Source organism: Eucyclogobius newberryi, unplaced genomic scaffold (genome assembly GCF_026437365.1).
Source record: "Eucyclogobius newberryi isolate DKJ021-1_F unplaced genomic scaffold, fEucNew1.0.hap1 SCAF_64, whole genome shotgun sequence".
NCBI classification, from domain to species: Eukaryota; Metazoa; Chordata; class Actinopteri; order Gobiiformes; family Gobiidae; genus Eucyclogobius; species Eucyclogobius newberryi.
This window is the reverse complement of record NW_027316323.1, coordinates 286,048-358,136: the sequence shown is the minus strand read 5'-3', so window position 1 is coordinate 358,136 and position 72,089 is coordinate 286,048.

Below are 72,089 nucleotides of genomic sequence, written 5' to 3'. Positions count from 1 at the left end.
GTGTGACTTTAGAGCTTTATACACTCTGAGGTGTGTCTTTAGAGCTTTATAACACTCTGAGGTGTGTCTTTAGAGCTTTATACACTCTGATGTGTGACTATAGAGCTTTATATACTCTGAGGTGTGTCTTTAGAGCTTTATAAACTCTGAGATGTGTCTTTAGAGCTTTATACACTCTGATGTGTGACTTTAGATTTTTATACCACTCTGAGATGTGACTTTAGAGCTTTATACACTCTGAGGTGTGTCTTTAGAGCTTTATACTACTCTGAGTTGTGACTTTAGAGCTTTATACACTCTGAGGTGTGTCTTTAGAGCTTTATACTACTCTGAGGTGTGACTTTAGAGCTTTACACACTCTGAGGTGTGTCTTTAGAGCTTTATACACTCTGAGGTGTGTCTTTAGAGCTTTATAAACTCTGAGATGTGTCTTTAGAGCTTTATACTACTCTGAGGTGTGACTTTAGAGCTTTATAACACTCTGAGGTGTGTCTTTAGAGCTTTATACCACTCTGATGTGTGTCTTTAGAGCTTTATACACTCTGAGGTGTGTCTTTAGAGCTTTATACCACTCTGAGGTGTGTCTTTAGAGCTTTATACACTCTGAGGTGTGTCTTTAGAGCTTTATGCACTCTTAGATGTGTCTTTAGAGCTTTATACACTCTGAGGTGTGTCTTTAGAGCTTTATACACTCTGAGGTGTGTCTTAAGAGCTTTATACACTCTGAGGTGTGACTTTAGAGCTTTATACACTCTGAGGTGTGTCTTTAGAGCTTTATAACACTCTGAAGTGTGTCTTTAGAGCTTTATACTACTCTGAGATGTGATTTTAGAGCTTTATACACTCTGAGGTGTGCATTTAGAGTTGTATCAACTCTGAGATGTGTCTTTAGAGCTTTATACTACTCTGAGGTGTGTCTTTAGAGCTTCATACACTCTGAGGTGTGTCTTTAGAGCTTTATACATTCTGAGGTGTGTCTTTAGAGCTTTATACCACTCTGAGGTGTGTCTTTAGAGCTTCATACACTCTGAGGTGTGTCTTTAGAGCTTTATACCACTCTGAGGTGTGTCTTTAGAGCTTCATACACTCTGAGGTGTGTCTTTAGAGCTTTATACCACTCTGAGGTGTGTCTTTAGAGCTTCATACACTCTGAGGTGTGTCTTTAGAGCTTCATACACTCTGAGGTGTGTCTTTAGAGCTTTATACACTCTGAGGGTTTGACTTTAGTGCTTTATACACTCTGAGGTGTGACTTTAGAGCTTTATACACTCTGAGGTGTGTCTTTAGAGCTTTATACTACTCTGAGATGTGACTTTAGAGCTTTATACACTCTGAGGTGTGTCTTTAGAGCTTTATACTACTCTGAGGTGTGTCTTTAGAGCTTTATAAACTCTGAGATGTGTCTTTAGAGCTTTATACTACTCTGAGGTGTGACTTTAGAGCTTTACACACTCTGAGGTTTGTCTTTAGAGCTTTATACACTCTGAGGTGTGACTTTAGAGCTTTATACACTCTGAGGTGTGTCTTTAGAGCTTTATACCACTCTGAGGTGTGTCTTTAGAGCTTTATACACTCTGAGGTGTGACTTTAGAGCTTTATACCACTCTGAGGTGTCTTTAGAGCTTTATAAACTCTGAGGTGTGTCTTTAGAGCTTTATACACTCTGAGGTGTGTCTTTAGAGCTTTATACCACTCTGAGGTGTGTCTTTAGAGCTTTATAAACTCTGAGGTGTGTCTTTAGAGCTTTATATACTCTGAGGTGTGTCTTTAGAGCTTTATAAACTCTGAGATGTGTCTTTAGAGCTTTATACATTCTGAGATGTGTCTTTAGAGCTTTATACACTCTGAGGTGTGACTTTAGAGCTTTATACTACTCTGAGATGTGACTTTAGAGCTTTATACACTCTGAGGTGTGTCTTTAGGGCGTTATACTACTCTGAGATGTGATATTAGAGCTTTATACACTCTGAGGTGTGCATTTAGAGCTTTATACACTCTGAGGTGTGTCTTTACAGCTTTATAAACTCTGAGGTGTGACTTTAGAGCTTTATACACTCTGAGGTGTGTCTTTAGAGCTTTATACACTCTGAGGTGTGTCTTTAGAGCTTTATACACTCTGCTGTGTGTCTTTAGAGCTTTATACACTCTGAGGTGTGTCTTTAGAGCTTTATAAACTCTGAGATGTGTCTTTAGAGCTTTATACTACTCTGAGGTGTGACTTTAGAGCTTTACACACTCTGAGGTGTGTCTTTAGAGCTTTATACACTCTGAGGTGTGTCTTTAGAGCTTTATAAACTCTGAGATGTGTCTTTAGAGCTTTATACTACTCTGAGGTGTGACTTTAGAGCTTTATAACACTCTGAGGTGTGTCTTTAGAGCTTTATACACTCTGAGGTGTGTCTTTAGAGCTTTATACACTCTTAGATGTGTCTTTAGAGCTTTATACACTCTGAGGTGTGTCTTAAGAGCTTTATACACTCTGAGGTGTGACTTTAGAGCTTTATACACTCTGAGGTGTGTCTTTAGAGCTTTATACACTCTGAGGTGTGTCTTAAGAGCTTTATACACTCTGAGGTGTGACTTTAGAGCTTTATACACTCTGAGGTGTGTCTTTAGAGCTTTATAACACTCTGAGGTGTGTCTTTAGAGCTTTATACACTCTGATGTGTGACTTTAGAGCTTTATATACTCTGAGGTGTGTCTTTAGAGCTTTATAAACTCTGAGATGTGTCTTTAGAGCTTTATACACTCTGATGTGTGACTTTAGATTTTTATACCACTCTGAGATGTGACTTTAGAGCTTTATACACTCTGAGGTGTGTCTTTAGAGCTTTATACTACTCTGAGTTGTGACTTTAGAGCTTTATACACTCTGAGGTGTGTCTTTAGAGCTTTATACTACTCTGAGGTGTGACTTTAGAGCTTTACACACTCTGAGGTGTGTCTTTAGAGCTTTATACACTCTGAGGTGTGTCTTTAGAGCTTTATAAACTCTGAGATGTGTCTTTAGAGCTTTATACTACTCTGAGGTGTGACTTTAGAGCTTTATAACACTCTGAGGTGTGTCTTTAGAGCTTTATACCACTCTGATGTGTGTCTTTAGAGCTTTATACACTCTGAGGTGTGTCTTTAGAGCTTTATACCACTCTGAGGTGTGTCTTTAGAGCTTTATACACTCTGAGGTGTGTCTTTAGAGCTTTATGCACTCTTAGATGTGTCTTTAGAGCTTTATACACTCTGAGGTGTGTCTTTAGAGCTTTATACACTCTGAGGTGTGTCTTAAGAGCTTTATACACTCTGAGGTGTGACTTTAGAGCTTTATACACTCTGAGGTGTGTCTTTAGAGCTTTATAACACTCTGAAGTGTGTCTTTAGAGCTTTATACTACTCTGAGATGTGATTTTAGAGCTTTATACACTCTGAGGTGTGCATTTAGAGTTGTATCAACTCTGAGATGTGTCTTTAGAGCTTTATACTACTCTGAGGTGTGTCTTTAGAGCTTCATACACTCTGAGGTGTGTCTTTAGAGCTTTATACACTCTGAGGTGTGTCTTTAGAGCTTTATACCACTCTGAGGTGTGTCTTTAGAGCTTCATACACTCTGAGGTGTGTCTTTAGAGCTTTATACACTCTGTGGTGTGTCTATAGAGCTTTATACCACTCTGAGGGTTTGACTTTAGTGCTTTATACACTCTGAGGTGTGACTTTAGAGCTTTATACACTCTGAGGTGTGTCTTTAGAGCTTTATACTACTCTGAGATGTGACTTTAGAGCTTTATACACTCTGAGGTGTGTCTTTAGAGCTTTATACTACTCTGAGGTGTGTCTTTAGAGCTTTATAAACTCTGAGATGTGTCTTTAGAGCTTTATACTACTCTGAGGTGTGACTTTAGAGCTTTACACACTCTGAGGTTTGTCTTTAGAGCTTTATACACTCTGAGGTGTGTCTTTAGAGCTTTATACCACTCTGAGGGTTTGACTTTAGTGCTTTATACACTCTGAGGTGTGACTTTAGAGCTTTATACACTCTGAGGTGTGTCTTTAGAGCTTTATACTACTCTGAGATGTGACTTTAGAGCTTTATACACTCTGAGGTGTGTCTTTAGAGCTTTATAAACTCTGAGATGTGTCTTTAGAGCTTTATACATTCTGAGATGTGTCTTTAGAGCTTTATACACTCTGAGGTGTGACTTTAGAGCTTTATACTACTCTGAGATGTGACTTTAGAGCTTTATACACTCTGAGGTGTGTCTTTAGAGCTTTATACACTCTGAGGTGTGTCTTTAGAGCTTTATACACTCTGAGGTGTGCATTTAGAGTTTTATCAACTCTGAGATGTGTCTTTAGAGCTTTATACTACTCTGAGGTGTGTCTTTAGAGCTTCATACACTCTGAGGTGTGTCTTTAGAGCTTTATACACTCTGAGGTGTGTCTTTAGAGCTTCATACACTCTGAGGTGTGTCTTTAGAGCTTTATACCACTCTGAGGTGTGTCTTTAGAGCTTTATAAACTCTGAGGTGTGTCTTTAGAGCTTTATATACTCTGAGGTGTGTCTTTAGAGCTTTATAAACTCTGAGATGTGTCTTTAGAGCTTTATACTAGACTGAGGTGTGACTTTAGAGCTTTATACCACTCTGAGGTGTCTTTAGAGCTTTATAAACTCTGAGGTGTGTCTTTAGAGCTTTATACACTCTGAGGTGTGTCTTTAGAGCTTTATACCACTCTGAGGTGTGTCTTTAGAGCTTTATAAACTCTGAGGTGTGTCTTTAGAGCTTTATATACTCTGAGGTGTGTCTTTAGAGCTTTATAAACTCTGAGATGTGTCTTTAGAGCTTTATACATTCTGAGATGTGTCTTTAGAGCTTTATACACTCTGAGGTGTGACTTTAGAGCTTTATACTACTCTGAGATGTGACTTTAGAGCTTTATACACTCTGAGGTGTGTCTTTAGAGCTTTATACTACTCTGAGATGTGATATTAGAGCTTTATACACTCTGAGGTGTGCATTTAGAGTTTTATCAACTCTGAGATGTGTCTTTAGAGCTTTATACTACTCTGAGGTGTGTCTTTAGAGCTTCATACACTCTGAGGTGTGTCTTTAGAGCTTTATACACTCTGAGGTGTGTCTTTAGAGCTTCATACACTCTGAGGTGTGTCTTTAGAGCTTTATACACTCTGTGGTGTGTCTATAGAGCTTTATACCACTCTGAGGGTTTGACTTTAGAGCTTTATACACTCTGAGGTGTGTCTTTAGAGCTTTATACTACTCTGAGATGTGACTTTAGAGCTTTATACACTCTGAGGTGTGTCTTTAGAGCTTTATACTACTCTGAGGTGTGTCTTTAGAGCTTTATAAACTCTGAGATGTGTCTTTAGAGCTTTATACTACTCTGAGGTGTGACTTTAGAGCTTTACACACTCTGAGGTTTGTCTTTAGAGCTTTATACACTCTGAGGTGTGTCTTTAGAGCTTTATAAACTCTGAGATGTGTCTTTAGAGCTTTATACTAGACTGAGGTGTGACTTTAGAGCTTTATACACTCTGAGGTGTGTCTTTAGAGCTTTATACACTCTGAGGTGTGTCTTTAGAGCTTTATGCACTCTTAGATGTGTCTTTAGAGCTTTATACACTCTGAGGTGTGTCTTTAGAGCTTCATACACTCTGAGGTGTGTCTTTAGAGCTTTATACACTCTGAGGTGTGTCTTTAGAGCTTTATACTACTCTGAGGTGTGTCTTTAGAGCTTTATACCACTCTGAGGTGTGTCTTTAGAGCTTTATACATTCTGAGGTGTGTCTTTAGAGCTTTATGCACTCTTAGATGTGTCTTTAGAGCTTTATACACTCTGAGGTGTGTCTTAAGAGCTTTATACACTCTGAGGTGTGACTTTAGAGCTTTATACACTCTGAGGTGTGTCTTTAGAGCTTTATACCACTCTGAGGTGTGTCTTTAGAGCTTTATACACTCTGAGGTGTGTCTTTAGAGCTTTATAACACTCTGAGGTGTGTCCTTAGAGCTTTACACACTCTGAGGTGTGTCTTTAGAGCTTCATACACTCTGAGGTGTGTCTTTAGAGCTTTACACACTCTGAGGTGTGTCTTTAGAGCTCTATACACTCTGAGGTGTGTCTTTAGAGCTTTATACACTCTGAGGTGTGTCTTTAGAGCTTCATACACTCTGAGGTGTGTCTTTAGAGCTTTATACCACTATGAGGTGTGTCTTTAGAGCTTTATACACTCTGAGGTGTGTCTTTAGAGCTTTCTAACACTCTGAGGTGTGTTTTTAGAGTTTTATACTACTCTGAGGTGTGTCTTTAGAGCTTTATACCACTCTGAGGTGTGTCTTTAGAGCTTTATACACTCTGAGGTGTGTCTTTAGAGCTTTATACCACTCTGAGGTGTGTCTTTAGAGCTTTATACACTCTGAGGTGTGTCTTTAGAGCTTTATACCACTCTGAGGTGTGTCTTTAGAGCTTTATATACTCTGAGGTGTGTCTTTAGAGCTTTATATACTCTGAGGTGTGTCTTTGGAGCTTTATACCACTCTGAGGTGTGTCTTTAGAGCTTTATACCACTCTGAGGTGTGTCTTTAGAGCTTTATAACACTCTGAGGTGTGTCTTTAGAGCTTTATACACTCTGAGGTGTGTCTTTAGAGCTTCATACACTCTGAGGTGTGTCTTTAGAGCTTTATACACTCTGAGGTGTGTCTTTAGAGCTTTATAAACTCTGAGATGTGTCTTTAGAGCTTTATACATTCTGAGATGTGTCTTTAGAGCTTTATACACTCTGAGGTGTGACTTTAGAGCTTTATACTACTCTGAGATGTGACTTTAGAGCTTTATACACTCTGAAGTGTGTCTTTAGAGCTTTATACTACTCTGAGATGTGACTTTAGAGCTTTATACACTCTGAGGTGTGCATTTAGAGTTTTATAAACTCTGAGATGTGTCTTTAGAGCTTTATACTACTCTGAGGTGTGTCTTTAGAGCTTCATACACTCTGAGGTGTGTCTTTAGAGCTTTATACACTCTGAGGTGTGTCTTTAGAGCTTTATACCACTCTGAGGTGTGACTTTAGAGCTTTATACACTCTGAGGTGTGTCTTTAGAGCTTTATACACTCTGAGGTGTGTATTTACAGCTTTATAAACTCTGAGGTGTGACTTTAGAGCTTTATACACTCTGAGGTGTGTCTTTAGAGCTTTATACACTCTGAGGTGTGTCTTTAGAGCTTTATACACTGATGTGTGACTTTAGAGCTTTATATACTTTGAGGTGTGTCTTTAGAGCTTTATAAACTCTGAGGTGTGTCTTTAGAGCTTTATACACTCTGATGTGTGACTTTAGATTTTTATACTACTCTGAGATGTGACTTTAGAGCTTTATACACTCTGAGGTGTGTCTTTAGAGCTTTATACTACTCTGAGTTGTGACTTTAGAGCTTTATACACTCTGAGGTGTGTCTTTAGAGCTTTATACTACTCTGAGGTGTGACTTTAGAGCTTTACACACTCTGAGGTGTGTCTTTAGAGCTTTATAAACTCTGAGATGTGTCTTTAGAGCTTTATACACTCTGAGGTGTGTCTTTAGAGCTTTATACTACTCTGAGGTGTGACTTTAGAGCTTTACACACTCTGAGGTGTGTCTTTAGAGCTTTATACACTCTGAGGTGTGTCTTTAGAGCTTTATAAACTCTGAGATGTGTCTTTAGAGCTTTATACTACTCTGAGGTGTGACTTTAGAGCTTTATAACACTCTGAGGTGTGTCTTTAGAGCTTTATACCACTCTGATGTGTGTCTTTAGAGCTTTATACACTCTGAGGTGTCTCTTTAGAGCTTTATACCACTCTGAGGTGTGTCTTTAGAGCTTTATACACTCTGAGGTGTGTCTTTAGAGCTTTATGCACTCTTAGATGTGTCTATAGAGCTTTATACACTCTGAGGTGTGTCTTTAGAGCTTTATACACTCTGAGGTGTGTCTTAAGAGCTTTATACACTCTGAGGTGTGTCTTTAGAGCTTTATAACACTCTGAGGTGTGTCTTTAGAGCTTTATACTACTCTGAGATGTGATTTTAGAGCTTTATACACTCTGAGGTGTGCATTTAGAGTTGTATCAACTCTGAGATGTGTCTTTAGAGCTTTATACTACTCTGAGGTGTGTCTTTAGAGCTTCATACACTCTGAGGTGTGTCTTTAGAGCTTTATACACTCTGAGGTGTGTCTTTAGAGCTTTAGACCACTCTGAGGTGTGTCTTTAGAGCTTCATACACTCTGAGGTGTGTCTTTAGAGCTTTATACACTCTGTGGTGTGTCTTTAGAGCTTTATACTACTCTGAGATGTGACTTTAGAGCTTTATACACTCTGAGGTGTGTCTTTAGAGCTTTATACTACTCTGAGGTGTGTCTTTAGAGCTTTATAAACTCTGAGATGTGTCTTTAGAGCTTTATACTACTCTGAGGTGTGACTTTAGAGCTTTACACACTCTGAGGTTTGTCTTTAGAGCTTTATACACTCTGAGGTGTGTCTTTAGAGCTTTATACCACTCTGAGGTGTGACTTTAGAGCTTTATACACTCTGATGTGTGACTTTAGAGCTTTATACACTCTGTGGTGTGTCTATAGAGCTTTATACACTCTGAGGTGTGTCTTTAGAGCTTTATACTACTCTGAGATGTGACTTTAGAGCTTTATACACTCTGAGGTGTGTCTTTAGAGCTTTATAAACTCTGAGATGTGTCTTTAGAGCTTTATACATTCTGAGATGTGTCTTTAGAGCTTTATACACTCTGAGGTGTGACTTTAGAGCTTTATACTACTCTGAGATGTGACTTTAGAGCTTTATACACTCTGAGGTGTGTCTTTAGAGCTTTATACTACTCTGAGATGTGACTTTAGAGCTTTATACACTCTGAGGTGTGCATTTAGAGTTTTATAAACTCTGAGATGTGTCTTTAGAGCTTTATACTACTCTGAGGTGTGTCTTTAGAGCTTCATACACTCTGAGGTGTGTCTTTAGAGCTTTATACACTCTGAGGTGTGTCTTTAGAGCTTTATACCACTCTGAGGTGTGACTTTAGAGCTTTATACACTCTGAGGTGTGTCTTTAGAGCTTTATACACTCTGAGGTGTGTATTTACAGCTTTATAAACTCTGAGGTGTGACTTTAGAGCTTTATACACTCTGAGGTGTGTCTTTAGAGCTTTATACACTCTGAGGTGTGTCTTTAGAGCTTTATACACTGATGTGTGACTTTAGAGCTTTATATACTTTGAGGTGTGTCTTTAGAGCTTTATAAACTCTGAGGTGTGTCTTTAGAGCTTTATACACTCTGATGTGTGACTTTAGATTTTTATACTACTCTGAGATGTGACTTTAGAGCTTTATACACTCTGAGGTGTGTCTTTAGAGCTTTATACTACTCTGAGTTGTGACTTAAGAGCTTTATACACTCTGAGGTGTGTCTTTAGAGCTTTATACTACTCTGAGGTGTGACTTTAGAGCTTTACACACTCTGAGGTGTGTCTTTAGAGCTTTATAAACTCTGAGATGTGTCTTTAGAGCTTTATACACTCTGAGGTGTGTCTTTAGAGCTTTATACTACTCTGAGGTGTGACTTTAGAGCTTTACACACTCTGAGGTGTGTCTTTAGAGCTTTATACACTCTGAGGTGTGTCTTTAGAGCTTTATAAACTCTGAGATGTGTCTTTAGAGCTTTATACTACTCTGAGGTGTGACTTTAGAGCTTTATAACACTCTGAGGTGTGTCTTTAGAGCTTTATACCACTCTGATGTGTGTCTTTAGAGCTTTATACACTCTGAGGTGTGTCTTTAGAGCTTTATACCACTCTGAGGTGTGTCTTTAGAGCTTTATACACTCTGAGGTGTGTCTTTAGAGCTTTATGCACTCTTAGATGTGTCTTTAGAGCTTTATACACTCTGAGGTGTGTCTTTAGAGCTTTATACACTCTGAGGTGTGTCTTAAGAGCTTTATACACTCTGAGGTGTGTCTTTAGAGCTTTATAACACTCTGAGGTGTGTCTTTAGAGCTTTATACTACTCTGAGATGTGATTTTAGAGCTTTATACACTCTGAGGTGTGCATTTAGAGTTGTATCAACTCTGAGATGTGTCTTTAGAGCTTTATACTACTCTGAGGTGTGTCTTTAGAGCTTCATACACTCTGAGGTGTGTCTTTAGAGCTTTATACACTCTGAGGTGTGTCTTTAGAGCTTTATACCACTCTGAGGTGTGTCTTTAGAGCTTCATACACTCTGTGGTGTGTCTATAGAGCTTTATACCACTCTGAGGGTTTGACTTTAGTGCTTTATACACTCTGAGGTGTGACTTTAGAGCTTTATACACTCTGAGGTGTGTCTTTAGAGCTTTATACTACTCTGAGATGTGACTTTAGAGCTTTATACACTCTGAGGTGTGTCTTTAGAGCTTTATACTACTCTGAGGTGTGTCTTTAGAGCTTTATAAACTCTGAGATGTGTCTTTAGAGCTTTATACTACTCTGAGGTGTGACTTTAGAGCTTTACACACTCTGAGGTTTGTCTTTAGAGCTTTATACACTCTGAGGTGTGTCTTTAGAGCTTTATACCACTCTGAGGTGTGACTTTAGAGCTTTATACACTCTGATGTGTGACTTTAGAGCTTTATACACTCTGTGGTGTGTCTATAGAGCTTTATACACTCTGAGGTGTGTCTTTAGAGCTTTATACTACTCTGAGATGTGACTTTAGAGCTTTATACACTCTGAGGTGTGTCTTTAGAGCTTTATAAACTCTGAGATGTGTCTTTAGAGCTTTATACATTCTGAGATGTGTCTTTAGAGCTTTATACACTCTGAGGTGTGACTTTAGAGCTTTATACTACTCTGAGATGTGACTTTAGAGCTTTATACACTCTGAGGTGTGTCTTTAGAGCTTTATACACTCTGAGGTGTGTCTTTAGAGCTTTATACACTCTGAGGTGTGCATTTAGAGTTTTATCAACTCTGAGATGTGTCTTTAGAGCTTTATACTACTCTGAGGTGTGTCTTTAGAGCTTCATACACTCTGAGGTGTGTCTTTAGAGCTTTATACACTCTGAGGTGTGTCTTTAGAGCTTCATACACTCTGAGGTGTGTCTTTAGAGCTTTATACCACTCTGAGGTGTGTCTTTAGAGCTTTATAAACTCTGAGGTGTGTCTTTAGAGCTTTATATACTCTGAGGTGTGTCTTTAGAGCTTTATAAACTCTGAGATGTGTCTTTAGAGCTTTATACTAGACTGAGGTGTGACTTTAGAGCTTTATACCACTCTGAGGTGTCTTTAGAGCTTTATAAACTCTGAGGTGTGTCTTTAGAGCTTTATACACTCTGAGGTGTGTCTTTAGAGCTTTATACCACTCTGAGGTGTGTCTTTAGAGCTTTATAAACTCTGAGGTGTGTCTTTAGAGCTTTATATACTCTGAGGTGTGTCTTTAGAGCTTTATAAACTCTGAGATGTGTCTTTAGAGCTTTATACATTCTGAGATGTGTCTTTAGAGCTTTATACACTCTGAGGTGTGACTTTAGAGCTTTATACTACTCTGAGATGTGACTTTAGAGCTTTATACACTCTGAGGTGTGTCTTTAGAGCTTTATACTACTCTGAGATGTGATATTAGAGCTTTATACACTCTGAGGTGTGCATTTAGAGTTTTATCAACTCTGAGATGTGTCTTTAGAGCTTTATACTACTCTGAGGTGTGTCTTTAGAGCTTCATACACTCTGAGGTGTGTCTTTAGAGCTTTATACACTCTGAGGTGTGTCTTTAGAGCTTCATACACTCTGAGGTGTGTCTTTAGAGCTTTATACACTCTGTGGTGTGTCTATAGAGCTTTATACCACTCTGAGGGTTTGACTTTAGAGCTTTATACACTCTGAGGTGTGTCTTTAGAGCTTTATACTACTCTGAGATGTGACTTTAGAGCTTTATACACTCTGAGGTGTGTCTTTAGAGCTTTATACTACTCTGAGGTGTGTCTTTAGAGCTTTATAAACTCTGAGATGTGTCTTTAGAGCTTTATACACTCTGAGGTGTGTCTTTAGAGCTTTATAAACTCTGAGATGTGTCTTTAGAGCTTTATACTAGACTGAGGTGTGACTTTAGAGCTTTATACACTCTGAGGTGTGTCTTTAGAGCTTTATACACTCTGAGGTGTGTCTTTAGAGCTTTATGCACTCTTAGATGTGTCTTTAGAGCTTTATACACTCTGAGGTGTGTCTTTAGAGCTTCATACACTCTGAGGTGTGTCTTTAGAGCTTTATACACTCTGAGGTGTGTCTTTAGAGCTTTATACTACTCTGAGGTGTGTCTTTAGAGCTTTATACCACTCTGAGGTGTGTCTTTAGAGCTTTATACATTCTGAGGTGTGTCTTTAGAGCTTTATGCACTCTTAGATGTGTCTTTAGAGCTTTATACACTCTGAGGTGTGTCTTAAGAGCTTTATACACTCTGAGGTGTGACTTTAGAGCTTTATACACTCTGAGGTGTGTCTTTAGAGCTTTATACCACTCTGAGGTGTGTCTTTAGAGCTTTATACACTCTGAGGTGTGTCTTTAGAGCTTTATAACACTCTGAGGTGTGTCCTTAGAGCTTTACACACTCTGAGGTGTGTCTTTAGAGCTTCATACACTCTGAGGTGTGTCTTTAGAGCTTTACACACTCTGAGGTGTGTCTTTAGAGCTCTATACACTCTGAGGTGTGTCTTTAGAGCTTTATACACTCTGAGGTGTGTCTTTAGAGCTTCATACACTCTGAGGTGTGTCTTTAGAGCTTTATACCACTATGAGGTGTGTCTTTAGAGCTTTATACACTCTGAGGTGTGTCTTTAGAGCTTCATACACTCTGAGGTGTGACTTTAGAGCTTTATACACTCTGAGGTGTGTCTTTAGAGCTTTATACCACTCTGAGGTGTGTCTTTAGAGCTTTATACACTCTGAGGTGTGTCTTTAGAGCTTTATAACACTATGAGGTGTGTCCTTAGAGCTTTACACACTCTGAGGTGTGTCTTTAGAGCTTCATACACTCTGAGGTGTGTCTTTAGAGCTTTACACACTCTGAGGTGTGTCTTTAGAGCTTTATACTACTCTGAGGTGTGTCTTTAGAGCTTTATACCACTCTGAGGTGTGTCTTTAGAGCTTTATACATTCTGAGGTGTGTCTTTAGAGCTTTATGCACTCTTAGATGTGTCTTTAGAGCTTTATACACTCTGAGGTGTGTCTTAAGAGCTTTATACACTCTGAGGTGTGACTTTAGAGCTTTATACACTCTGAGGTGTGTCTTTAGAGCTTTATACCACTCTGAGGTGTGTCTTTAGAGCTTTATACACTCTGAGGTGTGTCTTTAGAGCTTTATAACACTCTGAGGTGTGTCCTTAGAGCTTTACACACTCTGAGGTGTGTCTTTAGAGCTTCATACACTCTGAGGTGTGTCTTTAGAGCTTTACACACTCTGAGGTGTGTCTTTAGAGCTCTATACACTCTGAGGTGTGTCTTTAGAGCTTTATACACTCTGAGGTGTGTCTTTAGAGCTTCATACACTCTGAGGTGTGTCTTTAGAGCTTTATACCACTATGAGGTGTGTCTTTAGAGCTTTATACACTCTGAGGTGTGTCTTTAGAGCTTTCTAACACTCTGAGGTGTGTTTTTAGAGCTTTATACTACTCTGAGGTGTGTCTTTAAAGCTTTATACCACTCTGAGGTGTGTCTTTAGAGCTTTATACACTCTGAGGTGTGTCTTTAGAGCTTTATACCACTCTGAGGTGTGTCTTTAGAGCTTTATACACTCTGAGGTGTGTCTTTAGAGCTTTATACCACTCTGAGGTGTGTCTTTAGAGCTTTATATACTCTGAGGTGTGTCTTTAGAGCTTTATATACTCTGAGGTGTGTCTTTGGAGCTTTATACCACTCTGAGGTGTGTCTTTAGAGCTTTATACCACTCTGAGGTGTGTCTTTAGAGCTTTATAACACTCTGAGGTGTGTCTTTAGAGCTTTATACACTCTGAGGTGTGTCTTTAGAGCTTCATACACTCTGAGGTGTGTCTTTAGAGCTTTATACACTCTGAGGTGTGTCTTTAGAGCTTTATAAACTCTGAGATGTGTCTTTAGAGCTTTATACATTCTGAGATGTGTCTTTAGAGCTTCATACACTCTGAGGTGTGACTTTAGAGCTTTATACTACTCTGATATGTGACTTTAGAGCTTTATACACTCTGAGGTGTGTCTTTAGAGCTTTATACTACTCTGAGATGTGACTTTAGAGCTTTATACACTCTGAGGTGTGCATTTAGAGTTTTATAAACTCTGAGATGTGTCTTTAGAGCTTTATACTACTCTGAGGTGTGTCTTTAGAGCTTCATACACTCTGAGGTGTGTCTTTAGAGCTTTATACACTCTGAGGTGTGTCTTTAGAGCTTTATACCACTCTGAGGTGTGACTTTAGAGCTTTATACACTCTGAGGTGTGTCTTTAGAGCTTTATACCACTCTGAGGTGTGTCTTTAGAGCTTTATATACTCTGAGGTGTGTCTTTAGAGCTTTATATACTCTGAGGTGTGTCTTTGGAGCTTTATACCACTCTGAGGTGTGTCTTTAGAGCTTTATACCACTCTGAGGTGTGTCTTTAGAGCTTTATAACACTCTGAGGTGTGTCTTTAGAGCTTTATACACTCTGAGGTGTGTCTTTAGAGCTTCATACACTCTGAGGTGTGACTTTAGAGCTTTATACACTCTGAGGTGTGTCTTTAGAGCTTTATACCACTCTGAGGTGTGTCTTTAGAGCTTTATACACTCTGAGGTGTGTCTTTAGAGCTTTATAACACTATGAGGTGTGTCCTTAGAGCTTTACACACTCTGAGGTGTGTCTTTAGAGCTTCATACACTCTGAGGTGTGTCTTTAGAGCTTTACACACTCTGAGGTGTGTCTTTAGAGCTCTATACACTCTGAGGTGTGTCTTTAGAGCTTTATACACTCTGAGGTGTGTCTTTAGAGCTTCATACACTCTGAGGTGTGTCTTTAGAGCTTTATACCACTATGAGGTGTGTCTTTAGAGCTTTATACACTCTGAGGTGTGTCTTTAGAGCTTTCTAACACTCTGAGGTGTGTTTTTAGAGCTTTATACTACTCTGAGGTGTGTCTTTAGAGCTTTATACCACTCTGAGGTGTGTCTTTAGAGCTTTATACACTCTGAGGTGTGTCTTTAGAGCTTTATACCACTCTGAGGTGTGTCTTTAGAGCTTTATACACTCTGAGGTGTGTCTTTAGAGCTTTATACCACTCTGAGGTGTGTCTTTAGAGCTTTATATACTCTGAGGTGTGTCTTTAGAGCTTTATATACTCTGAGGTGTGTCTTTGGAGCTTTATACCACTCTGAGGTGTGTCTTTAGAGCTTTATACCACTCTGAGGTGTGTCTTTAGAGCTTTATAACACTCTGAGGTGTGTCTTTAGAGCTTTATACACTCTGAGGTGTGTCTTTAGAGCTTCATACACTCTGAGGTGTGTCTTTAGAGCTTTATACACTCTGAGGTGTGTCTTTAGAGCTTTATAAACTCTGAGATGTGTCTTTAGAGCTTTATACATTCTGAGATGTGTCTTTAGAGCTTTATACACTCTGAGGTGTGACTTTAGAGCTTTATACTACTCTGAGATGTGACTTTAGAGCTTTATACACTCTGAGGTGTGTCTTTAGAGCTTTATACTACTCTGAGATGTGACTTTAGAGCTTTATACACTCTGAGGTGTGCATTTAGAGTTTTATAAACTCTGAGATGTGTCTTTAGAGCTTTATACTACTCTGAGGTGTGTCTTTAGAGCTTCATACACTCTGAGGTGTGTCTTTAGAGCTTTATACACTCTGAGGTGTGTCTTTAGAGCTTTATACCACTCTGAGGTGTGACTTTAGAGCTTTATACACTCTGAGGTGTGTCTTTAGAGCTTTATACACTCTGAGGTGTGTATTTACAGCTTTATAAACTCTGAGGTGTGACTTTAGAGCTTTATACACTCTGAGGTGTGTCTTTAGAGCTTTATACACTCTGAGGTGTGTCTTTAGAGCTTTATACACTGATGTGTGACTTTAGAGCTTTATATACTTTGAGGTGTGTCTTTAGAGCTTTATAAACTCTGAGGTGTGTCTTTAGAGCTTTATACACTCTGAGGTGTGTCTTTAGAGCTTTATACTACTCTGAGGTGTGACTTTAGAGCTTTACACACTCTGAGGTGTGTCTTTAGAGCTTTATACACTCTGAGGTGTGTCTTTAGAGCTTTATAAACTCTGAGATGTGTCTTTAGAGCTTTATACTACTCTGAGGTGTGACTTTAGAGCTTTATACACTCTGAGGTGTGTCTTTAGAGCTTTATACACTCTGAGGTGTGTATTTACAGCTTTATAAACTCTGAGGTGTGACTTTAGAGCTTTATACACTCTGAGGTGTGTCTTTAGAGCTTTATACACTCTGAGGTGTGTCTTTAGAGCTTTATACACTGATGTGTGACTTTAGAGCTTTATATACTTTGAGGTGTGTCTTTAGAGCTTTATAAACTCTGAGGTGTGTCTTTAGAGCTTTATACACTCTGATGTGTGACTTTAGATTTTTATACTACTCTGAGGTGTGTCTTTAGAGCTTTATAAACTCTGAGATGTGTCTTTAGAGCTTTATACTACTCTGAGGTGTGACTTTAGAGCTTTACACACTCTGAGGTGTGTCTTTAGAGCTTTATACACTCTGAGGTGTGTCTTTAGAGCTTTATAAACTCTGAGATGTGTCTTTAGAGCTTTATACTACTCTGAGGTGTGACTTTAGAGCTTTATACACTCTGATGTGTGACTTTAGAGCTTTATACACTCTGTGGTGTGTCTATAGAGCTTTATACACTCTGAGGTGTGTCTTTAGAGCTTTATACTACTCTGAGATGTGACTTTAGAGCTTTATACACTCTGAGGTGTGTCTTTAGAGCTTTATAAACTCTGAGATGTGTCTTTAGAGCTTTATACATTCTGAGATGTGTCTTTAGAGCTTTATACACTCTGAGGTGTGACTTTAGAGCTTTATACTACTCTGAGATGTGACTTTAGAGCTTTATACACTCTGAGGTGTGTCTTTAGAGCTTTATACACTCTGAGGTGTGTCTTTAGAGCTTTATACACTCTGAGGTGTGCATTTAGAGTTTTATCAACTCTGAGATGTGTCTTTAGAGCTTTATACTACTCTGAGGTGTGTCTTTAGAGCTTCATACACTCTGAGGTGTGTCTTTAGAGCTTTATACACTCTGAGGTGTGTCTTTAGAGCTTCATACACTCTGAGGTGTGTCTTTAGAGCTTTATACCACTCTGAGGTGTGTCTTTAGAGCTTTATAAACTCTGAGGTGTGTCTTTAGAGCTTTATATACTCTGAGGTGTGTCTTTAGAGCTTTATAAACTCTGAGATGTGTCTTTAGAGCTTTATACTAGACTGAGGTGTGACTTTAGAGCTTTATACCACTCTGAGGTGTCTTTAGAGCTTTATAAACTCTGAGGTGTGTCTTTAGAGCTTTATACACTCTGAGGTGTGTCTTTAGAGCTTTATACCACTCTGAGGTGTGTCTTTAGAGCTTTATAAACTCTGAGGTGTGTCTTTAGAGCTTTATATACTCTGAGGTGTGTCTTTAGAGCTTTATAAACTCTGAGATGTGTCTTTAGAGCTTTATACATTCTGAGATGTGTCTTTAGAGCTTTATACACTCTGAGGTGTGACTTTAGAGCTTTATACTACTCTGAGATGTGACTTTAGAGCTTTATACACTCTGAGGTGTGTCTTTAGAGCTTTATACTACTCTGAGATGTGATATTAGAGCTTTATACACTCTGAGGTGTGCATTTAGAGTTTTATCAACTCTGAGATGTGTCTTTAGAGCTTTATACTACTCTGAGGTGTGTCTTTAGAGCTTCATACACTCTGAGGTGTGTCTTTAGAGCTTTATACACTCTGAGGTGTGTCTTTAGAGCTTCATACACTCTGAGGTGTGTCTTTAGAGCTTTATACACTCTGTGGTGTGTCTATAGTGCTTTATACCACTCTGAGGGTTTGACTTTAGAGCTTTATACACTCTGAGGTGTGTCTTTAGAGCTTTATACTACTCTGAGATGTGACTTTAGAGCTTTATACACTCTGAGGTGTGTCTTTAGAGCTTTATACTACTCTGAGGTGTGTCTTTAGAGCTTTATAAACTCTGAGATGTGTCTTTAGAGCTTTATACTACTCTGAGGTGTGACTTTAGAGCTTTACACACTCTGAGGTTTGTCTTTAGAGCTTTATACACTCTGAGGTGTGTCTTTAGAGCTTTATAAACTCTGAGATGTGTCTTTAGAGCTTTATACTAGACTGAGGTGTGACTTTAGAGCTTTATACACTCTGAGGTGTGTCTTTAGAGCTTTATACACTCTGAGGTGTGTCTTTAGAGCTTTATGCACTCTTAGATGTGTCTTTAGAGCTTTATACACTCTGAGGTGTGTCTTTAGAGCTTCATACACTCTGAGGTGTGTCTTTAGAGCTTTATACACTCTGAGGTGTGTCTTTAGAGCTTTATACTACTCTGAGGTGTGTCTTTAGAGCTTTATACCACTCTGAGGTGTGTCTTTAGAGCTTTATACATTCTGAGGTGTGTCTTTAGAGCTTTATGCACTCTTAGATGTGTCTTTAGAGCTTTATACACTCTGAGGTGTGTCTTAAGAGCTTTATACACTCTGAGGTGTGACTTTAGAGCTTTATACACTCTGAGGTGTGTCTTTAGAGCTTTATACCACTCTGAGGTGTGTCTTTAGAGCTTTATACACTCTGAGGTGTGTCTTTAGAGCTTTATAACACTCTGAGGTGTGTCCTTAGAGCTTTACACACTCTGAGGTGTGTCTTTAGAGCTTCATACACTCTGAGGTGTGTCTTTAGAGCTTTACACACTCTGAGGTGTGTCTTTAGAGCTCTATACACTCTGAGGTGTGTCTTTAGAGCTTTATACACTCTGAGGTGTGTCTTTAGAGCTTCATACACTCTGAGGTGTGTCTTTAGAGCTTTATACCACTATGAGGTGTGTCTTTAGAGCTTTATACACTCTGAGGTGTGTCTTTAGAGCTTCATACACTCTGAGGTGTGACTTTAGAGCTTTATACACTCTGAGGTGTGTCTTTAGAGCTTTATACCACTCTGAGGTGTGTCTTTAGAGCTTTATACACTCTGAGGTGTGTCTTTAGAGCTTTATAACACTATGAGGTGTGTCCTTAGAGCTTTACACACTCTGAGGTGTGTCTTTAGAGCTTCATACACTCTGAGGTGTGTCTTTAGAGCTTTACACACTCTGAGGTGTGTCTTTAGAGCTTTATACTACTCTGAGGTGTGTCTTTAGAGCTTTATACCACTCTGAGGTGTGACTTTAGAGCTTTACACACTCTGAGGTGTGTCTTTAGAGCTTTATACACTCTGAGGTGTGTCTTTAGAGCTTTATAAACTCTGAGATGTGTCTTTAGAGCTTTATACTACTCTGAGGTGTGACTTTAGAGCTTTATACACTCTGAGGTGTGTCTTTAGAGCTTTATACACTCTGAGGTGTGTATTTACAGCTTTATAAACTCTGAGGTGTGACTTTAGAGCTTTATACACTCTGAGGTGTGTCTTTAGAGCTTTATACACTCTGAGGTGTGTCTTTAGAGCTTTATACACTGATGTGTGACTTTAGAGCTTTATATACTTTGAGGTGTGTCTTTAGAGCTTTATAAACTCTGAGGTGTGTCTTTAGAGCTTTATACACTCTGATGTGTGACTTTAGATTTTTATACTACTCTGAGGTGTGTCTTTAGAGCTTTATAAACTCTGAGATGTGTCTTTAGAGCTTTATACTACTCTGAGGTGTGACTTTAGAGCTTTACACACTCTGAGGTGTGTCTTTAGAGCTTTATACACTCTGAGGTGTGTCTTTAGAGCTTTATAAACTCTGAGATGTGTCTTTAGAGCTTTATACTACTCTGAGGTGTGACTTTAGAGCTTTATACACTCTGATGTGTGACTTTAGAGCTTTATACACTCTGTGGTGTGTCTATAGAGCTTTATACACTCTGAGGTGTGTCTTTAGAGCTTTATACTACTCTGAGATGTGACTTTAGAGCTTTATACACTCTGAGGTGTGTCTTTAGAGCTTTATAAACTCTGAGATGTGTCTTTAGAGCTTTATACATTCTGAGATGTGTCTTTAGAGCTTTATACACTCTGAGGTGTGACTTTAGAGCTTTATACTACTCTGAGATGTGACTTTAGAGCTTTATACACTCTGAGGTGTGTCTTTAGAGCTTTATACACTCTGAGGTGTGTCTTTAGAGCTTTATACACTCTGAGGTGTGCATTTAGAGTTTTATCAACTCTGAGATGTGTCTTTAGAGCTTTATACTACTCTGAGGTGTGTCTTTAGAGCTTCATACACTCTGAGGTGTGTCTTTAGAGCTTTATACACTCTGAGGTGTGTCTTTAGAGCTTCATACACTCTGAGGTGTGTCTTTAGAGCTTTATACCACTCTGAGGTGTGTCTTTAGAGCTTTATAAACTCTGAGGTGTGTCTTTAGAGCTTTATATACTCTGAGGTGTGTCTTTAGAGCTTTATAAACTCTGAGATGTGTCTTTAGAGCTTTATACTAGACTGAGGTGTGACTTTAGAGCTTTATACCACTCTGAGGTGTCTTTAGAGCTTTATAAACTCTGAGGTGTGTCTTTAGAGCTTTATACACTCTGAGGTGTGTCTTTAGAGCTTTATACCACTCTGAGGTGTGTCTTTAGAGCTTTATAAACTCTGAGGTGTGTCTTTAGAGCTTTATATACTCTGAGGTGTGTCTTTAGAGCTTTATAAACTCTGAGATGTGTCTTTAGAGCTTTATACATTCTGAGATGTGTCTTTAGAGCTTTATACACTCTGAGGTGTGACTTTAGAGCTTTATACTACTCTGAGATGTGACTTTAGAGCTTTATACACTCTGAGGTGTGTCTTTAGAGCTTTATACTACTCTGAGATGTGATATTAGAGCTTTATACACTCTGAGGTGTGCATTTAGAGTTTTATCAACTCTGAGATGTGTCTTTAGAGCTTTATACTACTCTGAGGTGTGTCTTTAGAGCTTCATACACTCTGAGGTGTGTCTTTAGAGCTTTATACACTCTGAGGTGTGTCTTTAGAGCTTCATACACTCTGAGGTGTGTCTTTAGAGCTTTATACACTCTGTGGTGTGTCTATAGTGCTTTATACCACTCTGAGGGTTTGACTTTAGAGCTTTATACACTCTGAGGTGTGTCTTTAGAGCTTTATACTACTCTGAGATGTGACTTTAGAGCTTTATACACTCTGAGGTGTGTCTTTAGAGCTTTATACTACTCTGAGGTGTGTCTTTAGAGCTTTATAAACTCTGAGATGTGTCTTTAGAGCTTTATACTACTCTGAGGTGTGACTTTAGAGCTTTACACACTCTGAGGTTTGTCTTTAGAGCTTTATACACTCTGAGGTGTGTCTTTAGAGCTTTATAAACTCTGAGATGTGTCTTTAGAGCTTTATACTAGACTGAGGTGTGACTTTAGAGCTTTATACACTCTGAGGTGTGTCTTTAGAGCTTTATACACTCTGAGGTGTGTCTTTAGAGCTTTATGCACTCTTAGATGTGTCTTTAGAGCTTTATACACTCTGAGGTGTGTCTTTAGAGCTTCATACACTCTGAGGTGTGTCTTTAGAGCTTTATACACTCTGAGGTGTGTCTTTAGAGCTTTATACTACTCTGAGGTGTGTCTTTAGAGCTTTATACCACTCTGAGGTGTGTCTTTAGAGCTTTATACATTCTGAGGTGTGTCTTTAGAGCTTTATGCACTCTTAGATGTGTCTTTAGAGCTTTATACACTCTGAGGTGTGTCTTAAGAGCTTTATACACTCTGAGGTGTGACTTTAGAGCTTTATACACTCTGAGGTGTGTCTTTAGAGCTTTATACCACTCTGAGGTGTGTCTTTAGAGCTTTATACACTCTGAGGTGTGTCTTTAGAGCTTTATAACACTCTGAGGTGTGTCCTTAGAGCTTTACACACTCTGAGGTGTGTCTTTAGAGCTTCATACACTCTGAGGTGTGTCTTTAGAGCTTTACACACTCTGAGGTGTGTCTTTAGAGCTCTATACACTCTGAGGTGTGTCTTTAGAGCTTTATACACTCTGAGGTGTGTCTTTAGAGCTTCATACACTCTGAGGTGTGTCTTTAGAGCTTTATACCACTATGAGGTGTGTCTTTAGAGCTTTATACACTCTGAGGTGTGTCTTTAGAGCTTCATACACTCTGAGGTGTGACTTTAGAGCTTTATACACTCTGAGGTGTGTCTTTAGAGCTTTATACCACTCTGAGGTGTGTCTTTAGAGCTTTATACACTCTGAGGTGTGTCTTTAGAGCTTTATAACACTATGAGGTGTGTCCTTAGAGCTTTACACACTCTGAGGTGTGTCTTTAGAGCTTCATACACTCTGAGGTGTGTCTTTAGAGCTTTACACACTCTGAGGTGTGTCTTTAGAGCTTTATACTACTCTGAGGTGTGTCTTTAGAGCTTTATACCACTCTGAGGTGTGTCTTTAGAGCTTTATACATTCTGAGGTGTGTCTTTAGAGCTTTATGCACTCTTAGATGTGTCTTTAGAGCTTTATACACTCTGAGGTGTGTCTTAAGAGCTTTATACACTCTGAGGTGTGACTTTAGAGCTTTATACACTCTGAGGTGTGTCTTTAGAGCTTTATACCACTCTGAGGTGTGTCTTTAGAGCTTTATACACTCTGAGGTGTGTCTTTAGAGCTTTATAACACTCTGAGGTGTGTCCTTAGAGCTTTACACACTCTGAGGTGTGTCTTTAGAGCTTCATACACTCTGAGGTGTGTCTTTAGAGCTTTACACACTCTGAGGTGTGTCTTTAGAGCTCTATACACTCTGAGGTGTGTCTTTAGAGCTTTATACACTCTGAGGTGTGTCTTTAGAGCTTCATACACTCTGAGGTGTGTCTTTAGAGCTTTATACCACTATGAGGTGTGTCTTTAGAGCTTTATACACTCTGAGGTGTGTCTTTAGAGCTTTCTAACACTCTGAGGTGTGTTTTTAGAGCTTTATACTACTCTGAGGTGTGTCTTTAAAGCTTTATACCACTCTGAGGTGTGTCTTTAGAGCTTTATACACTCTGAGGTGTGTCTTTAGAGCTTTATACCACTCTGAGGTGTGTATTTAGAGCTTTATACACTCTGAGGTGTGTCTTTAGAGCTTTATACCACTCTGAGGTGTGTCTTTAGAGCTTTATATACTCTGAGGTGTGTCTTTAGAGCTTTATATACTCTGAGGTGTGTCTTTGGAGCTTTATACCACTCTGAGGTGTGTCTTTAGAGCTTTATACCACTCTGAGGTGTGTCTTTAGAGCTTTATAACACTCTGAGGTGTGTCTTTAGAGCTTTATACACTCTGAGGTGTGTCTTTAGAGCTTCATACACTCTGAGGTGTGTCTTTAGAGCTTTATACACTCTGAGTTGTGTCTTTAGAGCTTTATAAACTCTGAGATGTGTCTTTAGAGCTTTATACATTCTGAGATGTGTCTTTAGAGCTTTATACACTCTGAGGTGTGACTTTAGAGCTTTATACTACTCTGATATGTGACTTTAGAGCTTTATACACTCTGAGGTGTGTCTTTAGAGCTTTATACTACTCTGAGATGTGACTTTAGAGCTTTATACACTCTGAGGTGTGCATTTAGAGTTTTATAAACTCTGAGATGTGTCTTTAGAGCTTTATACTACTCTGAGGTGTGTCTTTAGAGCTTCATACACTCTGAGGTGTGTCTTTAGAGCTTTATACACTCTGAGGTGTGTCTTTAGAGCTTTATACCACTCTGAGGTGTGACTTTAGAGCTTTATACACTCTGAGGTGTGTCTTTAGAGCTTTATACCACTCTGAGGTGTGTCTTTAGAGCTTTATATACTCTGAGGTGTGTCTTTAGAGCTTTATATACTCTGAGGTGTGTCTTTGGAGCTTTATACCACTCTGAGGTGTGTCTTTAGAGCTTTATACCACTCTGAGGTGTGTCTTTAGAGCTTTATAACACTCTGAGGTGTGTCTTTAGAGCTTTATACACTCTGAGGTGTGTCTTTAGAGCTTCATACACTCTGAGGTGTGACTTTAGAGCTTTATACACTCTGAGGTGTGTCTTTAGAGCTTTATACCACTCTGAGGTGTGTCTTTAGAGCTTTATACACTCTGAGGTGTGTCTTTAGAGCTTTATAACACTATGAGGTGTGTCCTTAGAGCTTTACACACTCTGAGGTGTGTCTTTAGAGCTTCATACACTCTGAGGTGTGTCTTTAGAGCTTTACACACTCTGAGGTGTGTCTTTAGAGCTCTATACACTCTGAGGTGTGTCTTTAGAGCTTTATACACTCTGAGGTGTGTCTTTAGAGCTTCATACACTCTGAGGTGTGTCTTTAGAGCTTTATACCACTATGAGGTGTGTCTTTAGAGCTTTATACACTCTGAGGTGTGTCTTTAGAGCTTTCTAACACTCTGAGGTGTGTTTTTAGAGCTTTATACTACTCTGAGGTGTGTCTTTAGAGCTTTATACCACTCTGAGGTGTGTCTTTAGAGCTTTATACACTCTGAGGTGTGTCTTTAGAGCTTTATACCACTCTGAGGTGTGTCTTTAGAGCTTTATACACTCTGAGGTGTGTCTTTAGAGCTTTATACCACTCTGAGGTGTGTCTTTAGAGCTTTATATACTCTGAGGTGTGTCTTTAGAGCTTTATATACTCTGAGGTGTGTCTTTGGAGCTTTATACCACTCTGAGGTGTGTCTTTAGAGCTTTATACCACTCTGAGGTGTGTCTTTAGAGCTTTATAACACTCTGAGGTGTGTCTTTAGAGCTTTATACACTCTGAGGTGTGTCTTTAGAGCTTCATACACTCTGAGGTGTGTCTTTAGAGCTTTATACACTCTGAGGTGTGTCTTTAGAGCTTTATACACTCTGAGATGTGTCTTTAGAGCTTTATACATTCTGAGATGTGTCTTTAGAGCTTTATACACTCTGAGGTGTGACTTTAGAGCTTTATACTACTCTGAGATGTGACTTTAGAGCTTTATACACTCTGAGGTGTGTCTTTAGAGCTTTATACTACTCTGAGATGTGACTTTAGAGCTTTATACACTCTGAGGTGTGACTTTAGAGCTTTATACACTCTGAGGTGTGTCTTTAGAGCTTTATACTACTCTGAGGTGTGTCTTTAGAGCTTCATACACTCTGAGGTGTGTCTTTAGAGCTTTATACACTCTGAGGTGTGTCTTTAGAGCTTTATACCACTCTGAGGTGTGACTTTAGAGCTTTATACACTCTGAGGTGTGTCTTTAGAGCTTTATACACTCTGAGGTGTGTATTTACAGCTTTATAAACTCTGAGGTGTGACTTTAGAGCTTTATACACTCTGAGGTGTGTCTTTAGAGCTTTATACACTCTGAGGTGTGTCTTTAGAGCTTTATACACTGATGTGTGACTTTAGAGCTTTATATACTTTGAGGTGTGTCTTTAGAGCTTTATAAACTCTGAGGTGTGTCTTTAGAGCTTTATACACTCTGATGTGTGACTTTAGATTTTTATACTACTCTGAGGTGTGTCTTTAGAGCTTTATACACTCTGAGGTGTGTCTTTAGAGCTTTATAAACTCTGAGATGTGTCTTTAGAGCTTTATACTACTCTGAGGTGTGACTTTAGAGCTTTATAACACTCTGAGGTGTGTCTTTAGAGCTTTATACCACTCTGATGTTTGTCTTTAGAGCTTTATACACTCTGAGGTGTGACTTTAGAGCTTTATAACACTCTGAGGTGTGTCTTTAGAGCTTTATACCACTCTGAGGTGTGTCTTTAGAGCTTTATACACTCTGAGGTGTGTCTTTAGAGCTTTATGCACTCTTAGATGTGTCTTTAGAGCTTTATACACTCTGAGGTGTGTCTTAAGAGCTTTATACACTCTGAGGTGTGACTTTAGAGCTTTATACACTCTGAGGTGTGTCTTTAGAGCTTTATAACACTCTGAGGTGTGTCTTTAGAGCTTTATACACTCTGAGGTGTGTCTTTAGAGCTTTATAACACTCTGAGGTGTGTCTTTAGAGCTTTACACACTCTGAGGTGTGTCTTTAGAGCTTTATACACTCTGAGGTGTGTCTTTAGAGCTTTACACACTCTGAGGTGTGTCTTTAGAGCTTTATACTACTCTGAGATGTGACTTTAGAGCTTTATACACTCTGAGGTGTGTCTTTAGAGCTTTATACTACTCTGAGATGTGATTTTAGAGCTTTATACACTCTGAGGTGTGCATTTAGAGTTTTATCAACTCTGAGATGTGTCTTTAGAGCTTTATACTACTCTGAGGTGTGTCTTTAGAGCTTCATACACTCTGAGGTGTGTCTTTAGAGCTTTATACACTCTGAGGTGTGTCTTTAGAGCTTTATACCACTCTGAGGTGTGTCTTTAGAGCTTCATACACTCTGAGGTGTGTCTTTAGAGCTTTATGCACTCTGAGGTGTGTCTTTAGAGCTTTATACCACTCTGAGGTGTGTCTTTAGAGCTTTATATACCCTGAGGTGTGTCTTTAGAGCTTTATACCACTCTGAGGTGTGTCTTTAGAGCTTTATACCACTCTGAGGTGTGTCTTTAGAGCTTCATACACTCTGAGGTGTGTCTTTAGAGCTTTATACACTCTGAGGTGTGACTTTAGAGCTTTATACACTCTGAGGTGTGTCTTTAGAGCTTTATACCACTCTGAGGTGTGTCTTTAGAGCTTTATACACTCTGAGGTGTGTCTTTAGAGCTGTATAACACTCTGAGGTGTGTCTTTAGAGCTTTATACACTCTGAGGTGTGTCTTTAGAGCTTTATACACTCTGAGGTGTGACTTTAGAGCTTTATACCACTCTGAGGTGTCTTTAGAGCTTTATAAACTCTGAGGTGTCTTTAGAGCTTTATACACTCTGAGGTGTCTTTAGAGCTTTATAAACTCTGAGGTGTGTCTTTAGAGCTTCATAAACTCTGAGGTGTGTCTTTAGAGCTTTATACACTCTGAGGTGTGACTTTAGAGCTTTATAAACTCTGAGGTGTGTCTTTAGAGCTTTATACCACTCTGAGGTGTTTCTTTAGAGCCTTATAAACTCTGAGATGTGTCTTTAGAGCTTTATACATTCTGAGATGTGTCTTTAGAGCTTTATACCACTCTGAGGTGTGTCTTTAGAGCTTTATAAACTCTGAGGTGTGTCTTTAGAGCTTTATATACTCTGAGGTGTGTCTTTAGAGCTTTATAAACTCTGAGATGTGTCTTTAGAGCTTTATACATTCTGAGATGTGTCTTTAGAGCTTTATACACTCTGAGGTGTGACTTTAGAGCTTTATACTACTCTGAGATGTGACTTTAGAGCTTTATACACTCTGAGGTGTGTCTTTAGAGCTTTATACTACTCTGAGATGTGATATTAGAGCTTTATACACTCTGAGGTGTGCATTTAGAGTTTTATCAACTCTGAGATGTGTCTTTAGAGCTTTATACTACTCTGAGGTGTGTCTTTAGAGCTTTACACACTCTGAGGTGTGTCTTTAGAGCTTTATACTACTTTGAGGTGTGTCTTTAGAGCTTTATAAACTCTGAGATGTGTCTTTAGAGCTTTATACACTCTGATGTGTGACTTTAGATTTTTATACTACTCTGAGATGTGACTTTAGAGCTTTATACACTCTGAGGTGTGTCTTTAGAGCTTTATACTACTCTGAGTTGTGACTTTAGAGTTTTATACACTCTGAGGTGTGTCTTTAGAGCTTTATACTACTCTGAGGTGTGACTTTAGAGCTTTACACACTCTGAGGTGTGTCTTTAGAGCTTTATAAACTCTGAGATGTGTCTTTAGAGCTTTATACTACTCTGAGGTGTGACTTTAGAGCTTTACACACTCTGAGGTGTGTCTTTAGAGCTTTATACACTCTGAGGTGTGTCTTTAGAGCTTTATAAACTCTGAGATGTGTCTTTAGAGCTTTATACTACTCTGAGGTGTGACTTTAGAGCTTTATAACACTCTGAGGTGTGTCTTTAGAGCTTTATACCACTCTGATGTGTGTCTTTAGAGCTTTATACACTCTGAGGTGTGTCTTTAGAGCTTTATACCACTCTGAGGTGTCTTTAGAGCTTTATACACTCTGAGGTGTGTCTTAAGAGCTTTATGCACTCTTAGATGTGTCTTTAGAGCTTTATACACTCTGAGGTGTGTCTTTAGAGCTTTATACACTCTGAGGTGTGACTTTAGAGCTTTATACACTCTGAGGTGTGTCTTTAGAGCTTTATAACACTCTGAGGTGTGTCTTTAGAGCTTTATACACTCTGAGGTGTGTCTTTAGAGCTTTATAACACTCTGAGGTGTGTCTTTAGAGCTTTACACACTCTGAGGTGTGTCTTTAGAGCTTTATACTACTCTGAGATGTGATTTTAGAGCTTTATACACTCTGAGGTGTGCATTTAGAGTTTTATCAACTCTGAGATGTGTCTTTAGAGCTTTATACTACTCTGAGGTGTGTCTTTAGAGCTTCATACACTCTGAGGTGTGTCTTTAGAGCTTTATACACTCTGAGGTGTGTCTTTAGAGCTTTATACCACTCTGAGGTGTGTCTTTAGAGCTTCATACACTCTGAGGTGTGTCTTTAGAGCTTTATACACTCTGTGGTGTGTCTATAGAGCTTTATACCACTCTGAGGGTTTGACTTTAGTGCTTTATACACTCTGAGGTGTGACTTTAGAGCTTTATACACTCTGAGGTGTGTCTTTAGAGCTTTATACTACTCTGAGATGTGACTTTAGAACTTTATACACTCTGAGGTGTGTCTTTAGAGCTTTATACTACTCTGAGGTGTGTCTTTAGAGCTTGATAAACTCTGAGATGTGTCTTTAGAGCTTTATACTACTCTGAGGTGTGACTTTAGAGCTTTACACACTCTGAGGTTTGTCTGTAGAGCTTTATACACTCTGAGGTGTGTCTTTAGAGCTTTATACCACTCTGAGGTGTGACTTTAGAGCTTTATACACTCTGAGGTGTGTCTTTAGAGCTTTATACACTCTGAGGTGTGTCTTTACAGCTTTATAAACTCTGAGGTGTGACTTTAGAGCTTTATACACTCTGAGGTGTGTCTTTAGAGCTTTATACACTCTGAGGTGTGTCTTTAGAGCTTTATAACACTCTGAGGTGTGTCTTTAGAGCTTTACACACTGTGAGGTGTGTCTTTAGAGCTTTATACTACTCTGAGATGTGATTTTAGAGCTTTATACACTCTGAGGTGTGCATGTAGAGTTTTATCAACTCTGAGATGTGTCTTTAGAGCTTTATACTACTCTGAGGTGTGTCTTTAGAGCTTCATACACTCTGAGGTGTGTCTTTAGAGCTTTATACACTCTGAGGTGTGTCTTTAGAGCTTTATAAACTCTGAGATGTGTCTTTAGAGCTTTATACTACTCTGAGGTGTGACTTTAGAGCTTTACACACTCTGAGGTGTGTCTTTAGAGCTTTATACACTGTGAGGTGTGTCTTTAGAGCTTTATAAACTCTGAGATGTGTCTTTAGAGCTTTATACTACTCTGAGGTGTGACTTTAGAGCTTTATAGCACTCTGAGGTGTGTCTTTAGAGCTTTATACCACTCTGATGTGTGTCTTTAGAGCTTTATACACTCTGAGGTGTGTCTTTAGAGCTTTATACCACTCTGAGGTGTGTCTTTAGAGCTTTATACACTCTGAGGTGTGTCTTTAGAGCTTTATGCACTCTTAGATGTGTCTTTAGAGCTTTATACACTCTGAGGTGTGTCTTAAGAGCTTTATACACTCTGAGGTGTGACTTTAGAGCTTTATACACTCTGAGGTGTGTCTTTAGAGCTTTATAACACTCTGAGGTGTGTCTTTAGAGCTTTATACACTCTGAGGTGTGTCTTTAGAGCTTTATAACACTCTGAGGTGTGTCTTTAGAGCTTTATACACTCTGAGGTGTGTCTTTAGAGCTTTATACACTCTGAGGTGTGTCTTTACAGCTTTATACCACTCTGAGGTGTGACTTTAGAGCTTTATACACTCTGAGGTGTGTCTTTAGAGCTCCATACACTCTGAGGTGTGTCTTTAGAGCTTTATACACTCTGAGGTGTGTCTTTAGAGCTTTATACCACTATGAGGTGTGTCTTTAGAGCTTCATAAACTCTGAGGTGTGTCTTTAGAGCTTTATACACTCTGTGGTGTGTCTATAGAGCTTTATACAACTCTGAGGGTTTGACTTTAGAGCTTTATACACTCTGAGGTGTGACTTTAGAGCTTTATACACTCTGAGGTGTGTCTTTAGAGCTTTATACTACTCTGAGATGTGACTTTAGAGCTTTATACACTCTGAGGTGTGTCTTTAGAGCTTTATACTACTCTGAGGTGTGTCTTTAGAGCTTTATAAACTCTGAGATGTGTCTTTAGAGCTTTATACTACTCTGAGGTGTGACTTTAGAGCTTTACACACTCTGAGGTTTGTCTTTAGAGCTTTATACACTCTGAGGTGTGTCTTTAGAGCTTTATAAACTCTGAGATGTGTCTTTAGAGCTTTATACTAGACTGAGGTGTGACTTTAGAGCTTTATACACTCTGAGGTGTGTCTTTAGAGCTTTATACACTCTGAGGTGTGTCTTTAGAGCTTTATGCACTCTTAGATGTGTCTTTAGAGCTTTATACACTCTGAGGTGTGTCTTTAGAGCTTCATACACTCTGAGGTTTGTCTTTAGAGCTTTATACACTCTGAGGTGTGTCTTTAGAGCTTTATACTACTCTGAGGTGTGTCTTTAGAGCTTTATACCACTCTGAGGTGTGTCTTTAGAGCTTTATACACTCTGAGGTGTGTCTTTAGAGCTTTATGCACTCTTAGATGTGTCTTTAGAGCTTTATACACTCTGAGGTGTGTCTTTAGAGCTTTATACACTCTGAGGTGTCTCTTTAGAGCTTTATACACTCTGAGGTGTGTCTTTAGAGCTTTACACACTCTGAGGTGTGTCTTTAGAGCTCTATACACTCTGAGGTGTGTCTTTAGAGCTTTATACACTCTGAGGTGTGACTTTAGAGCTTTATACACTCTGAGGTGTGTCTTTAGAGCTTTATACACTCTGAGGTGTGTCTTTACAGCTTTATAAACTCTGAGGTGTGACTTTAGAGCTTTATAACACTCTGAGGTGTGTCTTTAGAGCTTTATACACTCTGAGGTGTGTCTTTAGAGCTTTATACACTCTGATGTGTGACTTTAGAGCCTTATATACTCTGAGGTGTGTCTTTAGAGCTTTATAAACTCTGAGATGTGTCTTTAGAGCTTTATAAACTCTGAGATGTGTCTTTAGAGCTTTATACACGCTCATGTGTGACTTTAGATTTTTATACTACTCTGAGGTGTGTCTTTATAGCTTTATACACTCTGAGGTGTGTCTTTAGAGCTTTATAAACTCTGAGATGTGTCTTTAGAGCTTTATACTACTCTGAGGTGTGACTTTAGAGCTTTACACACTCTGAGGTGTGTCTTTAGAGCTTTATACACTCTGAGGTGTGTCTTAAGAGCTTTATAAACTCTGAGATGTGTCTTTAGAGCTTTATACTACTCTGAGGTGTGACTTTAGAGCTTTATAACACTCTGAGGTGTGTCTTTAGAGCTTTATACCACTCTGATGTGTGTCTTTAGAGCTTTATACACTCTGAGGTGTGACTTTAGAGCTTTATAACACTCTGAGGTGTGTCTTTAGAGCTTTATACAACTCTGAGGTGTGTCTTTAGAGCTTTATACACTCTGAGGTGTGTCTTTAGAGCTTTATGCACTCTTAGATGTGTCTTTAGAGCTTTATACACTCTGAGGTGTGTCTTAAGAGCTTTATACACTCTGAGGTGTGTCTTTAGAGCTTTATAACACTCTGAGGTGTGTCTTTAGAGCTTTATACACTCTGATGTGTGACTTTAGAGCTTTATATACTCTGAGGTGTGTCTTTAGAGCTTTATAAACTCTGAGATGTGTCTTTAGAGCTTTATACACTCTGATGTGTGACTTTAGATTTTTATACTACTCTGAGATGTGACTTTAGAGCTTTATACACTCTGAGGTGTGTCTTTAGAGCTTTATACTACTCTGAGTTGTGACTTTAGAGCTTTATACACTCTGAGGTGTGTCTTTAGAGCTTTATACTACTCTGAGGTGTGACTTTAGAGCTTTATAACACTCTGAGGTGTGTCTTTAGAGCTTTATACACTCTGAGATGTGTCTTTAGAGCTTTATACTACTCTGAGGTGTGACTTTAGAGCTTTACACACTCTGAGGTGTGTCTTTAGAGCTTTATACACTCTGAGGTGTGTCTTTAGAGCTTTATAAACTCTGAGATGTGTCTTTAGAGCTTTATACTACTCTGAGGTGTGACTTTAGAGCTTTATAACACTCTGAGGTGTGTCTTTAGAGCTTTATACCACTCTGATGTGTGTCTTTAGAGCTTTATACACTCTGAGGTGTGTCTTTAGAGCTTTATACCACTCTGAGGTGTGTCTTTAGAGCTTTATACACTCTGAGGTGTGTCTTTAGAGCTTTATGCACTCTTAGATGTGTCTTTAGAGCTTTATACACTCTGAGGTGTGTCTTAAGAGCTTTATACACTCTGAGGTGTGACTTTAGAGCTTTATACACTCTGAGGTGTGTCTTTAGAGCTTTATAACACTCTGAGGTGTGTCTTTAGAGCTTTATACACTCTGAGGTGTGTCTTTAGAGCTTTATAACACTCTGAGGTGTGTCTTTAGAGCTTTATACACTCTGAGGTGTGTCTTTAGAGCTTTATACACTCTGAGGTGTGTCTTTACAGCTTTATAAACTCTGAGGTGTGACTTTAGAGCTTTATACACTCTGAGGTGTGTCTTTAGAGCTTTATACACTCTGAGGTGTGTCTTTAGAGCTTTATACACTCTGATGTGTGACTTTAGAGCTTTATATACTCTGAGGTGTGTCTTTAGAGCTTTATAAACTCTGAGGTGTGTCTTTAGAGCTTTATACACTCTGAGGTGTGTCTTTAGAGCTTTATAAACTCTGAGATGTGTCTTTAGAGCTTTATACTACTCTGAGGTGTGACTTTAGAGCTTTACACACTCTGAGGTGTGTCTTTAGAGCTTTATACACTCTGAGGTGTGTGTTTAGAGCTTTATACACTCTGAGGTGTGTCTTTAGAGCTTTATACCATTCTGAGGTGTGTCTTTAGAGCTTTATACCACTCTGATGTTTGTCTTTAGAGCTTTATACACTCTGAGGTGTGACTTTAGAGCTTTATAACACTCTGAGGTGTGTCTTTAGAGCTTTATACCACTCTGAGGTGTGTCTTTAGAGCTTTATACACTCTGAGGTGTGTCTTTAGAGCTTTATGCACTCTTAGATGTGTCTTTAGAGCTTTATACACTCTGAGGTGTGACTTTAGAGCTTTATACACTCTGAGGTGTGTCTTTAGAGCTTTATAACCCTCTGAGGTGTGTCTTTAGAGCTTTATACACTCTGAGGTGTGTCTTTAGAGCTTTATAACACTCTGAGGTGTGTCTTTAGAGCTTTATACACTCTGAGGTGTGTCTTTAGAGCTTTATAACACTCTGAGGTGTGTCTTTAGAGCTTTATACACTCTGAGGTGTGTCTTTAGAGCTTTATACACTCTGAGGTGTGTCTTTACAGCTTTATAAACTCTGAGTTGTGTCTTTAGAGCTTTATACACTCTGAGGTGTGTCTTAAGAGCTTTATACACTCTGAGGTGTGTCTTTAGAGCTTTATAACACTCTGAGGTGTGTCTTTAGAGCTTTATACACTCTGAGGTGTGTCTTTAGAGCTTTATACACTCTGAGGTGTGTCTTTAGAGCTTTATAACACTCTGAGGTGTGTCTTTAGAGCTTTATACACTCTGAGGTGTGTCTTTAGAGCTTTATACACTCTGAGGTGTGTCTTTACAGCTTTATAAACTCTGAGGTGTGTCTTTAGAGCTTTATACACTCTGAGGTGTGTCTTAAGAGCTTTATACACTCTGAGGTGTGACTTTAGAGCTTTATACACTCTGAGGTGTGTCTTTAGAGCTTTATAACACTCTGAGGTGTGTCTTTAGAGCTTTATACACTCTGAGGTGTGTCTTTAGAGCTTTATAACACTCTGAGGTGTGTCTTTAGAGCTTTATACACTCTGCGGTGTGTCTTTAGAGCTTTATACACTCTGAGGTGTGTCTTTACAGCTTTATAAACTCTGAGGTGTGACTTTAGAGCTTTATACACTCTGAGGTGTGTCTTTAGAGCTCCATAAACTCTGAGGTGTGTCTTTAGAGCTTTATACCCTCTGAGGTGTGTCTTTAGAGCTTTATACCACTATGAGGTGTGTCTTTAGAGCTTCATACACTCTGAGGTGTGTCTTTAGAGCTTTATACACTCTGTGGTGTGTCTATAGAGCTTTATACCACTCTGAGGGTTTGACTTTAGAGCTTTATACACTCTGAGGTGTGACTTTAGAGCTTTATACACTCTGAGGTGTGTCTTTAGAGCTTTATACTACTCTGAGATGTGACTTTAGAGCTTTATACACTCTGAGGTGTGTCTTTAGAGCTTTATACTACTCTGAGGTGTGTCTTTAGAGCTTTATAAACTCTGAGATGTGTCTTTAGAGCTTTATACTACTTTGAGGTGTGACTTTAGAGCTTTACACACTCTGAGGTTTGTCTTTAGAGCTTTATACACTCTGAGGTGTGTCTTTAGAGCTTTATAAACTCTGAGATGTGTCTTTAGAGCTTTATACTAGACTGAGGTGTGACTTTAGAGCTTTATACACTCTGAGGTGTGTCTTTAGAGCTTTATACACTCTGAGGTGTGTCTTTAGAGCTTTATGCACTCTTAGATGTGTCTTTAGAGCTTTATACACTCTGAGGTGTGTCTTTAGAGCTTCATACACTCTGAGGTTTGTCTTTAGAGCTTTATACATTCTGAGGTGTGTCTTTAGAGCTTTATACTACTCTGAGGTGTGTCTTTAGAGCTTTATACCACTCTGAGGTGTGTCTTTAGAGCTTTATACACTCTGAGGTGTGTCTTTAGAGCTTTATGCACTCTTAGATGTGTCTTTAGAGCTTTATACACTCTGAGGTGTGTCTTTAGAGCTTTATACACTCTGAGGTGTCTCTTTAGAGCTTTATACACTCTGAGGTGTGTCTTTAGAGCTTTACACACTCTGAGGTGTGTCTTTAGAGCTCTATACACTCTGAGGTGTGTCTTTAGAGCTTTATACACTCTGAGGTGTGACTTTAGAGCTTTATACACTCTGAGGTGTGTCTTTAGAGCTTTATACACTCTGAGGTGTGTCTTTACAGCTTTATAAACTCTGAGGTGTGACTTTAGAGCTTTATACACTCTGAGGTGTGTCTTTAGAGCTTTATACACTCTGAGGTGTGTCTTTAGAGCTTTATACACTCTGATGTGTGACTTTAGAGCCTTATATACTCTGAGGTGTGTCTTTAGAGCTTTATACACTCTGAGGTGTGTCTTTACAGCTTTATAAACTCTGAGGTGTGTCTTTAGAGCTTTATACACTCTGAGGTGTGTCTTAAGAGCTTTATACACTCTGAGGTGTGACTTTAGAGCTTTATACACTCTGAGGTGTGTCTTTAGAGCTTTATAACACTCTGAGGTGTGTCTTTAGAGCTTTATACACTCTGAGGTGTGTCTTTAGAGCTTTATAACACTCTGAGGTGTGTCTTTAGAGCTTTATACACTCTGAGGTGTGTCTTTAGAGCTTTATACACTCTGAGGTGTGTCTTTACAGCTTTATATACTCTGAGGTGTGACTTTAGAGCTTTATACACTCTGAGGTGTGTCTTTAGAGCTCCATAAACTCTGAGGTGTGTCTTTAGAGCTTTATACACTCTGAGGTGTGTCTTTAGAGCTTTATACCACTATGAGGTGTGTCTTTAGAGCTTCATACACTCTGAGGTGTGTCTTTAGAGCTTTATACACTCTGTGGTGTGTCTATAGAGCTTTATACCACTCTGAGGTGTGTCTTTAGAGCTTTATACACTCTGAGGTGTGTCTTTAGAGCTTTATGCACTCTTAGATGTGTCTTTAGAGCTTTATACACTCTGAGGTGTGACTTTAGAGCTTTATACACTCTGAGGTGTGTCTTTAGAGCTTTATAACACTCTGAGGTGTGTCTTTAGAGCTTTATACACTCTGAGGTGTGTCTTTACAGCTTTATAAACTCTGAGGTGTGACTTTAGAGCTTTATACACTCTGAGGTGTGTCTTTAGAGCTCCATAAACTCTGAGGTGTGTCTTTAGAGCTTTATACACTCTGAGGTGTGTCTTTAGAGCTTTATACCACTATGAGGTGTGTCTTTAGAGCTTCATACACTCTGAGGTGTGACTTTAGAGCTTTATAACACTCTGAGGTGTGTCTTTAGAGCTTTATACCACTCTGAGGTGTGTCTTTAGAGCTTTATACACTCTGAGGTGTGTCTTTAGAGCTTTATGCACTCTTAGATGTGTCTTTAGAGCTTTATACACTCTGAGGTGTGACTTTAGAGCTTTATACACTCTGAGGTGTGTCTTTAGAGCTTTATAACACTCTGAGGTGTGTCTTTAGAGCTTTATACACTCTGAGGTGTGTCTTTAGAGCTTTATAACACTCTGAGGTGTGTCTTTAGAGCTTTATACACTCTGAGGTGTGTCTTTAGAGCTTTATACACTCTGAGGTGTGTCTTTACAGCTTTATAAACTCTGAGTTGTGTCTTTAGAGCTTTATACACTCTGAGGTGTGTCTTAAGAGCTTTATACACTCTGAGGTGTGTCTTTAGAGCTTTATAACACTCTGAGGTGTGTCTTTAGAGCTTTATACACTCTGAGGTGTGTCTTTAGAGCTTTATACACTCTGAGGTGTGTCTTTAGAGCTTTATAACACTCTGAGGTGTGTCTTTAGAGCTTTATACACTCTGAGGTGTGTCTTTAGAGCTTTATACACTCTGAGGTGTGTCTTTACAGCTTTATAAACTCTGAGGTGTGTCTTTAGAGCTTTATACACTCTGAGGTGTGTCTTAAGAGCTTTATACACTCTGAGGTGTGACTTTAGAGCTTTATACACTCTGAGGTGTGTCTTTAGAGCTTTATAACACTCTGAGGTGTGTCTTTAGAGCTTTATACACTCTGAGGTGTGTCTTTAGAGCTTTATAACACTCTGAGGTGTGTCTTTAGAGCTTTATACACTCTGAGGTGTGTCTTTAGAGCTTTATACACTCTGAGGTGTGTCTTTACAGCTTTATAAACTCTGAGGTGTGACTTTAGAGCTTTATACACTCTGAGGTGTGTCTTTAGAGCTCCATAAACTCTGAGGTGTGTCTTTAGAGCTTTATACACTCTGAGGTGTGTCTTTAGAGCTTTATACCACTATGAGGTGTGTCTTTAGAGCTTCATACACTCTGAGGTGTGTCTTTAGAGCTTTATACACTCTGTGGTGTGTCTATAGAGCTTTATACCACTCTGAGGGTTTGACTTTAGAGCTTTATACACTCTGAGGTGTGACTTTAGAGCTTTATACACTCTGAGGTGTGTCTTTAGAGCTTTATACTACTCTGAGATGTGACTTTAGAGCTTTATACACTCTGAGGTGTGTCTTTAGAGCTTTATACTACTCTGAGGTGTGTCTTTAGAGCTTTATAAACTCTGAGATGTGTCTTTAGAGCTTTATACTAGACTGAGGTGTGACTTTAGAGCTTTATACACTCTGAGGTGTGTCTTTAGAGCTTTATACACTCTGAGGTGTGTCTTTAGAGCTTTATGCACTCTTAGATGTGTCTTTAGAGCTTTATACACTCTGAGGTGTGTCTTTAGAGCTTCATACACTCTGAGGTTTGTCTTTAGAGCTTTATACATTCTGAGGTGTGTCTTTAGAGCTTTATACTACTCTGAGGTGTGTCTTTAGAGCTTTATACCACTCTGAGGTGTGTCTTTAGAGCTTTATACACTCTGAGGTGTGTCTTTAGAGCTTTATGCACTCTTAGATGTGTCTTTAGAGCTTTATACACTCTGAGGTGTGTCTTTAGAGCTTTATACACTCTGAGGTGTCTCTTTAGAGCTTTATACACTCTGAGGTGTGTCTTTAGAGCTTTACACACTCTGAGGTGTGTCTTTAGAGCTCTATACACTCTGAGGTGTGTCTTTAGAGCTTTATACACTCTGAGGTGTGACTTTAGAGCTTTATACACTCTGAGGTGTGTCTTTAGAGCTTTATACACTCTGAGGTGTGTCTTTACAGCTTTATAAACTCTGAGGTGTGACTTTAGAGCTTTATACACTCTGAGGTGTGTCTTTAGAGCTTTATACACTCTGAGGTGTGTCTTTAGAGCTTTATACACTCTGATGTGTGACTTTAGAGCCTTATATACTCTGAGGTGTGTCTTTAGAGCTTTATACACTCTGAGGTGTGTCTTTAGAGCTTTATACACTCTGATGTGTGACTTTAGAGCCTTATATACTCTGAGGTGTGTCTTTAGAGCTTTATAAACTCTGAGATGTGTCTTTAGAGCTTTATACACGCTCATGTGTGACTTTAGATTTTTATACTACTCTGAGGTGTGTCTTTAGAGCTTTATACACTCTGAGGTGTGTCTTTAGAGCTTTATAAACTCTGAGATGTGTCTTTAGAGCTTTATACTACTCTGAGGTGTGACTTTAGAGTTTTACACACTCTGAGGTGTGTCTTTAGAGCTTTATACACTCTGAGGTGTGTCTTAAGAGCTTTATAAACTCTGAGATGTGTCTTTAGAGCTTTATACTACTCTGAGGTGTGACTTTAGAGCTTTATAACACTCTGAGGTGTGTCTTTAGAGCTTTATACCACTCTGATGTGTGTCTTTAGAGCTTTATACACTCTGAGGTGTGACTTTAGAGCTTTATAACACTCTGAGGTGTGTCTTTAGAGCTTTATACCACTCTGAGGTGTGTCTTTAGAGCTTTATACACTCTGAGGTGTGTCTTTAGAGCTTTATGCACTCTTAGATGTGTCTTTAGAGCTTTATACACTCTGAGGTGTGTCTTAAGAGCTTTATACACTCTGAGGTGTGTCTTTAGAGCTTTATAACACTCTGAGGTGTGTCTTTAGAGCTTTATACACTCTGATGTGTGACTTTAGAGCTTTATATACTCTGAGGTGTGTCTTTAGAGCTTTATAAACTCTGAGATGTGTCTTTAGAGCTTTATACACTCTGATGTGTGACTTTAGATTTTTATACTACTCTGAGATGTGACTTTAGAGCTTTATACACTCTGAGGTGTGTCTTTAGAGCTTTATACTACTCTGAGTTGTGACTTTAGAGCTTTATACACTCTGAGGTGTGTCTTTAGAGCTTTATACTACTCTGAGGTGTGACTTTAGAGCTTTACACACTCTGAGGTGTGTCTTTAGAGCTTTATCAACTCTGAGATGTGTCTTTAGAGCTTTATACTACTCTGAGGTGTGACTTTAGAGCTTTACACACTCTGAGGTGTGTCTTTAGAGCTTTATAAACTCTGAGATGTGTCTTTAAAGCTTTATACTACTCTGAGGTGTGACTTTAGAGCTTTATAACACTCTGAGGTGTGTCTTTAGAGCTTTATACCACTCTGATGTGTGTCTTTAGAGCTTTATACACTCTGAGGTGTGTCTTTAGAGCTTTATACCACTCTGAGGTGTGTCTTTAGAGCTTTATACACTCTTAGATGTGTCTTTAGAGCTTTATACACTCTGAGGTGTGTCTTAAGAGCTTTATACACTCTGAGGTGTGACTTTAGAGCTTTATACACTCTGAGGTGTGTCTTTAGAGCTTTATAACACTCTGAGGTGTGTCTTTAGAGCTTTATACACTCTGAGGTGTGTCTTTAGAGCTTTATAACACTCTGAGGTGTGTCTTTAGAGCTTTATACACTCTGAGGTGTGTCTTTAGAGCTTTATACACTCTGAGGTGTGTCTTTACAGCTTTATAAACTCTGAGGTGTGACTTTAGAGCTTTATACACTCTGAGGTGTGTCTTTAGAGCTTTATACACTCTGAGGTGTGTCTTTAGAGCTTTATACACTCTGATGTGTGACTTTAGAGCTTTATATACTCTGAGGTGTGTCTTTAGAGCTTTATAAACTCTGAGGTGTGTCTTTAGAGCTTTATACACTCTGAGGTGTGTCTTTAGAGCTTTATAAACTCTGAGATGTGTCTTTAGAGCTTTATACTACTCTGAGGTGTGACTTTAGAGCTTTACACACTCTGAGGTGTGTCTTTAGAGCTTTATACACTCTGAGGTGTGTCTTTAGAGCTTTATAAACTCTGAGATGTGTCTTTAGAGCTTTATACTACTCTGAGGTGTGACTTTAGAGCTTTATAACACTCTGAGGTGTGTCTTTAGAGCTTTATACCACTCTGATGTTTGTCTTTAGAGCTTTATACACTCTGAGGTGTGACTTTAGAGCTTTCTAACACTCTGAGGTGTGTCTTTAGAGCTTTATACCACTCTGAGGTGTGTCTTTAGAGCTTTATACACTCTGAGGTGTGTCTTTAGAGCTTTATGCACTCTTAGATGTGTCTTTAGAGCTTTATACACTCTGAGGTGTGTCTTAAGAGCTTTATACACTCTGAGGTGTGACTTTAGAGCTTTATACACTCTGAGGTGTGTCTTTAGAGCTTTATAACACTCTGAGGTGTGTCTTTAGAGCTTTATACACTCTGAGGTGTGTCTTTAGAACTTTATAACACTCTGAGGTGTGTCTTTAGAGCTTTACACACTCTGAGGTGTGTCTTTAGAGCTTTATACACTCTGAGGTGTGTCTTTAGAGCTTTACACACTCTGAGGTGTGTCTTTAGAGCTTTATACTACTCTGAGATGTGACTTTAGAGTTTTATACACTCTGAGGTGTGTCTTTAGAGCTTTATACTACTCTGAGATGTGATTTTAGAGCTTTATACACTCTGAGGTGTGCATTTAGAGTTTTATCAACTCTGAGATGTGTCTTTAGAGCTTTATACTACTCTGAGGTGTGTCTTTAGAGCTTCATACACTCTGAGGTGTGTCTTTAGAGCTTTATACACTCTGAGGTGTGTCTTTAGAGCTTTATACCACTCTGAGGTGTGTCTTTAGAGCTTTATGCACTCTGAGGTGTGTCTTTAGAGCTTTATACCGCTCTGAGGTGTGTCTTTAGAGCTTCATACACTCTGAGGTGTGTCTTTAGAGCTTTATACACTCTGAGGTGTGACTTTAGAGCTTTATACACTCTGAGGTGTGTCTTTAGAGCTTTATACCACTCTGAGGTGTGTCTTTAGAGCTTTATACACTCTGAGGTGTGTCTTTAGAGCTGTATAACACTCTGAGGTGTGTCTTTAGAGCTTTATACACTCTGAGGTGTGTCTTTAGAGCTTTATACACTCTGAGGTGTGACTTTAGAGCTTTATACCACTCTGAGGTGTCTTTAGAGCTTTATAAACTCTGAGGTGTGTCTTTAGAGCTTTATACACTCTGAGGTGTCTTTAGAGCTTTATAAACTCTGAGGTGTGTCTTTAGAGCTTCATAAACTCTGAGGTGTGTCTTTAGAGCTTTATACACTCTGAGGTGTGACTTTAGAGCTTTATAAACTCTGAGGTGTGTCTTTAGAGCTTTATACCACTCTGAGGTGTTTCTTTAGAGCCTTATAAACTCTGAGATGTGTCTTTAGAGCTTTATACATTCTGAGATGTGTCTTTAGAGCTTTATACCACTCTGAGGTGTGTCTTTAGAGCTTTATAAACTCTGAGGTGTGTCTTTAGAGCTTTATATACTCTGAGGTGTGTCTTTAGAGCTTTATAAACTCTGAGATGTGTCTTTAGAGCTTTATACATTCTGAGATGTGTCTTTAGAGCTTTATACACTCTGAGGTGTGACTTTAGAGCTTTATACTACTCTGAGATGTGACTTTAGAGCTTTATACACTCTGAGGTGTGTCTTTAGAGCTTTATACTACTCTGAGATGTGATATTAGAGCTTTATACACTCTGAGGTGTGCATTTAGAGTTTTATCAACTCTGAGATGTGTCTTTAGAGCTTTATACTACTCTGAGGTGTGTCTTTAGAGCTTTACACACTCTGAGGTGTGTCTTTAGAGCTTTATACTACTTTGAGGTGTGTCTTTAGAGCTTTATAAACTCTGAGATGTGTCTTTAGAGCTTTATACACTCTGATGTGTGACTTTAGATTTTTATACTACTCTGAGATGTGACTTTAGAGCTTTATACACTCTGAGGTGTGTCTTTAGAGCTTTTTTACTACTCTGAGTTGTGACTTTAGAGCTTTATACACTCTGAGGTGTGTCTTTAGAGCTTTATACTACTCTGAGGTGTGACTTTAGAGTTTTACACACTCTGAGGTGTGTCTTTAGAGCTTTATAAACTCTGAGATGTGTCTTTAGAGCTTTATACTACTCTGAGGTGTGACTTTAGAGCTTTACACACTCTGAGGTGTGTCTTTAGAGCTTTATACACTCTGAGGTGTGTCTTTAGAGCTTTATAAACTCTGAGATGTGTCTTTAGAGCTTTATACTACTCTGAGGTGTGACTTTAGAGCTTTATACCACTCTGATGTGTGTCTTTAGAGCTTTATGCACTCTTAGATGTGTCTTTAGAGCTTTATACACTCTGAGGTGTGTCTTAAGAGCTTTATGCACTCTTAGATGTGTCTTTAGAGCTTTATACACTCTGAGGTGTGTCTTTAGAGCTTTATACCACTCTGAGGTGTCTTTAGAGCTTTATACACTCTGTGGTGTGTCTTAAGAGCTTTATGCACTCTTAGATGTGTCTTTAGAGCTTTATACACTCTGAGGTGTGTCTTAAGAGCTTTATACACTCTGAGGTGTGACTTTAGAGCTTTATACACTCTGAGGTGTGTCTTTAGAGCTTTATAACACTCTGAGGTGTGTCTTTAGAGCTTTATACACTCTGAGGTGTGTCTTTAGAGCTTTACACACTCTGAGGTGTGTCTTTAGAGCTTTATACTACTCTGAGGTGTGACTTTAGAGCTTTATACACTCTGAGGTGTGCATTTAGAGTTTTATCAACTCTGAGATGTGTCTTTAGAGCTTTTTACTACTCTGAGGTGTGTCTTTAGAGCTTCATACACTCTGAGGTGTGTCTTTAGAGCTTTATACACTCTGAGGTGTGTCTTTAGAGCTTTATACCACTCTGAGGTGTGTCTTTAGAGCTTCATACACTCTGAGGTGTGTCTTTAGAGCTTTATACACTCTGTGGTGTGTCTATAGAGCTTTATACCACTCTGAGGGTTTGACTTTAGTGCTTTATACACTCTGAGGTGTGACTTTAGAGCTTTATACACTCTGAGGTGTGTCTTTAGAGCTTTATACTACTCTGAGATGTGACTTTAGAGCTTTATACACTCTGAGGTGTGTCTTTAGAGCTTTATACTACTCTGAGGTGTGTCTTTAGAGCTTTATAAACTCTGAGATGTGTCTTTAGAGCTTTATACTACTCTGAGGTGTGACTTTAGAGCTTTACACACTCTGAGGTTTGTCTTTAGAGCTTTATACACTCTGAGGTGTGTCTTTAGAGCTTTATACCACTCTGAGGTGTGACTTTAGAGCTTTATACACTCTGAGGTGTGTCTTTAGAGCTTTATACACTCTGAGGTGTGACTTTAGAGCTTTATACACTCTGAGGTGTGTCTTTAGAGCTTTATACACTCTGAGGTGTGTCTTTAGAGCTTTATAACACTCTGAGGTGTGTCTTTAGAGCTTTACACACTCTGAGGTGTGTCTTTAGAGCTTTATACTACTCTGAGATGTGATTTTAGAGTTTTATACACTCTGAGGTGTGCATGTAGAGTTTTATCAACTCTGAGATGTGTCTTTAGAGCTTTATACTACTCTGAGGTGTGTCTTTAGAGCTTCATACACTCTGAGGTGTGTCTTTAGAGCTTTATACACTCTGAGGTGTGTCTTTAGAGCTTTATACCACTCTGAGGTGTGTCTTTAGAGCTTCATACACTCTGAGGTGTGTCTATAGAGCTTTATACCACTCTGAGGGTTTGACTTTAGTGCTTTATACACTCTGAGGTGTGTCTTTAGAGCTTTATAAACTCTGAGATGTGTCTTTAGAGCTTTATACTACTCTGAGGTGTGACTTTAGAGCTTTACACACTCTGAGGTGTGTCTTTAGAGCTTTATACACTCTGAGGTGTGTCTTTAGAGCTTTATAAACTCTGAGATGTGTCTTTAGAGCTTTATACTACTCTGAGGTGTGACTTTAGAGCTTTATAACACACTGAGGTGTGTCTTTAGAGCTTTATACCACTCTGATGTGTGTCTTTAGAGCTTTATAACACACTGAGGTGTGTCTTTAGAGCTTTATACCACTCTGATGTGTGTCTTTAGAGCTTTATACACTCTGAGGTGTGTCTTTAGAGCTTTATACCACTCTGAGGTGTGTCTTTAGAGCTTTATACACTCTGAGGTGTGTCTTTAGAGCTTTATGCACTCTTAGATGTGTCTTTAGAGCTTTATACACTCTGAGGTGTGTCTTTAGAGCTTTATACACTCTGAGGTGTGTCTTTACAGCTTTATAAACTCTGAGGTGTGACTTTAGAGCTTTATACACTCTGAGGTGTTTCTTTAGAGCTTTATACACTCTGAGGTGTGTCTTTAGAGCTTTATACACTCTGATGTGTGACTTTAGAGCTTTATATACTCTGAGGTGTGTCTTTAGAGCTTTATAAACTCTGAGGTGTGTCTTTAGAGCTTTATACACTCTGAGGTGTGTCTTTAGAGCTTTATAAACTCTGAGATGTGTCTTTAGAGCTTTATACTACTCTGAGGTGTGACTTTAGAGCTTTACACACTCTGAGGTGTGTCTTTAGAGCTTTATACACTCTGAGGTGTGTCTTTAGAGCTTTATAAACTCTGAGATGTGTCTTTAGAGCTTTATACTACTCTGAGGTGTGACTTTAGAGCTTTATAACACTCTGAGGTGTGTCTTTAGAGCTTTATACCACTCTGATGTTTGTCTTTAGAGCTTTATACACTCTGAGGTGTGACTTTAGAGCTTTATAACACTCTGAGGTGTGTCTTTAGAGCTTTATACCACTCTGAGGTGTGTCTTTAGAGCTTTATACACTCTGAGGTGTGACTTTAGAGCTTTATACACTCTGAGGTGTGTCTTTAGAGCTTTATACTACTCTGAGTTGTGACTTTAGAGCTTTATACACTCTGAGGTGTGTCTTTAGAGCTTTATACTACTCTGAGGTGTGACTTTAGAGCTTTACACACTCTGAGGTGTGTCTTTAGAGCTTTATAAACTCTGAGATGTGTCTTTAGAGCTTTATACTACTCTGAGGTGTGACTTTAGAGCTTTACACACTCTGAGGTGTGTCTTTAGAGCTTTATACACTCTGAGGTGTGTCTTTAGAGCTTTATAAACTCTGAGATGTGTCTTTAGAGCTTTATACTACTCTGAGGTGTGACTTTAGAGCTTTATAACACTCTGAGGTGTGTCTTTAGAGCTTTATACCACTCTGATGTGTGTCTTTAGAGCTTTATACACTCTGAGGTGTGTCTTTAGAGCTTTATACCACTCTGAGGTGTCTTTAGAGCTTTATACACTCTGAGGTGTGTCTTTAGAGCTTTATGCACTCTTAGATGTGTCTTTAGAGCTTTATACACTCTGAGGTGTGTCTTAAGAGCTTTATACACTCTGAGGTGTGACTTTAGAGCTTTATACACTCTGAGGTGTGTCTTTAGAGCTTTATAACACTCTGAGGTGTGTCTTTAGAGCTTTATACACTCTGAGGTGTGTCTTTAGAGCTTTATAACACTCTGAGGTGTGTCTTTAGAGCTTTACACACTCTGAGGTGTGTCTTTAGAGCTTTATACTACTCTGAGATGTGATTTTAGAGCTTTATACACTCTGAGGTGTGCATTTAGAGTTTTATCAACTCTGAGATGTGTCTTTAGAGCTTTATACTACTCTGAGGTGTGTCTTTAGAGCTTCATACACTCTGAGGTGTGTCTTTAGAGCTTTATACCACTCTGAGGTGTGTCTTTAGAGCTTCATACACTCTGAGGTGTGTCTTTAGAGCTTTATACCACTCTGAGGGTTTGACTTTAGTGCTTTATACACTCTGAGGTGTGACTTTAGAGCTTTATACACTCTGAGGTGTGTCTTTAGAGCTTTATACTACTCTGAGATGTGACTTTAGAGCTTTATACACTCTGAGGTGTGTCTTTAGAGCTTTATACTACTCTGAGGTGTGTCTTTAGAGCTTTATAAACTCTGAGATGTGTCTTTAGAGCTTTATACTACTCTGAGGTGTGACTTTAGAGCTTTACACACTCTGAGGTTTGTCTTTAGAGCTTTATACACTCTGAGGTGTGTCTTTAGAGCTTTATACCACTCTGAGGTGTGACTTTAGAGCTTTATACACTCTGAGGTGTGTCTTTAGAGCTTTATACACTCTGAGGTGTGTCTTTACAGCTTTATAAACTCTGAGGTGTGACTTTAGAGCTTTATACACTCTGAGGTGTGTCTTTAGAGCTTTATACACTCTGAGGTGTGTCTTTAGAGCTTTATACACTCTGATGTGTGACTTTAGATTTTTATACTACTCTGAGGTGTGTCTTTAGAGCTTTATACCACTCTGAGGTGTGTCTTTAGAGCTTTATAAACTCTGAGGTGTGACTTTAGAGCTTTATACCACTCTGAGGTGTGTCTTTAGAGCTTTATACACTCTGAGGTGTGTCTTTAGAGCTTTATAAACTCTGAGATGTGTCTTTAGAGCTTTATACTACTCTGAGGTGTGACTTTAGAGCTTTACACACTCTGAGGTGTGTCTTTAGAGCTTTATACACTCTGAGGTGTGTCTTTAGAGCTTTATACCACTCTGATGTGTGTCTTTAGAGCTTTATACACTCTGAGGTGTGACTTTAGAGCTTTATAACACTCTGAGGTGTGTCTTTAGAGCTTTATACCACTCTGAGGTGTGTCTTTAGAGCTTTATACACTCTGAGGTGTGTCTTTAGAGCTTTATGCACTCTTAGATGTGTCTTTAGAGCTTTATACACTCTGAGGTGTGTCTTAAGAGCTTTATACACTCTGAGGTGTGACTTTAGAGCTTTATACACTCTGAGGTGTGTCTTTAGAGCTTTATAACACTCTGAGGTGTGTCTTTAGAGCTTTATACACTCTGATGTGTGACTTTAGAGCTTTATATACTCTGAGGTGTGTCTTTAGAGCTTTATAAACTCTGAGATGTGTCTTTAGAGCTTTATACACTCTGATGTGTGACTTTAGATTTTTATACTACTCTGAGATGTGACTTTAGAGCTTTATACACTCTGAGGTGTGTCTTTAGAGCTTTATACTACTCTGAGTTGTGACTTTAGAGCTTTACACACTCTGAGGTGTGTCTTTAGAGCTTTATAAACTCTGAGATGTGTCTTTAGAGCTTTATACTACTCTGAGGTGTGACTTTAGAGCTTTACACACTCTGAGGTGTGTCTTTAGAGCTTTATACACTCTGAGGTGTGTCTTTAGAGCTTTATACTACTCTGAGGTGTGACTTTAGAGCTTTATAACACTCTGAGGTGTGTCTTTAGAGCTTTATACCACTCTGATGTGTGTCTTTAGAGCTTTATACACTCTGAGGTGTGTCTTTAGAGCTTTATACCACTCTGAGGTGTGTCTTTAGAGCTTTATACACTCTGAGGTGTGTCTTTAGAGCTTTATGCACTCTTTGATGTGTCTTTAGAGCTTTATACACTCTGAGGTGTGTCTTTAGAGCTTTATAACACTCTGAGGTGTGTCTTTAGAGCTTTATACACTCTGATGTGTGACTTTAGAGCTTTATATACTCTGAGGTGTGTCTTTAGAGCTTTATAAACTCTGAGATGTGTCTTTAGAGCTTTATACACTCTGATGTGTGACTTTAGATTTTTATACTACTCTGAGATGTGACTTTAGAGCTTTATACACTCTGAGGTGTGTCTTTAGAGCTTTATACTACTCTGAGTTGTGACTTTAGAGCTTTATACACTCTGAGGTGTGTCTTTAGAGCTTTATACTACTCTGAGTTGTGACTTTAGAGCTTTACACACTCTGAGGTGTGTCTTTAGAGCTTTATAAACTCTGAGATGTGTCTTTAGAGCTTTATACTACTCTGAGGTGTGACTTTAGAGCTTTACACACTCTGAGGTGTGTCTTTAGAGCTTTATACACTCTGAGGTGTGTCTTTAGAGCTTTATACCACTCTGAGGTGTCTTTAGAGCTTTATACACTCTGTGGTGTGTCTTAAGAGCTTTATGCACTCTTAGATGTGTCTTTAGAGCTTTATACACTCTGAGGTGTGTCTTAAGAGCTTTATACACTCTGAGGTGTGACTTTAGAGCTTTATACACTCTGAGGTGTGTCTTTAGAGCTTTATAACACTCTGAGGTGTGTCTTTAGAGCTTTATACACTCTGAGGTGTGTCTTTAGAGCTTTACACACTCTGAGGTGTGTCTTTAGAGCTTTATACTACTCTGAGGTGTGACTTTAGAGCTTTATACACTCTGAGGTGTGCATTTAGAGTTTTATCAACTCTGAGATGTGTCTTTAGAGCTTTTTACTACTCTGAGGTGTGTCTTTAGAGCTTCATACACTCTGAGGTGTGTCTTTAGAGCTTTATACACTCTGAGGTGTGTCTTTAGAGCTTTATACCACTCTGAGGTGTGTCTTTAGAGCTTCATACACTCTGAGGTGTGTCTTTAGAGCTTTATACACTCTGTGGTGTGTCTATAGAGCTTTATACCACTCTGAGGGTTTGACTTTAGTGCTTTATACACTCTGAGGTGTGACTTTAGAGCTTTATACACTCTGAGGTGTGTCTTTAGAGCTTTATACTACTCTGAGATGTGACTTTAGAGCTTTATACACTCTGAGGTGTGTCTTTAGAGCTTTATACTACTCTGAGGTGTGTCTTTAGAGCTTTATAAACTCTGAGATGTGTCTTTAGAGCTTTATACTACTCTGAGGTGTGACTTTAGAGCTTTACACACTCTGAGGTTTGTCTTTAGAGCTTTATACACTCTGAGGTGTGTCTTTAGAGCTTTATACCACTCTGAGGTGTGACTTTAGAGCTTTATACACTCTGAGGTGTGTCTTTAGAGCTTTATACACTCTGAGGTGTGACTTTAGAGCTTTATACACTCTGAGGTGTGTCTTTAGAGCTTTATACACTCTGAGGTGTGTCTTTAGAGCTTTATAACACTCTGAGGTGTGTCTTTAGAGCTTTACACACTCTGAGGTGTGTCTTTAGAGCTTTATACTACTCTGAGATGTGATTTTAGAGTTTTATACACTCTGAGGTGTGCATGTAGAGTTTTATCAACTCTGAGATGTGTCTTTAGAGCTTTATACTACTCTGAGGTGTGTCTTTAGAGCTTCATACACTCTGAGGTGTGTCTTTAGAGCTTTATACACTCTGAGGTGTGTCTTTAGAGCTTTATACCACTCTGAGGTGTGTCTTTAGAGCTTCATACACTCTGAGGTGTGTCTATAGAGCTTTATACCACTCTGAGGGTTTGACTTTAGTGCTTTATACACTCTGAGGTGTGTCTTTAGAGCTTTATAAACTCTGAGATGTGTCTTTAGAGCTTTATACTACTCTGAGGTGTGACTTTAGAGCTTTACACACTCTGAGGTGTGTCTTTAGAGCTTTATACACTCTGAGGTGTGTCTTTAGAGCTTTATAAACTCTGAGATGTGTCTTTAGAGCTTTATACTACTCTGAGGTGTGACTTTAGAGCTTTATAACACACTGAGGTGTGTCTTTAGAGCTTTATACCACTCTGATGTGTGTCTTTAGAGCTTTATAACACACTGAGGTGTGTCTTTAGAGCTTTATACCACTCTGATGTGTGTCTTTAGAGCTTTATACACTCTGAGGTGTGTCTTTAGAGCTTTATACCACTCTGAGGTGTGTCTTTAGAGCTTTATACACTCTGAGGTGTGTCTTTAGAGCTTTATGCACTCTTAGATGTGTCTTTAGAGCTTTATACACTCTGAGGTGTGTCTTAAGAGCTTTATACACTCTGAGGTGTGACTTTAGAGCTTTATACACTCTGAGGTGTGTCTTTAGAGCTTTATAACACTCTGAGGTGTGTCTTTAGAGCTTTATACACTCTGAGGTGTGTCTTTAGAGCTTTATAACACTCTGAGGTGTGTCTTTAGAGCTTTATACACTCTGAGGTGTGTCTTTAGAGCTTTATACACTCTGAGGTGTGTCTTTACAGCTTTATAAACTCTGAGGTGTGACTTTAGAGCTTTATACACTCTGAGGTGTTTCTTTAGAGCTTTATACACTCTGAGGTGTGTCTTTAGAGCTTTATACACTCTGATGTGTGACTTTAGAGCTTTATATACTCTGAGGTGTGTCTTTAGAGCTTTATAAACTCTGAGGTGTGTCTTTAGAGCTTTATACACTCTGAGGTGTGTCTTTAGAGCTTTATAAACTCTGAGATGTGTCTTTAGAGCTTTATACTACTCTGAGGTGTGACTTTAGAGCTTTACACACTCTGAGGTGTGTCTTTAGAGCTTTATACACTCTGAGGTGTGTCTTTAGAGCTTTATAAACTCTGAGATGTGTCTTTAGAGCTTTATACTACTCTGAGGTGTGACTTTAGAGCTTTATAACACTCTGAGGTGTGTCTTTAGAGCTTTATACCACTCTGATGTTTGTCTTTAGAGCTTTATACACTCTGAGGTGTGACTTTAGAGCTTTATAACACTCTGAGGTGTGTCTTTAGAGCTTTATACCACTCTGAGGTGTGTCTTTAGAGCTTTATACACTCTGAGGTGTGACTTTAGAGCTTTATACACTCTGAGGTGTGTCTTTAGAGCTTTATACTACTCTGAGTTGTGACTTTAGAGCTTTATACACTCTGAGGTGTGTCTTTAGAGCTTTATACTACTCTGAGGTGTGACTTTAGAGCTTTACACACTCTGAGGTGTGTCTTTAGAGCTTTATAAACTCTGAGATGTGTCTTTAGAGCTTTATACTACTCTGAGGTGTGACTTTAGAGCTTTACACACTCTGAGGTGTGTCTTTAGAGCTTTATACACTCTGAGGTGTGTCTTTAGAGCTTTATAAACTCTGAGATGTGTCTTTAGAGCTTTATACTACTCTGAGGTGTGACTTTAGAGCTTTATAACACTCTGAGGTGTGTCTTTAGAGCTTTATACCACTCTGATGTGTGTCTTTAGAGCTTTATACACTCTGAGGTGTGTCTTTAGAGCTTTATACCACTCTGAGGTGTCTTTAGAGCTTTATACACTCTGAGGTGTGTCTTTAGAGCTTTATGCACTCTTAGATGTGTCTTTAGAGCTTTATACACTCTGAGGTGTGTCTTAAGAGCTTTATACACTCTGAGGTGTGACTTTAGAGCTTTATACACTCTGAGGTGTGTCTTTAGAGCTTTATAACACTCTGAGGTGTGTCTTTAGAGCTTTATACACTCTGAGGTGTGTCTTTAGAGCTTTATAACACTCTGAGGTGTGTCTTTAGAGCTTTACACACTCTGAGGTGTGTCTTTAGAGCTTTATACTACTCTGAGATGTGATTTTAGAGCTTTATACACTCTGAGGTGTGCATTTAGAGTTTTATCAACTCTGAGATGTGTCTTTAGAGCTTTATACTACTCTGAGGTGTGTCTTTAGAGCTTCATACACTCTGAGGTGTGTCTTTAGAGCTTTATACCACTCTGAGGTGTGTCTTTAGAGCTTCATACACTCTGAGGTGTGTCTTTAGAGCTTTATACACTCTGTGGTGTGTCTATAGAGCTTTATACCACTCTGAGGGTTTGACTTTAGTGCTTTATACACTCTGAGGTGTGACTTTAGAGCTTTATACACTCTGAGGTGTGTCTTTAGAGCTTTATACTACTCTGAGATGTGACTTTAGAGCTTTATACACTCTGAGGTGTGTCTTTAGAGCTTTATACTACTCTGAGGTGTGTCTTTAGAGCTTTATAAACTCTGAGATGTGTCTTTAGAGCTTTATACTACTCTGAGGTGTGACTTTAGAGCTTTACACACTCTGAGGTTTGTCTTTAGAGCTTTATACACTCTGAGGTGTGTCTTTAGAGCTTTATACCACTCTGAGGTGTGACTTTAGAGCTTTATACACTCTGAGGTGTGTCTTTAGAGCTTTATACACTCTGAGGTGTGTCTTTACAGCTTTATAAACTCTGAGGTGTGACTTTAGAGCTTTATACACTCTGAGGTGTGTCTTTAGAGCTTTATACACTCTGAGGTGTGTCTTTAGAGCTTTATACACTCTGATGTGTGACTTTAGATTTTTATACTACTCTGAGGTGTGTCTTTAGAGCTTTATACCACTCTGAGGTGTGTCTTTAGAGCTTTATAAACTCTGAGGTGTGACTTTAGAGCTTTATACCACTCTGAGGTGTGTCTTTAGAGCTTTATACACTCTGAGGTGTGTCTTTAGAGCTTTATAAACTCTGAGATGTGTCTTTAGAGCTTTATACTACTCTGAGGTGTGACTTTAGAGCTTTACACACTCTGAGGTGTGTCTTTAGAGCTTTATACACTCTGAGGTGTGTCTTTAGAGCTTTATACCACTCTGATGTGTGTCTTTAGAGCTTTATACACTCTGAGGTGTGACTTTAGAGCTTTATAACACTCTGAGGTGTGTCTTTAGAGCTTTATACCACTCTGAGGTGTGTCTTTAGAGCTTTATACACTCTGAGGTGTGTCTTTAGAGCTTTATGCACTCTTAGATGTGTCTTTAGAGCTTTATACACTCTGAGGTGTGTCTTAAGAGCTTTATACACTCTGAGGTGTGACTTTAGAGCTTTATACACTCTGAGGTGTGTCTTTAGAGCTTTATAACACTCTGAGGTGTGTCTTTAGAGCTTTATACACTCTGATGTGTGACTTTAGAGCTTTATATACTCTGAGGTGTGTCTTTAGAGCTTTATAAACTCTGAGATGTGTCTTTAGAGCTTTATACACTCTGATGTGTGACTTTAGATTTTTATACTACTCTGAGATGTGACTTTAGAGCTTTATACACTCTGAGGTGTGTCTTTAGAGCTTTATACTACTCTGAGTTGTGACTTTAGAGCTTTACACACTCTGAGGTGTGTCTTTAGAGCTTTATAAACTCTGAGATGTGTCTTTAGAGCTTTATACTACTCTGAGGTGTGACTTTAGAGCTTTACACACTCTGAGGTGTGTCTTTAGAGCTTTATACACTCTGAGGTGTGTCTTTAGAGCTTTATACTACTCTGAGGTGTGACTTTAGAGCTTTATAACACTCTGAGGTGTGTCTTTAGAGCTTTATACCACTCTGATGTGTGTCTTTAGAGCTTTATACACTCTGAGGTGTGTCTTTAGAGCTTTATACCACTCTGAGGTGTGTCTTTAGAGCTTTATACACTCTGAGGTGTGTCTTTAGAGCTTTATGCACTCTTTGATGTGTCTTTAGAGCTTTATACACTCTGAGGTGTGTCTTTAGAGCTTTATAACACTCTGAGGTGTGTCTTTAGAGCTTTATACACTCTGATGTGTGACTTTAGAGCTTTATATACTCTGAGGTGTGTCTTTAGAGCTTTATAAACTCTGAGATGTGTCTTTAGAGCTTTATACACTCTGATGTGTGACTTTAGATTTTTATACTACTCTGAGATGTGACTTTAGAGCTTTATACACTCTGAGGTGTGTCTTTAGAGCTTTATACTACTCTGAGTTGTGACTTTAGAGCTTTATACACTCTGAGGTGTGTCTTTAGAGCTTTATACTACTCTGAGTTGTGACTTTAGAGCTTTACACACTCTGAGGTGTGTCTTTAGAGCTTTATAAACTCTGAGATGTGTCTTTAGAGCTTTATACTACTCTGAGGTGTGACTTTAGAGCTTTACACACTCTGAGGTGTGTCTTTAGAGCTTTATACACTCTGAGGTGTGTCTTTAGAGCTTTATAAACTCTGAGATGTGTCTTTAGAGCTTTATACTACTCTGAGGTGTGACTTTAGAGCTTTATAACACTCTGAGGTGTGTCTTTAGAGCTTTATACCACTCTGATGTGTGTCTTTAGAGCTTTTTACACTCTGAGGTGTGTCTTTAGAGCTTTATACCACTCTGAGGTGTGTCTTTAGAGCTTTATACACTCTGAGGTGTGTCTTTAGAGCTTTATGCACTCTTAGATGTGTCTTTAGAGCTTTATACACTCTGATGTGTGTCTTAAGAGCTTTATACACTCTGAGGTGTGACTTTAGAGCTTTATACACTCTGAGGTGTGTCTTTAGAGCTTTATAACACTCTGAGGTGTGTCTTTAGAGCTTTATACACTCTGAGGTGTGTCTTTAGAGCTTTATAACACTCTGAGGTGTGTCTTTAGAGCTTTACACACTCTGAGGTGTGTCTTTAGAGCTTTATACTACTCTGAGATGTGACTTTAGAGCTTTATACACTCTGAGGTGTGTCTTTAGAGCTTTATACTACTCTGAGATGTGATTTTAGAGCTTTATACACTCTGAGGTGTGCATTTAGAGTTTTATCAACTCTGAGGTGTGTCTTTAGAGCTTCATACACTCTGAGGTGTGTCTTTAGAGCTTTATACCACTCTGAGGTGTGTCTTTAGAGCTTCATACACTCTGAGGTGTGTCTTTAGAGCTTTATACACTCTGTGGTGTGTCTATAGAGCTTTATACCACTCTGAGGGTTTGACTTTAGTGCTTTATACACTCTGAGGTGTGACTTTAGAGCTTTATACACTCTGAGGTGTGTCTTTAGAGCTTTATACTACTCTGAGATGTGACTTTAGAGCTTTATACACTCTGAGGTGTGTCTTTAGAGCTTTATACTACTCTGAGGTGTGTCTTTAGAGCTTTATAAACTCTGAGATGTGTCTTTAGAGCTTTATACTACTCTGAGGTGTGACTTTAGAGCTTTATACTACTCTGAGGTGTGACTTTAGAGCTTTACACACTCTGAGGTTTGTCTTTAGAGCTTTATACACTCTGAGGTGTGTCTTTAGAGCTTTATACCACTCTGAGGTGTGACTTTAGAGCTTTATACACTCTGAGGTGTGTCTTTACAGCTTTATAAACTCTGAGGTGTGACTTTAGAGCTTTATACACTCTGAGGTGTGTCTTTAGAGCTTTATACACTCTGAGGTGTGTCTTTAGAGCTTTATACACTCTGATGTGTGACTTTAGAGCTTTATATACTCTGAGGTGTGTCTTTAGAGCTTTATAAACTCTGAGATGTGTCTTTAGAGCTTTATACACTCTGATGTGTGACTTTAGATTTTTATACTACTCTGAGGTGTGTCTTTAGAGCTTTACACACTCTGAGGTGTGTCTTTAGAGCTTTATACACTCTGAGGTGTGTCTTTAGAGCTTTATAAACTCTGAGATGTGTCTTTAGAGCTTTATACTACTCTGAGGTGTGACTTTAGAGCTTTATAACACTCTGAGGTGTGTCTTTAGAGCTTTGTACCACTCTGATGTGTGTCTTTAGAGCTTTATACACTCTGAGGTGTGACTTTAGAGCTTTATAACACTCTGAGGTGTGTCTTTAGAGCTTTATACCACTCTGAGGTGTGTCTTTAGAGCTTTATACACTCTGAGGTGTGTCTTTAGAGCTTTATGCACTCTTAGATGTGTCTTTAGAGCTTTATACACTCTGAGGTGTGTCTTAAGAGCTTTATACACTCTGAGGTGTGACTTTAGAGCTTTATACACTCTGAGGTGTGTCTTTAGAGCTTTATAACACTCTGAGGTGTGTCTTTAGAGCTTTATAACACTCTGAGGTGTGTCTTTAGAGCTTTACACACTCTGAGGTGTGTCTTTAGAGCTTTATACACTCTGAGGTGTGTCTTTAGAGCTTTACACACTCTGAGGTGTGTCTTTAGAGCTTTATACTACTCTGAGGTGTGTCTTTAGAGCTTTATACTACTCTGAGATGTGACTTTAGAGCTTTATACACTCTGAGGTGTGTCTTTAGAGCTTTATACTACTCTGAGATGTGATTTTAGAGCTTTATACACTCTGAGGTGTGCATTTAGAGTTTTATCAACTCTGAGATGTGTCTTTAGAGCTTTATACTACTCTGAGGTGTGTCTTTAGAGCTTCATACACTCTGAGGTGTGTCTTTAGAGCTTTATACACTCTGAGGTGTGTCTTTAGAGCTTTATACCACTCTGAGGTGTGTCTTTAGAGCTTCATACACTCTGAGGTGTGTCTTTAGAGCTTTATACACTCTGTGGTGTGTCTATAGAGCTTTATACCACTCTGAGGGTTTGACTTTAGAGCTTTATACACTCTGAGGTGTGACTTTAGAGCTTTATACACTCTGAGGTGTGTCTTTAGAGCTTTATACTACTCTGAGATGTGACTTTAGAGCTTTACACACTCTGAGGTTTGTCTTTAGAGCTTTATACACTCTGAGGTGTGTCTTTAGAGCTTTATAAAAACTGAGATGTGTCTTTAGAGCTTTATACTACTCTGAGGTGTGACTTTAGAGCTTTATACACTCTGAGGTGTGTCTTTAGAGCTTTATACACTCTGAGGTGTGTCTTTAGAGCTTTATACACTCTAAGGTGTGTCTTTAGAGCTTTCTATTACTCTGAGGTGTGTTTTTAGAGCTTTATACCACTCTGAGGTGTGACTTTAGAGCTTTATACACTCTGAGGTGTGTGAGGTGTGTCTTTAGAGCTTTATACACTCTGAGGTGTGTCTTTAGAGCTTTATACAACTCTGAGGTGTGTCTTTAGAGCTTTATACACTCTGAGGTGAGTCTTTAGAGCTTTATACACTCTGAGGTGAGTCTTTAGAGCTTTATACACTCTGAGGTGTGTCTTTAGAGCTTTATACACTCTGAGGTGTGTTTTTAGAGCTTTATACCATTCTGAGGTGTGTCTTTAGAGCTTTATATACTCTGAGGTGTGTCTCTAGAGCTTATTACTACTGTGAGGTGTGTCTTTAGAGCTTTATACATTCTGAGGTGTGTCTTTAGAGCTTTATACCATTCTGAGGTGTGTCTTTAGAGCTTTATACACTCTGAGGTGTGTCTTTAGAGCTTTATACACTCTGAGGTGTGTCTTTAGAGCTTTCTAACACTCTGAGGTGTGTCTTTAGAGCTTTAAACTACTCTGAGGTGTGTCTTTAGAGCTTTATACCACTCAGAGGTGTGTCTTTAGAGCTTTATACACTCTGAGGTGTGTCTTTAGAGCTTACTAACACTCTGAGGTGTGTTTTTAGAGCTTTATACCACTCTGAGGTGTGTCTTTAGAGCTTTCTAACACTCTGAGGTGTGTCTTTAGAGCTTTATACCATTCTGAGGTGTGTCTTTAGAGCTTTATACACTCTGAGGTGTGTGTTTAGAGCTTTATACACTCTGAGGTGTGTCTTTAGAGCTTTATACCACTCTGATGTGTGTCTTTAGAGCTTTATAAACTCTGAGGTGTGTCTTTAGAGCTTTATACACTCTGAGGTGTGTCTTTAGAGCTTTATATACTCTGAGGTGTGTCTTTAGAGCTATATGCACTCTGAGGTGTGTCTTTAGAGCTTTATACACTCTGAGGTGTGTCTTTAGAGCTTTCTAACACTCTGAGGTGTGTCTTTAGAGCTTTATACCATTCTGAGGTGTGTCTTTAGAGCTTTATACACTCTGAGGTGTGTCTTTAGATTTTTATACACTCTGAGGTGTGTATTTAGAGCTTTATACACTCTGAGGTGTGTCTTTAGAGCTTTCTAACACTCTGAGGTGTGTCTTTAGAGCTTTATACACTCTGAGGTGTGTCTTTAGAGCTTTATACCACTCTGAGGTGTGTCTTTAGAACTTTATAAACTCTGAGGTGTGTCTTTTGAGCTTTATACACTCTGAGGTGTGTCTTTAGAGCTTTATACACTCTGAGGTGTGTCCTTAGAGCTTTATATATCTCTGAGGTGTGTCGTTAGAGCTTAACTTACTCTGATGTGTGTCTTTAGAGCTTTATAAACTCTGAGGTGTGTCTTTAGAGCTTTATACCGCTCTGAGGTGTGTCTTTAGAGCTTTATATACTCTGAGGTGTGTCTTTAGAGCTTTATACACTCTGAGGTGTGTCTTTAGAGCTTTATATACTCTGAGGTGTGTCTTTAGAGCTTTTATACTCTGAGGTGTGTCTTTAGAGCTTTATACCACTCTGAGGTGTGTCTTTAGAGCTTTTATACTCTGAGGTGTGTCTTTAGAGCTTTATACACTCTGAGGTGTGTCTTTAGAGCTTTATACACTCTTAGATGTGTTTTTAGAGCTTTATACACTCTCAGGTGTGTCTTTAGAGCTTCCTACACTCTGAGGTGTGTCTTTAGCGCTTTATACACTCTTAGGTGTGTCTTTAGAGCTTTATACACTCTTAGATGTGTTTTTAGAGCTTTATACACTCTGAGGTGTGTCTTTAGAGCTTTATACACTCTGAGGTGTGTCTTTAGAGCTTTATACACTCTTAGATGTGTTTTTAGAGCTTTATACACTCTGAGGTGTGTCTTTAGAGCTTTATACACTCTTAGATGTGTTTTTAGAGCTTTATACACTCTTAGGTGTGTCTTTAGAGCTTTATACACTCTTAGATGTGTTTTTAGAGCTTTATACACTCTGAGGTGTGTCTTTAGAGCTTTATACACTCTTAGGTGTGTCTTTAGAGCTTTATACACTCTTAGATGTGTTTTTAGAGCTTTATACACTCTGAGGTGTGTCTTTAGAGCTTTATACACTCTGAGGTGTGTCTTTAGAGCTTTTATACTCTGAGGTGTGTCTTTAGAGCTTTATACCACTCTGAGGTGTGTCTTTAGAGCTTTATACACTCTGAGGTGTGACTTGAGAGCTTTATACACTCTGAGGTGTGTCTTTAGAGCTTTATACACTCTGAGGTGTGTCTTTAGAGCTTTATACCACTCTGAGGTGTGTCTTTAGAGCTTTATACACTCTGAGGTGTGTCTTTAGAGCTTTATACCACTCTGAGGTGTGTCTTTAGAGCTTTATATACTCTGAGGTGTGTCTTTAGAGCTTTATACCACTCTGAGCTGTGTCTTTAGAGCTTTATACCACTCTGAGGTGTGTCTTTAGAGCTTTATACCACTCTGAGGTGTGTCTTTAGAGCTTCATACACTCTGAGGTGTGTCTTTAGAGCTTTTTACACTCTGAGGTGTGACTTTAGAGCTTTATACACTCTGAGGTGTGTCTTTAGAGCTTTATACCACTCTGAGGTGTGTCTTTAGAGCTTTATACACTCTGAGGTGTGTCTTTAGAGCTGTATAACACTCTGAGGTGTGTCTTTAGAGCTTTATACACTCTGAGGTGTGTCTTTAGAGCTTTATACACTCTGAGGTGTGACTTTAGAGCTTTATACCACTCTGAGGTGTCTTTAGAGCTTTATAAACTCTGAGGTGTGTCTTTAGAGCTTTATACACTCTGAGGTGTCTTTAGAGCTTTATAAACTCTGAGGTGTGTCTTTAGAGCTTCATAAACTCTGAGGTGTGTCTTTAGAGCTTTATACACTCTGAGGTGTGACTTTAGAGCTTTATAAACTCTGAGGTGTGTCTTTAGAGCTTTATACCACTCTGAGGTGTGTCTTTAGAGCTTTATAAACTCTGAGGTGTGTCTTTAGAGCTTTATATACTCTGAGGTGTGTCTTTAGAGCTTTATAAACTCTGAGATGTGTCTTTAGAGCTTTATACATTCTGAGATGTGTCTTTAGAGCTTTATACACTCTGAGGTGTGACTTTAGAGCTTTATACTACTCTGAGATGTGACTTTAGAGCTTTATACACTCTGAGGTGTGTCTTTAGAGCTTTATACTACTCTGAGATGTGATATTAGAGCTTTATACACTCTGAGGTGTGCATTTAGAGTTTTATCAACTCTGAGATGTGTCTTTAGAGCTTTATACTACTCTGAGGTGTGTCTTTAGAGCCTCATACACTCTGAGGTGTGTCTTTAGAGCTTTATACACTCTGAGGTGTGTCTTTAGAGCTTTATACCACTATGAGGTGTGTCTTTAGAGCTTCATACACTCTGAGGTGTGTCTTTAGAGCTTTATACACTCTGTGGTGTGTCTATAGAGCTTTATACCACTCTGAGGGTTTGACTTTAGAGCTTTATACACTCTGAGGTGTGACTTTAGAGCTTTATACACTCTGAGGTGTGTCTTTAGAGCTTTATACTACTCTGAGATGTGACTTTAGAGCTTTATACACTCTGAGGTGTGTCTTTAGAGCTTTATACTACTCTGAGGTGTGTCTTTAGAGCTTTATAAACTCTGAGATGTGTCTTTAGAGCTTTATACTACTCTGAGGTGTGACTTTAGAGCTTTACACACTCTGAGGTTTGTCTTTAGAGCTTTATACACTCTGAGGTGTGTCTTTAGAGCTTTATAAACTCTGAGATGTGTCTTTAGAGCTTTATACTAGACTGAGGTGTAACTTTAGAGCTTTATACACTCTGAGGTGTGTCTTTAGAGCTTTATACACTCTGAGGTGTGTCTTTAGAGCTTTATGCACTCTTAGATGTGTCTTTAGAGCTTTATACACTCTGAGGTGTGTCTTTAGAGGTTCATACACTCTGAGGTGTGTCTTTAGAGCTTTATACCACTCTGAGGTGTGTCTTTAGAGCTTTATACACTCTGAGGTGTGTCTTTAGAGCTTTATGCACTCTTAGATGTGTCTTTAGAGCTTTATACACTCTGAGGTGTGTCTTAAGAGCTTTATACACTCTGAGGTGTGACTTTAGAGCTTTATACACTCTGAGGTGTGTCTTTAGAGCTTTATACCACTCTGAGGTGTGTCTTTAGAGCTTTATACACTCTGAGGTGTGTCTTTAGAGCTTTATAACACTCTGAGGTGTGTCCTTAGAGCTTTACACACTCTGAGGTGTGTCTTTAGAGCTTTATACACTCTGAGGTGTGTCTTTAGAGCTTTACACACTATGAGGTGTGTCTTTAGAGCTCTATACACTCTGAGGTGTGTCTTTAGAGCTTTATACACTCTGAGGTGTGTCTTTAGAGCTTCATACACTCTGAGGTGTGTCTTTAGAGCTTTATACCACTATGAGGTGTGTCTTTAGAGCTTTATACACTCTGAGGTGTGTCTTTAGAGCTTTCTAACACTCTGAGGTGTGTTTTTAGAGCTTTATACTACTCTGAGGTGTGTCTTTAGAGCTTTATACCACTCTGAGGTGTGTCTTTAGAGCTTTATACACTCTGAGGTGTGTCTTTAGAGCTTTATACACTCTGAGGTGTGTCTTTAGAGCTTTATACCACTCTGAGGTGTGTCTTTAGAGCTTTATATACTCTGAGGTGTGTCTTTAGAGCTTTATATACTCTGAGGTGTGTCTTTAGAGCTTTATACCACTCTGAGGTGTGTCTTTAGAGCTTTATACCACTCTGAGGTGTGTCTTTAGAGCTTTATAACACTCTGAGGTGTGTCTTTAGAGCTTTATACACTCTGAGGTGTGTCTTTAGAGCTTCATACACTCTGAGGTGTGTCTTTAGAGCTTTATACACTCTGAGGTGTGACTTTAGAGCTTTATACACTCTGAGGTGTGTCTTTAGAGCTTTATAAACTCTGAGATGTGTCTTTAGAGCTTTATACATTCTGAGATGTGTCTTTAGAGCTTTATACACTCTGAGGTGTGACTTTAGAGCTTTATACTACTCTGAGATGTGACTTTAGAGCTTTATACACTCTGAGGTGTGTCTTTAGAGCTTTATACTACTCTGAGATGTGACTTTAGAGCTTTATACACTCTGAGGTGTGCATTTAGAGTTTTATAAACTCTGAGATGTGTCTTTAGAGCTTTATACTACTCTGAGGTGTGTCTTTAGAGCTTCATACACTCTGAGGTGTGTCTTTAGAGCTTTATACACTCTGAGGTGTGTCTTTAGAGCTTTATACACTCTGAGGTGTGTCTTTAGAGCTTTATACCACTCTGAGGTGTGACTTTAGAGCTTTATACACTCTGAGGTGTGTCTTTAGAGCTTTATACACTCTGAGGTGTGTATTTACAGCTTTATAAACTCTGAGGTGTGACTTTAGAGCTTTATACACTCTGAGGTGTGTCTTTAGAGCTTTATACACTCTGAGGTGTGTCTTTAGAGCTTTATACACTCTGAGGTGTGTCTTTAGAGCTTTATACACTCTGAGGTGTGTCTTTAGAGCTTTATACACTCTGATGTGTGACTTTAGAGCTTTATATACTTTGAGGTGTGTCTTTAGAGCTTTATAAACTCTGAGATGTGTCTTTAGAGCTTTATACACTCTGATGTGTGACTTTAGATTTTTATACTACTCTGAGATGTGACTTTAGAGCTTTTAACACTCTGAGGTGTGTCTTTAGAGCTTTATACTACTCTGAGTTGTGACTTTAGAGCTTTATACACTCTGAGGTGTGTCTTTAGAGCTTTATACTACTCTGAGGTGTGACTTTAGAGCTTTACACACTCTGAGGTGTGTCTTTAGAGCTTTATAAACTCTGAGATGTGTCTTTAGAGCTTTATACTACTCTGAGGTGTGACTTTAGAGCTTTACACACTCTGAGGTGTGTCTTTAGAGCTTTATACCACTCTGATGTGTGTCTTTAGAGCTTTATACACTCTAAGGTGTGTCTTTAGAGCTTTATACCACTCTGAGGTGTGTCTTTAGAGCTTTATACACTCTGAGGTGTGTCTTTAGAGCTTTATGCACTCTTAGATGTGTCTTTAGAGCTTTATACACTCTGAGGTGTGTCTTAAGAGCTTTATACACTCTGAGGTGTGACTTTAGAGCTTTATACACTCTGAGGTGTGTCTTTAGAGCTTTATAACACTCTGAGGTGTGTCTTTAGAGCTTTATACACTCTGAGGTGTGTCTTTAGAGCTTTATAACACTCTGAGGTGTGTCTTTAGAGCTTTACACACTCTGAGGTGTGTCTTTAGAGCTTTATACTACTCTGAGATGTGACTTTAGAGCTTTATACACTCTGAGGTGTGTCTTAAGAGCTTTATACACTCTGAGGTGTGACTTTAGAGCTTTATACACTCTGAGGTGTGTCTTTAGAGCTTTATACCACTCTGAGGTGTGTCTTTAGAGCTTTATACACTCTGAGGTGTGTCTTTAGAGCTTTATAACACTCTGAGGTGTGTCCTTAGAGCTTTACACACTCTGAGGTGTGTCTTTAGAGCTTTATACACTCTGAGGTGTGTCTTTAGAGCTTTACACACTCTGAGGTGTGTCTTTAGAGCTCTATACACTCTGAGGTGTGTCTTTAGAGCTTTATACACTCTGAGGTGTGTCTTTAGAGCTTCATACACTCTGAGGTGTGTCTTTAGAGCTTTATACCACTATGAGGTGTGTCTTTAGAGCTTTATACACTCTGAGGTGTGTCTTTAGAGCTTTCTAACACTCTGAGGTGTGTTTTTAGAGCTTTATACTACTCTGAGGTGTGTCTTTAGAGCTTTATACCACTCTGAGGTGTGTCTTTAGAGCTTTATACACTCTGAGGTGTGTCTTTAGAGCTTTATACCACTCTGAGGTGTGTCTTTAGAGCTTTATATACTCTGAGGTGTGTCTTTAGAGCTTTATATACTCTGAGGTGTGTCTTTAGAGCTTTATACCACTCTGAGGTGTGTCTTTAGAGCTTTATACACTCTGAGGTGTGTCTTTAGAGCTTTATAACACTCTGAGGTGTGTCTTTAGAGCTCTATACAATCTGAGGTGTGTCTTTAGAGCTTTATACACTCTGAGGTGTGTCTTTAGAGCTTCATACACTCTGAGGTGTGTCTTTAGAGCTTTATACCACTATGAGGTGTGTCTTTAGAGCTTTATACACTCTGAGGTGTGTCTTTAGAGCTTTCTAACACTCTGAGGTGTGTTTTTAGAGCTTTATACTACTCTGAGGTGTGTCTTTAGAGCTTTATACCACTCTGAGGTGTGTCTTTAGAGCTTTATACACTCTGAGGTGTGTCTTTAGAGCTTTATACACTCTGAGGTGTGTCTTTAGAGCTTTATACCACTCTGAGGTGTGTCTTTAGAGCTTTATATACTCTGAGGTGTGTCTTTAGAGCTTTATATACTCTGAGGTGTGTCTTTAGAGCTTTATACCACTCTGAGGTGTGTCTTTAGAGCTTTATACCACTCTGAGGTGTGTCTTTAGAGCTTTATAACACTCTGAGGTGTGTCTTTAGAGCTTTATACACTCTGAGGTGTGTCTTTAGAGCTTCATACACTCTGAGGTGTGTCTTTAGAGCTTTATACACTCTGAGGTGTGACTTTAGAGCTTTATACACTCTGAGGTGTGTCTTTAGAGCTTTATAAACTCTGAGATGTGTCTTTAGAGCTTTATACATTCTGAGATGTGTCTTTAGAGCTTTATACACTCTGAGGTGTGACTTTAGAGCTTTATACTACTCTGAGATGTGACTTTAGAGCTTTATACACTCTGAGGTGTGTCTTTAGAGCTTTATACTACTCTGAGATGTGACTTTAGAGCTTTATACACTCTGAGGTGTGCATTTAGAGTTTTATAAACTCTGAGATGTGTCTTTAGAGCTTTATACTACTCTGAGGTGTGTCTTTAGAGCTTCATACACTCTGAGGTGTGTCTTTAGAGCTTTATACACTCTGAGGTGTGTCTTTAGAGCTTTATACACTCTGAGGTGTGTCTTTAGAGCTTTATACCACTCTGAGGTGTGACTTTAGAGCTTTATACACTCTGAGGTGTGTCTTTAGAGCTTTATACCACTCTGAGGTGTGACTTTAGAGCTTTATACACTCTGAGGTGTGTCTTTAGAGCTTTATACACTCTGAGGTGTGTATTTACAGCTTTATAAACTCTGAGGTGTGACTTTAGAGCTTTATACACTCTGAGGTGTGTCTTTAGAGCTTTATACACTCTGAGGTGTGTCTTTAGAGCTTTATACACTCTGATGTGTGACTTTAGAGCTTTATATACTTTGAGGTGTGTCTTTAGAGCTTTATAAACTCTGAGATGTGTCTTTAGAGCTTTATACACTCTGAGGTGTGTCTTTAGAGCTTTATGCACTCTTAGATGTGTCTTTAGAGCTTTATACACTCTGAGGTGTGTCTTAAGAGCTTTATACACTCTGAGGTGTGACTTTAGAGCTTTATACACTCTGAGGTGTGTCTTTAGAGCTTTATAACACTCTGAGGTGTGTCTTTAGAGCTTTATACACTCTGAGGTGTGTCTTTAGAGCTTTATAACACTCTGAGGTGTGTCTTTAGAGCTTTACACACTCTGAGGTGTGTCTTTAGAGCTTTATACTACTCTGAGATGTGACTTTAGAGCTTTATACACTCTGAGGTGTGTCTTAAGAGCTTTATACACTCTGAGGTGTGACTTTAGAGCTTTATACACTCTGAGGTGTGTCTTTAGAGCTTTATACCACTCTGAGGTGTGTCTTTAGAGCTTTATACACTCTGAGGTGTGTCTTTAGAGCTTTATAACACTCTGAGGTGTGTCCTTAGAGCTTTACACACTCTGAGGTGTGTCTTTAGAGCTTTATACACTCTGAGGTGTGTCTTTAGAGCTTTACACACTCTGAGGTGTGTCTTTAGAGCTCTATACACTCTGAGGTGTGTCTTTAGAGCTTTATACACTCTGAGGTGTGTCTTTAGAGCTTCATACACTCTGAGGTGTGTCTTTAGAGCTTTATACCACTATGAGGTGTGTCTTTAGAGCTTTATACACTCTGAGGTGTGTCTTTAGAGCTTTCTAACACTCTGAGGTGTGTTTTTAGAGCTTTATACTACTCTGAGGTGTGTCTTTAGAGCTTTATACCACTCTGAGGTGTGTCTTTAGAGCTTTATACACTCTGAGGTGTGTCTTTAGAGCTTTATACCACTCTGAGGTGTGTATTTAGAGCTTTATATACTCTGAGGTGTGTCTTTAGAGCTTTATATACTCTGAGGTGTGTCTTTAGAGCTTTATACCACTCTGAGGTGTGTCTTTAGAGCTTTATACACTCTGAGGTATGTCTTTAGAGCTTTATAACACTCTGAGGTGTGTCTTTAGAGCTCTATACACTCTGATGTGTGTCTTTAGAGCTTTATACACTCTGAGGTGTGTCTTTAGAGCTTCATACACTCTGAGGTGTGTCTTTAGAGCTTTATACCACTATGAGGTGTGTCTTTAGAGCTTTATACACTCTGAGGTGTGTCTTTAGAGCTTTCTAACACTCTGAGGTGTGTTTTTAGAGCTTTATACTACTCTGAGGTGTGTCTTTAGAGCTTTATACCACTCTGAGGTGTGTCTTTAGAGCTTTATACACTCTGAGGTGTGTCTTTAGAGCTTTATACACTCTGAGGTGTGTCTTTAGAGCTTTATACCACTCTGAGGTGTGTCTTTAGAGCTTTATATACTCTGAGGTGTGTCTTTAGAGCTTTATATACTCTGAGGTGTGTCTTTAGAGCTTTATACCACTCTGAGGTGTGTCTTTAGAGCTTTATACCACTCTGAGGTGTGTCTTTAGAGCTTTATAACACTCTGAGGTGTGTCTTTAGAGCTTTATACACTCTGAGGTGTGTCTTTAGAGCTTCATACACTCTGAGGTGTGTCTTTAGAGCTTTATACACTCTGAGGTGTGACTTTAGAGCTTTATACACTCTGAGGTGTGTCTTTAGAGCTTTATAAACTCTGAGATGTGTCTTTAGAGCTTTATACATTCTGAGATGTGTCTTTAGAGCTTTATACACTCTGAGGTGTGACTTTAGAGCTTTATACTACTCTGAGATGTGACTTTAGAGCTTTATACACTCTGAGGTGTGTCTTTAGAGCTTTATACTACTCTGAGATGTGACTTTAGAGCTTTATACACTCTGAGGTGTGCATTTAGAGTTTTATAAACTCTGAGATGTGTCTTTAGAGCTTTATACTACTCTGAGGTGTGTCTTTAGAGCTTCATACACTCTGAGGTGTGTCTTTAGAGCTTTATACACTCTGAGGTGTGTCTTTAGAGCTTTATACACTCTGAGGTGTGTCTTTAGAGCTTTATACCACTCTGAGGTGTGACTTTAGAGCTTTATACACTCTGAGGTGTGTCTTTAGAGCTTTATACACTCTGAGGTGTGTATTTACAGCTTTATAAACTCTGAGGTGTGACTTTAGAGCTTTATACACTCTGAGGTGTGTCTTTAGAGCTTTATACACTCTGAGGTGTGTCTTTAGAGCTTTATACACTCTGATGTGTGACTTTAGAGCTTTATATACTTTGAGGTGTGTCTTTAGAGCTTTATAAACTCTGAGATGTGTCTTTAGAGCTTTATACACTCTGATGTGTGACTTTAGATTTTTATACTACTCTGAGATGTGACTTTAGAGCTTTTAACACTCTGAGGTGTGTCTTTAGAGCTTTATACTACTCTGAGTTGTGACTTTAGAGCTTTATACACTCTGAGGTGTGTCTTTAGAGCTTTATACTACTCTGAGGTGTGACTTTAGAGCTTTACACACTCTGAGGTGTGTCTTTAGAGCTTTATAAACTCTGAGATGTGTCTTTAGAGCTTTATACTACTCTGAGGTGTGACTTTAGAGCTTTACACACTCTGAGGTGTGTCTTTAGAGCTTTATACACTCTGAGGTGTGTCTTTAGAGCTTTATAAACTCTGAGATGTGTCTTTAGAGCTTTATTCTACTCTGCGGTGTGACTTTAGAGCTTTATAACACTCTGAGGTGTGTCTTTAGAGCTTTATACCACTCTGATGTGTGTCTTTAGAGCTTTATACACTCTGAGGTGTGTCTTTAGAGCTTTATACCACTCTGAGGTGTGTCTTTAGAGCTTTATACACTCTGAGGTGTGTCTTTAGAGCTTTATGCACTCTTAGATGTGTCTTTAGAGCTTTATACACTCTGAGGTGTGTCTTAAGAGCTTTATACACTCTGAGGTGTGACTTTAGAGCTTTATACACTCTGAGGTGTGTCTTTAGAGCTTTATAACACTCTGAGGTGTGTCTTTAGAGCTTTATACACTCTGAGGTGTGTCTTTAGAGCTTTATAACACTCTGAGGTGTGTCTTTAGAGCTTTACACACTCTGAGGTGTGTCTTTAGAGCTTTATACTACTCTGAGATGTGACTTTAGAGCTTTATACACTCTGAGGTGTGACTTTAGAGCTTTATAACACTCTGAGGTGTGTCTTTAGAGCTTTACACACTCTGAGGTGTGTCTTTAGAGCTTTATACATTCTGAGATGTGTCTTTAGAGCTTTATACACTCTGAGGTGTGACTTTAGAGCTTTATACTACTCTGAGATGTGACTTTAGAGCTTTATACACTCTGAGGTGTGTCTTTAGAGCTTTATACTACTCTGAGATGTGACTTTAGAGCTTTATACACTCTGAGGTGTGCATTTAGAGTTTTATAAACTCTGAGATGTGTCTTTAGAGCTTTATACTACTCTGAGGTGTGTCTTTAGAGCTTCATACACTCTGAGGTGTGTCTTTAGAGCTTTATACACTCTGAGGTGTGTCTTTAGAGCTTTATACACTCTGAGGTGTGTCTTTAGAGCTTTATACCACTCTGAGGTGTGACTTTAGAGCTTTATACACTCTGAGGTGTGTCTTTAGAGCTTTATACACTCTGAGGTGTGTATTTACAGCTTTATAAACTCTGAGGTGTGACTTTAGAGCTTTATACACTCTGAGGTGTGTCTTTAGAGCTTTATACACTCTGAGGTGTGTCTTTAGAGCTTTATAACACTCTGAGGTGTGTCTTTGGAGCTTTATACACTCTGAGGTATGTGTTTAGAGCTTTATAAACTCTGAGGTGTGTCTTTAGAGCTTTACATACTCTGAGGTGTGTCTTTAGAGCTTTATCCACTCTGAGGTGTGTCTTTAGAGCTTTATACACTCTGAGGTGTGTCTATAGAGCTTTATACCATTCTGAGGTGTGTCTTTAGAGCTTTACATACTCTGAGATGTGTCTTTAGAGCTTTATACTACTCTGAGGTGTGACTTTAGAGCTTTACACACTCTGAGGTGTGTCTTTAGAGCTTTATACACTCTGAGGTGTGTCTTTAGAGCTTTATAAACTCTGAGATGTGTCTTTAGAGCTTTATTCTACTCTGAGGTGTGACTTTAGAGCTTTATAACACTCTGAGGTGTGTCTTTAGAGCTTTATACCACTCTGATGTGTGTCTTTAGAGCTTTATACACTCTGAGGTGTGTCTTTAGAGCTTTATACCACTCTGAGGTGTGTCTTTAGAGCTTTATACACTCTGAGGTGTGTCTTTAGAGCTTTATGCACTCTTAGATGTGTCTTTAGAGCTTTATACACTCTGAGGTGTGTCTTAAGAGCTTTATACACTCTGAGGTGTGACTTTAGAGCTTTATACACTCTGAGGTGTGTCTTTAGAGCTTTATAACACTCTGAGGTGTGTCTTTAGAGCTTTATACACTCTGAGGTGTGTCTTTAGAGCTTTATAACACTCTGAGGTGTGTCTTTAGAGCTTTACACACTCTGAGGTGTGTCTTTAGAGCTTTATACTACTCTGAGATGTGACTTTAGAGCTTTATACACTCTGAGGTGTGTCTTTAGAGCTTTATACTACTCTGAGATGTGATTTTAGAGCTTTATACACTCTGAGGTGTGCATTTAGAGTTTTATACACTCTGAGGTGTGTCTTTAGAGCTTTATACCACTCTGAGGTGTGACTTTAGAGCTTTATACACTCTGAGGTGTGTCTTTAGAGCTTTATATACTCTGAGGTGTGTCTTTAGAGCTTTATACTACTCTGAGGTGTGACTTTAGAGCTTTACACACTCTGAGGTTTGTCTTTAGAGCTTTATACACTCTGAGGTGTGTCTTTAGAGCTTTATACCACTCTGAGGTGTGACTTTAGAGCTTTATACACTCTGAGGTGTGTCTTTAGAGCTTTATATACTCTGAGGTGTGTCTTTAGAGCTTTATATACTCTGAGGTGTGTCTTTAGAGCTTTATACCACTCTGAGGTGTGTCTTTAGAGCTTTATACACTCTGAGGTGTGTCTTTAGAGCTTTATAACACTCTGAGGTGTGTCTTTAGAGCTCTATACACTCTGAGGTGTGTCTTTAGAGCTTTATACACTCTGAGGTGTGTCTTTAGAGCTTCATACACTCTGAGGTGTGTCTTTAGAGCTTTATACCACTATGAGGTGTGTCTTTAGAGCTTTATACACTCTGAGGTGTGTCTTTAGAGCTTTCTAACACTCTGAGGTGTGTTTTTAGAGCTTTATACTACTCTGAGGTGTGTCTTTAGAGCTTTATACCACTCTGAGGTGTGTCTTTAGAGCTTTATACACTCTGAGGTGTGTCTTTAGAGCTTTATACACTCTGAGGTGTGTCTTTAGAGCTTTATACCACTCTGAGGTGTGTCTTTAGAGCTTTATATACTCTGAGGTGTGTCTTTAGAGCTTTATATACTCTGAGGGGTGTCTTTAGAGCTTTATACCACTCTGAGGTGTGTCTTTAGAGCTTTATACCACTCTGAGGTGTGTCTTTAGAGCTTTATAACACTCTGAGGTGTGTCTTTAGAGCTTTATACACTCTGAGGTGTGTCTTTAGAGCTTCATACACTCTGAGGTGTGTCTTTAGAGCTTTATACACTCTGAGGTGTGACTTTAGAGCTTTATACACTCTGAGGTGTGTCTTTAGAGCTTTATAAACTCTGAGATGTGTCTTTAGAGCTTTATACATTCTGAGATGTGTCTTTAGAGCTTTATACACTCTGAGGTGTGACTTTAGAACTTTATACTACTCTGAGATGTGACTTTAGAGCTTTATACACTCTGAGGTGTGTCTTTAGAGCTTTATACTACTCTGAGGTGTGTCTTTAGAGCTTCATACACTCTGAGGTGTGTCTTTAGAGCTTTATACACTCTGAGGTGTGTCTTTAGAGCTTTATACACTCTGAGGTGTGTCTTTAGAGCTTTATACCACTCTGAGGTGTGACTTTAGAGCTTTATACACTCTGAGGTGTGTCTTTAGAGCTTTATACACTCTGAGGTGTGTATTTACAGCTTTATAAACTCTGAGGTGTGACTTTAGAGCTTTATACACTCTGAGGTGTGTCTTTAGAGCTTTATACACTCTGAGGTGTGTCTTTAGAGCTTTATACACTCTGATGTGTGACTTTAGAGCTTTATATACTTTGAGGTGTGTCTTTAGAGCTTTATAAACTCTGAGATGTGTCTTTAGAGCTTTATACACTCTGAGGTGTGTCTTTAGAGCTTTATGCACTCTTAGATGTGTCTTTAGAGCTTTATACACTCTGAGGTGTGTCTTAAGAGCTTTATACACTCTGAGGTGTGACTTTAGAGCTTTATACACTCTGAGGTGTGTCTTTAGAGCTTTATAACACTCTGAGGTGTGTCTTTAGAGCTTTATACACTCTGAGGTGTGTCTTTAGAGCTTTATAACACTCTGAGGTGTGTCCTTAGAGCTTTACACACTCTGAGGTGTGTCTTTAGAGCTTTATACTACTCTGAGATGTGACTTTAGAGCTTTATACACTCTGAGGTGTGTCTTAAGAGCTTTATACACTCTGAGGTGTGACTTTAGAGCTTTATACACTCTGAGGTGTGTCTTTAGAGCTTTATACCACTCTGAGGTGTGTCTTTAGAGCTTTATACACTCTGAGGTGTGTCTTTAGAGCTTTATAACACTCTGAGGTGTGTCCTTAGAGCTTTACACACTCTGAGGTGTGTCTTTAGAGCTTTATACACTCTGAGGTGTGTCTTTAGAGCTTTACACACTCTGAGGTGTGTCTTTAGAGCTCTATACACTCTGAGGTGTGTCTTTAGAGCTTTATACACTCTGAGGTGTGTCTTTAGAGCTTCATACACTCTGAGGTGTGTCTTTAGAGCTTTATACCACTATGAGGTGTGTCTTTAGAGCTTTATACACTCTGAGGTGTGTCTTTAGAGCTTTCTAACACTCTGAGGTGTGTTTTTAGAGCT